The sequence below is a fragment of the Hibiscus syriacus genome, unplaced genomic scaffold (genome assembly GCF_006381635.1).
Source record: "Hibiscus syriacus cultivar Baekdansim isolate YM2019G1 unplaced genomic scaffold, ASM638163v2 tig00110013_pilon, whole genome shotgun sequence".
Lineage (NCBI taxonomy): Eukaryota > Viridiplantae > Streptophyta > Magnoliopsida > Malvales > Malvaceae > Hibiscus > Hibiscus syriacus.
Window position 1 is genome coordinate 4,383,098 of NW_024062563.1, and position 72,089 is coordinate 4,455,186.

Genomic DNA, 72,089 nt, shown 5'->3' on the forward strand with positions numbered 1-72,089 from the left:
CCTTATAACATTTCATATAATCCAATATATTCATATACATAACTCATCCTTTACATCTTTACCTCATTCCATTATATCTTTTAGTCATTCTTAATTAAACAATACACACAAAACAACTTATATTCTATCATGCATAGCATCATATAATCCTTGTAATTCATTCCTCATAACATGTCACACATACACATATCACATATAATATATTTATATTATTACTTGATTAGCCCATGTATACTGTTGAGAACTTAAGGTATGTGAGTACATTGAGGTTGTGCACAAATGTTGTCACCACAACTCGTATAAATACACCGAAGTGCCACGTAGAATTTGCACCGAAGTGCCGCGTAGAAATGCACCATAGTGCCATATAAGATTGTCCATAAGGACCACATAGAAATTCCTTAAGAATCATATACATATACCAAGGATCAAGTAGGTGTCTCAAAAGACCTCATACTGTTCCAAAGAATACATATATCTCCCGAAGGACCACGTAGAATTGTCTTGAAGGACCGCGTAGACCCTCGACTCTTGGCATGCTAACTATACCTCTAGATCTCATGACACATAACATGGGCATTATCTTTATACTTATCATTTCACATAACACGTAGTTCACTTTCACATATCACGTAGCGTATGTCACAAAACTTGGATCACATATACATATAATCACGTAGATCACTTTTGCATAGCTTATATTTTATTATTATGACTTCTCAAAGTCATACATTCATATATTCATTTTCTTCTTCTCATAATCACATCCAATCACGCAGTTTATTTCTATATAATTCACATATGCCTATATTCTTTTTCATATAATCGCATAGTCGTATAATATTTCATATGACCTCATATATCACATCACATAGACACATACTCCAATACTCATAGTTACTTATTACTTAAATTATTCATATTTACATCACTCAGGGTCATATAACTTCTATCACAAAGTCACTTATTTCATCTCTTGTTCTCATATGTTCATGTTTATTATAAAACACACAACCTATGTCATATTTATAAACATATATCTTATATTATATGTGCATATCATCACTTTATATTCAAGTTCCATAAGTGTTATATTATTCTCAGTTCATTCTATAATTCAATCTTATCTAGTTTTCTTCAATTCTCGATAAATCATATAACTCTAATGCACTAATTCTCATAATTGATCATACCACTATGTACTTGTCTCATCCATGTTTCTATTATTTGTATAACCTTTACACATGTTTACTTAGTTCTTATTGTTCTCAAGAATTCACTTTCATCATATTCTCATATTATTACACATTTTATTGTTGAATGATGTTCATTATAACAAATTTAAGGAAAGAAATATTTTTATGAATAGTATTATACGGTATGAACAGTATCGTGAACATTAATGAACAGTAATGTGAACAATACCAAATGCTAAAATTTCCAGAATGCTACAAGGGTATCGGTACACTGTATCGATACCCTGCTACAGTGTACCGATACCCTGCTACAGTAATTTCGGCAAAACATGTATAAAACTCACTAAATTTAAACTTTCATCACAATAAATTATCATTTACATAAATACGATTAAAACATTACGAAACTCCATCATATAATTTATATTTATTCTCTTATAACTCTTCATACTCATATATTTTCATTTCCATATATCACAGATTTTATCACATGACTATCTTTTATACTCACATAAAACATATAACACATACCATAACCTATCAACTCATATAATCAAGCATACATACAAATCATGTCATTCACATACATATAATCATAAATTCATGCATTCTAATATAGGAAATAGACTTATCGCAAGTCTTAATTCCATAGCATAACTTACCCTTATTATCATGTACTCACCTTAGCTACTTGCCAATACCAATTCTTGTTCTCTCTTGAATCTTACTTTGATGACCCATCCAAACTTTTACTTTCGTTTTAGAACTTTCTTGTACTCGATATCTACACAATCATACATTTTTAAGGTAATTATCAAATATCTACACCTTATAATTTGATGCTATTAACTTAAACAAATTTAATATACCTATATTCACTTTTTCCTTTAGGGGCTATCGATACACTCCTTAAGGTATCGGTACCCTTATTGCATTTTGAATTTTTTCGTTCAAGAGGGTATCAGTACACATACATAGGGTACTGATACACTCTGTCCAAAACAAGCTTTTTCACCCCGAAAATTCATCATTTTCACCCGAAAATTCATCCTTTTCAGCTTAAATTCTTCATGTTTCATTCCTTTTCCCATTCTTAACTCAAGTACATATACTTAAACTAATTTCTACTCATTCAATACATCCTTAACCTCAAAATTCCATCTTTCATATGGAAATAAATAATCATACCAAATTTTCAAGATGCTCTAAATCCAATTCTATCACTTCATATCTCTTAATTAAATTGATGACAAGTCAATTTTAGTTTCAAATTCAACTTGTCAACTCTTTTCCAGAAATTCACTTAAAAACCCATTCTCTTTAATCTTTCATAACTCCTTTATCTTTTGATTTTAAGATAACTTAAGTTTTCCTTAAGCTTAGTTATTATCTAATGATCAAAACCCAACTTAAATTTCAGCTAATAATCAACAACAAAGAAATCTTACATTTGCCTGGCTTTCACGAGGAGGAGAAAGAAGAGGGGAGGAGGAAGAAGAAGGGAGGAGGAAGAAGAATGGAGAAGAAGAGGAAAGTTTTCCATATTACTCTCCCCCTACGTGTTCTCTCCTATTAAAGGGGAAAATATCTTTCATGTCAAATGGCCAATTTTCCCTTTACTTCATTTAATAATTACTAACAACTTTCAGGAAATATTTCTGAATAAATCATTGAACTATTCAACTTTTCTACTTTAATCACCAACTTCTGAAATTTTTATAATTTAGTCACTAACCCGATATTGAGGATGTTACAAATATATTATTTAATTATTAAAAATATAAATTTATTATAAAATATGTTATTTTAATTATTAAAAAAAAATAACATATTTGGATCGCGTCGGAGTTGAGGTTTTAGTTTAAAATTCAGGGTGAGTTCGGGACAGGAAAAAACCTAAAATTTATCGGGACGAGATCATATTTTAAGTATATATTTTCGAGTCGAGGTCGAGACGACCAAAAAACTAGCACGCCCAACCTTATGCCCATCCCTAATCAACCCTAAGACCTAAGTTCAATTCCCACTCTCTCCTCCATTTCAACAACTTTAATTTTATTTTCAGTAGAGGGTGACATGTATCATCATTTGATTGGTGAAAAAATAAATCTATTGTTTTAAAATAAATTAAATCCTCCAATCAGGTGACAACACGTGTCATGATATTAGCATTAATGACATGTGACACAATCTGATTCGAAGATTAAATTTATTTTAATTTATTAAAATTGGGACCAAATTGATAGAATATATAAGTAACAACGACCAAATATAAAATTATAACAATTTCATTAATTGTCACGCCAATACTTCCGTTAAATTTTAACGACAAATTATTTGATTGAATGCATTTAAATTGTTATGTAATCTGACTGACAAAAATTCAAAAATAATGATCAAAATAAAAAGGTCTATAATTAGATAATCACTTATATAATGTACCTAAAAGGTAAATATAGTATTCTACTTCTCTAACATTTCCCTATTTTTCTTTTCTTTCCTTTATTTTTTTATTATTTATCCAAACATAAAGTGAATTCTTCTAATAATATCCGTTGTGCTTGAAATTTATAAAACCACAGCCAAATTATGTAAATTCTTCTAACGATTCTATTCCCCATGTTTTTCTTTTAAATTCCAAAATGCTCAAATGCCAATTTAATATGAAATTTATTGGACAAACCCAAACACGTCCTAAATCCTATACATACACAAACTCCATACTGCCATGAAGATTCCTGAATATATATATATATATATATATATATATCTTTATTACGATTACAGAGATTTTCTTTCTAAAAATGATTTTATGAAAGTTTCATCCTAAAATCAATAAGTAGTCCGACTAGAAAGATTGCACAATTTTCGAGTTCAACGGCGTCCACGAGAGTATGAAGAAAGCACCTAGTAGAAAGAGAGAGAAAACCCCAGAAAAGCAAGCATGTGGACAGTGGGGTTTAAGCATATTTATTTTATTTTTACTGCTACTTTATACAACCTGTAAGTAAATAATAAATAGATTGTAGTATATAATTAAAGAAAACCCTTTCTCTCTTCTTTTGCTCTCTCCTCCCCTCCTCCTCTGTCTGTGACTATGTCCATTGGCATTTATATAAGCATGCAGTAGAGCGTTTCTTCTTTCTTTTTTGAAAATTTTCTGGGTAAATCTGTTTGTACCCCCTCCTTCAATTTCCCGTATCTTTGTCATCTTCATGATTTAGATTTGATATTTTCTTTCAATCAATTCTAAGGATTGTTGCTGATACTAATACTGATACAGATAGTGCTGCTCTCCTCTCCCATTTACAGTATCCCCCCCTTTCTTGCTTGCTTCATAGCTTTTTCTACAAGTATAACGATAACAAAAGAGAAATCCAAAGTTCCTCTCCTACCCTTTTCTCTCCTTTCCAACTATGGATCTGTTTCTTTGACAGAATTTCTTTTTTAATCTCTATTTTCCTTAAATGCTCAAACCCACTAATATGCTCCAATGCCGCTTGTCCACTTGCATTGTAAATGAATTTCAACACCGGTGGTTCCTTGCTGCTGTTTCCGAGTCTCGCCATGCTCTTTTCGTTTCTCTGCTTGTTCTTGTTTTTGGTCCCAACTCTACTGGCTCAGTCTTCCGATACTAATGCATCTTCAACGAGCGCTGCCGCTAGAGCACTCGATACTCTTCTCCAAGACTATGCTTATAGGGCCTTTGTACGGCCTAAAACGGGAGTGCTCTACGACGGCGTTGTTCCTTCTAATTTAACAGGGGTTCAGATTGCAGCAATGAGGCTGAGAAGTGGTAGCATGCGGACCAGAGGGGTGGAGATGTACAAAGAGTTCCAGATCCCCATTGGAGTTGTGGAGCAACCTTATGTCGAACGCCTGGTTTTGGTTTACCAAAACTTGGGTAATTGGTCTTTACGGTATTATCCGCTTCAAAACCAAACTTACCTCGCTCCCGTTCTGGGTCTTCTTGCTTACGACGCTTCTGATTTGTCAGCTAAAAATTTGCCGGAATTGGATTTAAGAGCATTTGGGGATCCTATTAAAATCAGGTTCTCAAATGTGGAATCGGTTCCGAAAGGGTCAGTCCGGAAGTGCGTTTGGTTTGATTTACATGGTTTGGTCGAATTCAGCAACTTGACGGCTCCCAATGAGTGTTCCACCATCCACCAGGGGCATTTTTCGATTGTTACCGAGTCGATTTCGCCGCCGAGTCCGGCACCGGGAAGGGTAGGGGGAGTAATAGCAAAAGAACATGGATAATCGTCGGTTCTGTTGTGGGTGGAGTGGCATTGCTGGCATTGTTGGGGTTCTTGGTACTTTGGGTGCGCAAATGCAAGCAGAGAAAGAAAATGCAAGAGATGGAAAAGGCTGCCGATGCCGGAGAAGCACTACATATGACCACCGTTGGCGATACAAAGGCGCCGTCGGCAACCGTCACTCGGACTCAACCAACTCTTGAGACCGAATACGTGCCTTAAACTCCTCTCTCTGTGTATTCAGTAAATTATTCTTCTGCTCAATCACACATTCGTTTTCTTTTATGGTGGTTTGTTCATGGTAACCTCTCGGTTGTAGTGTGGATAATTATAGTATTCTTTTTGTGTGTGTGTAGGTTTTCATGATTCATTGTGGTGTGCATTTTAGCCGAAATGATTCTAGTCCATGTCTTGGATTACAGTTGTCTCATTCGTAAGGAATAAAAACCATTTTTCTTCTTCTTGGGGTGCCTTGTTTTTTCAGATATACTTTTGTTGTCTAGTTCTGTGAGAATGGTTGATGAAGATTGCTTTCTAATCAAAGCAAGCTGATGTCTAAACTTTACTCCAACTTTCTTTGGTTTGAGGCAAATTTTAGACTTGGCCATATGTGGCTCGAGTTAAAATTTTATGTTTTTTGAAATCAGTTCCGACTGCTAAATCAGTAATTGTTGCATACCCTGGCTATAATTTGGCACAGAGAACTTCATTTTAGGTTGAAAAATCTTTTTTCTTGCTTAAGGTAGATGAGATAGAGAGAGATGTTTGTTCTTTCATTCTATAATGGTAGTCTTAAGAAGGTTAACAATCTCCAAGGGGAGTATTCCGGAAAAAAAAGTTAAAAAGAATATTATATCAATAAGAAAGTAAGGTAGAAGACTTAGAAGAGGTGGAGCAGATTCCAGGACTTTTCCCCTTAAATTGTGACTGCAGCTGGGATTAGGAACTCTTGGAACCCATCTTCTTTGGTGACAAAATTTGGTCTTTTGAGGTTCTTCGATTTTTTTTATTTATTTTTTGCTTTCTTCTTGATGTGTAGCAATCCTATGCATTTTTGTGACACCATTAGGACCATGATAGGTGGTAAGACATATTGAACATTATACTAATCTTAAATCTTTGGTAACTCCAAAACATTATCATTAGAATTGATTCCCTTTAGTTTTGGAAGGTCCTACTCCCTCAAATGTAGTTTCTTGAAAGTGCTTGTAGGAAATCATTCTGGTCTGATATAAGCAGTAAACATTATCATCTCTGAAATCTGATTATCTTGAATGCTAATTTTGTTTGTATATTTCATTGCTAAATATAATTTTCAGATGGAATTCATCAAATTGGGAAGTGTATAGTTGTTGAACAAGACATTCTACATACGCCCTCAAACTTGACCAATAAACTATATGTTCCTCCTTCACTAGTTTTGTCACATCAAAAAGTCCATAATGTAAGTCCAATGTTATTTTCATCTCTTGAATCTTGATTAACAAGAGATGGAAGTACTTGGAAGAAAAAAAAGAGAATCTTCGAATAGGTAACTATTTTGTCACATCCCTGATTCCCTGCTCACCAGAATGTAGGTCCAATATTGCTTCATCCTTTGAGTCTTAATAAAGAAGAGATAAAGTGCTTTGGAAGACAAAAGAGAGTATCTTTAAATAGATAACTATCATGTAAGGAACAGGGTGGATATTCACCTTACTGTCCAGCCATTAATGCAACATGTACTAGCTGAATATTTGCATCCTGAATAATCTCTCTTCAATTGCACAAGTCCAATTAATTTAGCCGACATATAATTTAAGATGTAGATCATTCTATTCAAGGCATCAGAAGCCTTCTATTTACTTTCTACTTAAAATTTCATTATGGGAAGTGTGGTTAAGTATGTCTTTCCAGGTTCAGTAATCTTGTCATTTTTCCTTGCTATATTTCTTGGGTTCTTCCATATAAATAGACTTCTTCAAGAAGATCTCTAATTTTTTTGTTTGCTAAATAAGATTACTTCTTCTTGTAGAAAAAGAAAATAGTAAGTATCATCCTTGCTGCATTTGTATTTATCTCTGCATATAACCATGGTCCACCTAAATGAATTTTTCTAACAGACACATCACAAATATTACGCCAATTATCATTCTTATAGCTACTACAGATGTAGAAACTATAGCAGGATGTGTGTTAACCCAAGTGATCTTTCTTGTAAGGCCATGCATGTGATAGGGCTTTGGTTTTTTTACTGTATCAGCTTATGATATCACTTTCATATAACTTTCATAGTCCAGTATGTGTTACCAAACTTGTCAGTCCTCTATGCTAGATAGTGAAAAATAACAATATGATGCCAGCCTTCCCTTTTGTTCTACCCTCGGTATTGCTAGTAGTTGCACTACCACAATATTTGTCTCATGACATTGATAGAGCTTGTTTCAGTGTCGCCATGGTCATTGTTTTAGTCGTCTATGTAGCATGTATTCTCCAACCTTGTGTTCGAAATTTCACCTTCTACGTAAATTACATTTTCGGGTAAGCATGTGTTTGCAGGACGAGTAATCCTAGTGGTTTTCATTTCCACATTTGGGCTACAATCATATACTGTTGAACAAGAAAATAGCAAGTAGTAGTCATAGGCACAATGTTAACCCACATCATCTTTATAAAAATCATAGGTGATAGAAACAAACAAGAACAGGGATTACTAGAATGTGTTTTTTTTTTGTTGAACCCAAGTGCATGTGATTGGGATCTGATGTGTAGACTATTGTAGCTTGTGATATCACTTTCATAGAACCGCCACAGTCATTAATGTGCTTACAGAACTTGTGTGCAAAACAGCAGTTGGAAGCCAATCTTCCATCTTTAGTGCTGCTAATGGCTACGGAATTGTCCTCAGCTTAAAATTTGGGCTTCTGGTCAAATTGCATGTGGTGATGTTAATGCAGATACAGAGGAAGGTGTAGGTGTAGGTTTTAACTATTAACTGAGTGTCCCAACAGGTTTTATTTCCATGTCGACACGCCTGCAGTGGAGATAACAGATTTGTTTCGGTTTACTCAGCTTTATGAACTGCCGAAGCCTGTTTCTGTTCTGGTATGACCTTGATTGCTTCGTTTAGGTGTTAGTTGAAGTGGTAACTATGTCTGCCACAAAACTTAAAAATGATAAGTTGGAGAGGACATTTATGATTTGTGTATTTTAGATTGAAATAAAGTTGTAATAATGGTCAGGGCAGATTTGTTTAAATATTGTGTTGGGACAGCACCACAACATTAATTAGTGGATACTTCGATGCAGACATAGGTGGATACACATAATTAATGGGACACAACTCCCTTTATTGTTATGTTTGTCTGTTTTAAAACCAAACCAAAATTAATTGATTAACCGAAAACATGCTGTCGATTTTGGAAGCCCAAACTAGACCTCATTTAAGGGTCAGATAAAAAATTACTCCTGTTTAAAATACGACTTAAAACTCAGACATCCTAACAAGTCAGCTGAAATCTGAGGAAAGCTTAGAACTCTGGTGCTAAAACGGATAGTTTTAGTATGATTAGGGATGCACATTTGATCCGAATGTCATGTTTTGAATCAAATTTGGTGGACTAGGTTTCGACCTGACTTGATCACGTCAATTTTTTATTTTAAAAACTTGAGTTTGGATTAAGTATTTTTTGTAAGGAGAGGGATGGTTTAGATTTGAATTAAAGGTAAAAACATGACTCAATTTAAAATAATATTATAATTATCTCTTATATATTTAAAGATGTCACAACAATACTCCTCTTTATTTTTTTAATTAGAGTCCTATTTTATCTAATAAAAAAGAGATTTGTATATTTAAAGATGTCAAAATTCAGATCCGACCCAAGACATCTATGACTGAGGATGCAACTTTAAGTAGGTGACGGAGAGTTTGTTTGATAATGAAAGGATTATGATGACCATAGTGGAGTTGTGAAGGAGAATGTGGACTTGGTTACCCAAACCCCCCTACACACATTCAAACTCAACCTTCACTTTAAGCAAAAAATAATTCTTCAGAGCCTCCATGAACTGGATACAATAAGCAAATATAAGGTCACAAGGAATTTGAAAGCAACAGATCTCAAATACACAACTTCATCCGCTCATTAGTCTTCTCCAACAGGGCAGAATATCATTGAGCACTTTTATTTCTTCTCCCAAGTTTCCTACATTTATCATCGAATAACATGAGCTTCTATGCGAGGATCAAAGATAAAACACCATTGTCCTTTAATAAGAGAGATGTATACAAGGAAAATGGGCAGTAGCCATTAAAATCTATCCCCCTAATTGTATATGGAGAGTGTCAGGATACCTGTCAATCCCAATGTGTTCAAGTGCAGGCACAAACGACTAAATACATGTGAAACATAAAGAGCACAAGAAGCATAGACCCGTGGCATTAGCATGACCTCCAGCTGAGGGAGCCACCTTCACAAAATAATAAAAATGTGTTTGACAATATTGCAAGTTAGTGGCTGCCATTATTGTTTTAGTAGTATTAAGTGTTTTCTTAACAAAACAATGAAAATAATGCTTTTGACAAAGTTTAATTATGTTCATGTGGTTAATAATAAAATATTCAATTAATTATTCAAACTAATGGAATATGCTTTCATTCTATAGTGGCTATTTTTTTAGTTTTTGTTCAGGGTCCCGAAAATGTCCATGGTGCTGGCCAAGTCTCCTTCCTGTTGTAACAAATGCAGCAATGTGTATTCAATATTGAGCTCATGCGATAAAACCACCATTTCAAATGTGTTGAAATGGACAAACAAATCAAAATCATGTATAAGATCAATGCATACTACTCTAAAATCATTTCAAAATCCCATAAACATGTATATGCGTATGTATGTATGCATGTATGTACGTCTTGGAAGAGAGCGTATCATTGCTGGATTGAAGCTACTGTCCTTAAGAGGCCAGAGGTGAGGTAGGGGGGACTTGGCTGGAGAAAGTTCAATTACATACGACTACATAGTCTACTAATGATGTAATGCATAAAAATGGGAATATCCAGCAGATAGGAAAAGGAATTGAATTGAAATCAGAAATGCGTCGTGAAAACCCTAACAAGTTTAGCTCTGATGAAACAAAGGGCAAGTAGTAAAAAACGGCGATGAATATAAAGAGAAAAGAGTAATTAAGGGTGAAACTGAAATAGAAAGAAAAGACGAGTACCGATTAGAAAACGAAAACGAGATCAATGGGAGGAAGAGGGGTTTTCCAAGAGCTTTTTATCCCTTCTTTCCATGGCGACGTCCCACATATCGTTCCCGATGTGCTTCGGCTGATTGAGTTTCAGATTCAATCAAAATTGAAAAACCCAAACAAGGAATGGATCCAAAATTTTGAAATTGAAATTAGAAAAGAGAAAAGGGAAACAGGCCCGGACATGTTAAGCCGTGGAAGAAATACTGAGCATTGCCCATAACGCAAAGCATTACAGCTATGACTCCAAGGGGAAGTTCTGTTCCAACCATATCCAACCCATTCCCTCTTCTCTGCTCCAAATTTTCTGAGCGATCAGGCTAAATTCAGCTCTGAGCGAGGAGTAGAGTAATTTAGTTCAGGCTTTTAGCCCAATCATCCTCACAATAGGCTTTTCAACTTCATTTCAATCACTTTCTTAACTGCGGCTTCGTTTCATACATCCCTAAACAAAATGTTTTTCATTTGTTAATTTTTACGAATAAAACTAAAATATTGCGCATTGAAATTATCCTCCAAACGAACTCAGTCAAGTTCAACTTAATTTAAATAGTTTAAAGTTGAATTTGATAAGATTCAAACTTGAAATATAAAATTAAAATTCAACTCGAATTTAAAAAACTTGAATTTGAAATATTTTTAAACTTAGTTTGATTGAAGCTCGAACTTAAATTTGATTCAAGCTCAAACCTGAATGTTAAATCCATAAAAAAAATTATATATTATTTTTTATTAAATAAATAACATGTAAATATTACTATTAATATTAATGTTACTTTTATTTAAAAAAATAAAAAATTAAATATATATTTTTTTGAATTGCTCATATAATCGAATATAAAGTATATAACTTTGACTCATTAAAAAGTCGAATAAAATTTATCTAAATTAAATATTAACTCAATTTTAACGGAATCAAACTCAATAATTTAATATCTATATGGTCATACGTGGAATATGGTCATACATGGAAAGAAAACGAAAGAGGTGTACAGCAAATAGAGTGTCAATGAGATACCCAAATATGATGAAATGTATAACTAATTACCCATATGGATGGTCATAGTAGGTCAAATTACGTCACGCACAAGCTAATCTTATTTAAGATTAATATGCTTTTTTTACTCTCATTTCGGTTTTCATATGTAATGTAATCATGTAATTTGGATTTGGATTTTAATCTTTTTCTGTTGGGTGCAATTTGATTTCAGACTTCAACTTTAATTTACAATTTTCTCTTTAAATTTGATTTTTAGTCTATAATTTAGCCCCAACTTTAGTTTTATTATACAATTGGGCCCCAGATTTTTAATATAATTTTTTGAATTTTTATTAAATTAACATTTGAAATATAAATCTTAACACTTTAAATAATTTTTAATTTATAAATGAAAAGTTTAATCATTATTTTTAAATTGTACAAAAATAGTTAGGAGTCAAATTGTGTACCAAACCCAGATTCAAGGGCCTTTGCAACCGACAAAAAGTATGGGAAAAATTAAAACTCAAATCCAAAACCAAGGATCAATTTGTTAATTAAAGCTAAAAGGTTAGGGGTTAGATTACACCCCAGAAAATTAACAGCCAAATTGTATATCAAAACCAGAGTAAATAGACATAAGATAAAGTAACTCTCTCAAAAATATTATTAAATATTAATGATTGAATATTAGGTATTGAATTTAGATTCAATTGTCAAATTTCAAAGTTCTAATGGCAATGTTTACCAAAAATGGTGAAAATTGAATTGCAGGATTTTTTTTTAAAGTTGTACGCAATTGAGATTTGAAAAAAATATCATACATTATATTAATGTGGATAAATAGAAGGAAAAGATGGTTATTAATTGAGAAATTGTTTTATTCTTATTTTGTCTTATATATAAATAGATAAAGGTGGGAAGAAATGTCATTTCTTTCTCGTTCTCCATATTTCCCCATTTTGAAAAGGAAAAAGGGCAGAAATTTGGGTTTTTGGAGATTTGCAAATTAGTCAAAACGGATTCTTTCTTTTACAAATTAGTCAAAACGGATTCTTTCTTTTACAAATTAGTCCCTTGTTGAGTTGATAGTTGGACTAGTCGGCAAGTTTTAAGCTTTTGGAACAAAAAAAATGATATTGTTTGAGGTAAAGAAAAAAACAAGGGCTGATTTCTCATCCAATAAAGTAAGTTTATCATGTTATTAATTTAGTCATTTTCTCGGTTAAAGCTTGACTTGTGATTAAGGAAAGATCAAGAAAGGATTAGGCATTTGGGTTCATGAATAAATTTGAGGAATCATGTTACTTTCTGAGCATAAGATAATTTGGTTTATATTCCCTCTTGGTTTATGAAAATATTTTATAAGTGATTATGTGGAATTTGACAAAAAAAAAAGTGAATGCCACATTCTAGATTAACAATTGAGCATGCTATTTTTTTTGTCTTAAAAATCAGTTTGACATGAAATTTAGCATACAATGATGATTTCAATTTTAAAATTTGCTCAAACGATTTAATTAAATTTTGACATCTTTTGGTCATGGAAAGAAACATTTTGAGTTTAGAATGATATGGAAATAATTTTTAAGAATTATAGGTTCAATATTTTTATAAACATAAATTTGATATTTTTAATAAATTTCTATATAATTTTCCATGTTTAAGTTCTATTGAAAGGAAAATGTTGAATTATGTTTCGATATATCAAATTTAAGGCAAAATGTTTTTAGACTTGAATTGAATTTATTCAAAGTTTTAAAAATGTTTCAAAAATAATTCAAAGTCTATTAAATTCGAATTTGAGCAAAAATGCAAATGGGTACCGATACCCCTTCAAAGGGTATCCATACTCGGGTGTATCGATACCCCCTATAGGGGTATCCATACCCCTATGACTGCTCAAATACCGAATGCAAAAAGGGTACCAATACCCTTATGGGTATCCATACTCGGGTGTATCGATACCCCCTGGCTGTAACATCTAGTTTAATTTGAATTTAACAAAGGTAGTACCGATACCTCTTGAAGGGGTACCGATACCCCCTGATATGAGCAACCTATTTTTGTAGAAAAATCATCCCCAAATGACTACAAAACATCCCCAACAGCTAGATATGACTTCAAACACATTCCAAGCTATAAATACAGCTGAGGACACTTGAAGAAATAAGAGAACAACTATCCAAGCAATCAAACACAATTTCATTCTTATTTTCATTATCTCTTATAAAATTTGTTCTTGTGAGCTTAATTCTTGTAAACACCTACCTTAGACAGGTTTATTTGTTTACTTCTTTTTATCTTTTTGTAAAGGGAAAATGTTCTAGTTAAGCCCGTGTAAAAGCTAGGAAAAGGCTCTAGTTTATCCCGTGAAAAACTAGGGAGTTTGTAAAGGTTATCTCTTTGTCCTTGAAAAAGAAAGAACAAATTAGTGAATTTGTTGAAAAATCCTTTGTGAGGAGCTAAGGTAGTGGATGTAGACTTGGTTGAGAAGTCGAACCACTATAAATCGTTGTACAAATTTTTATATTTCAATCTCCTTACTCCCTAAAACACAAAAACTGTTCCGACCCCTCTTTACAAACCGTTCCAGTTGTCGATTCGAGCTTCCACAAATCCCAACAATTGGTATCAGAGCTTGACTTGTTAGAAGGCTTAACATCCTTGAGATAATTCTCGAAGAAGCTCTACCGATTCCCGATGTAATCGATAAAAAGATAGCTTCAACCTCTGATGCTTACTACATTGAAGATTAAACCTATTATGGATTCACAGCCAGTCAACAAGCCACCCTTATTCAATGGAGCAAATTATGCTCATTGAAAGAATAAGATGATGTACTTTATTCGAACCTATGATCTAGGAGCTTGGAACTCAATCACGAGGGGTTACTCCACTCCACTCAGTGAATACGACGATTGGAGTAATGAAGAGAAGAAAAAGTTCCAACTTAATTCTAAGGTAATTCATATTCTCTTTTGTGCATTAGGTCCAAATGAATATGGAAGAATCTCATCTTGTTCCATTGCCAAAGATATTTGGGATAAGCTCTAAGTCACTCATGAAGGAACCGACGAAGTGAAGGAATCAAAGAAAAGTCTTCTCAACCATAGCTATAAGAACTTTAAGATGAAACCCGATGAAGACATTAAATATATGACAAATAGATTTTCCGTGATTGTTAATGGTCTCAGGGGATTTGGAGAAGTAATCCCTAATGAGAAGCTTGTAAGGAAGATGATCTACTCTCTTCCAAGTTCGTGGCAATCGAAGAAGACCGCCATTATCGAAGCTAGAGGCCTAAAGTCTTTCACTCTCGACGAGCTAATTGGTTCCCTTCTCACTTATGAGATGATGTTGAAGGAAGATGAAGAAGGTGAAAAGAATAAAAACAAGAAGAAGGAGGAGGTAGGCATTGCCTTCAAATCCACCAATGAAAGCTATTAAGATTCAAGTGATGAGGTGGATGAAGACGATGATGAACAAGAAGATGAGATGGTCAAGCTCTTAAAGAGTTAAAGAGATTCATGACTTCCAAGGAAGTAAAACATGAATCAACCAAGAAGAAGAGTCCCCCGGTGTGATTTAATTGTCAAAGAACGGGACATGTCAAGTATGATTGTCCCCTTCTAAGAAAGAATGGATCTTCTAAGAAGAAGGCATATGTGGCAATTTGGAGTGATGAAGATGACTCCAATGATGATGAAGTAGTCAACCTATGCCTAATGGCCACTCTTGAAGAATTCGAGGTATCTTCTAACTCAAATGAATTTAAATCATTTACTTTTGATGAGTTACAAGATGCTTATAATAGATTGTATTTGGGATTTGAGACCATGAATGTCAAATATATGAAATTAATTTCAAAACTCAAAATTGAAAATAAATCGATTTTGAAAGCAATATTTGATTTTGAAAATCAAAATGAAATTTTGAAAAATGATTTAGAGCTTTCAAAAATCAAAATAAATGATTTAGAAAAGAAAACTTTTGAGCTAGAAGTTAAGCTTGAAAGCTTAACAAAAGAAAAAGAATTAATTTCTAAAAATAACTTATTATGTTTAAAAATGGCAAAATGCTCACATTGCCATCATCATGGTCATAAGGAACATACTTGTCCTTTAAAAAAGGAAAACGTTTTAAAATTAGGCAAGTATGGGTTCCGAATGGAACAAGGGTCATTGAAACTAACGTTCAAGGATCCAAAGCAATTTGGATACCAAAAAACTACTTAAATGTATCTTGTAAGTGTGTGGGTGCAATGGTGATGAAAGTGATGATATTCAAGATGCTCTAGCCATACATGAAAAGGAATGAGTAACCTCTAAGCTTAATGTTTTTAATTTTGGTTATTTGGTTGCTCATTTGATTTTAAGCATGCATGAGTTTTTGGTTTTAAATGATTATGCATTATTGTTTTAATCTCATGTATATTGAAAAGATGTTTATGATGAACATTTTAAAGTTTTTTTTGTTCATCATGATAAAATTTTGGTCAAAATTGGTTTTAAATGCAAACTCTCTAACAATTGATATCAACTTTTCAAATACTTTGATTTTATAAATTTTAAAATTTTGACCTAAATTTAAATGTTTATGCATGTGGTTTAAATGAAAATGATATCTATCTAACAAATGATATCAAAACATTTTTATAAACTTTATGCATATGTACTTAATTTCAACTTTTGGTATTGCATAAAGTATTTTAGACTTGGATATATTGAATTTCATGTGCTACTAACATGTTTGTTATTCTTTGTTGAAATTCAGTTTTGTTTAAGTGTCAAGTTTTTAAAGCTAAATTTTGTTTGGAATACACTTATTGAGGGGAGCTTTAATTTTTCAAATGATTTTTAAATGTCAAATTTATCACTTACTCTCCAATGTTATTTTAGAACTTTAAAGATTGAATTATTTTTGATATAACAAAAAGGGAGAGAAGTTTGGTTTGAAAATTTCAATTTTTTAATGAAAAAGATGGAGCTTAACATTTTCATATATTTTCCAACAACTGGTAACAATTGGTATATTTTTAACAATTGATATCCTTTTGTTAACAATTGATATCTTTTTCATTAAATATTTTATTAAGGGGAGTTTTGTTAAAAACAAATTTTCAAATGTTTTGTTATATAAAAAATGGGGAGATTGTTGAATTATGTTTCGATATAACAAATTTAAGGCAAAATTTTTTTGGACTTGAATTGAATTTATTCAAAGTTTTAAAAATGTTTCAAAAATAATTCAAAGTCCATTAAATTCGAATTTGAGCAAAAATGCAAATGGGTATCGATACCCCTTCAAAGGGTATCCATCCCCGGGTGTACCGATACCCCCTGCAGGGGTTTCCATACCCCTTTGACTGCTCAAACACCGAATGCAAAAAGGGTATCGATACTCCTATGGGTATCCATATCTAGGTATACCGATACCCCCTGCAGGGGTATCCATACCCCCTGGCTGCAACGGCTATTTAATTTGAATTTAACAAAGATAGTACTGATACCTCTTGAAGGGGTACCGATACCCCCTATTATGGGCAACCTATTTTTGCAGAGAAATCACCCCAAACGGCTACAAAACATCCCCAACGGCTATATATTACTTCAAACACATTCCAAGCTATAAATACAAGCTGAGGACACTTGAAGAAATAAAGAACAACTATTCAAGCAATCAAACACAAGAGAAAAAGTTTTCCATTCTTATTTTCATTCTCTCTTGTAAATTTTGTTATTGTGAGCTTAATTCTTGTAAACACCTACCTTAGAGAGGTTTATTTGTTTACTTCTTTTATCTTTTTGTAAAGGGGAAAGGTTCTAGCTAAGCCCGTGTAAAAGCTAGGGAAAGATTCTAGTTTATCCTGTGAAAAACTAGGGAGTTTGTAAAGGTTATCTCTTTGTCCTTGAAAAAGAAAGAACAAATTAGTGAATTTGTTAGAAAATCCTTGGTGAGGAGCTAAGGTAGTGGATGTAAACTTGGCTGAGAAGTCGAACCACTATAAATCGTTGTGAAATTTTTTTTATTTCAATCTCCTTACTCCCTAAATTACAAAAACTGTTCCGACCCCTCTTTGCAAACTGTTCCGGTTGTCGATTCGAGCTTCCGTAAATCCCAACAGAAAATTTTATGATGCACGTCGCATACCGCAACATACCACTAAAGCGACATACTGAAACGAACCAATAGCTTAATTATCTTTATTAAGTAAATATTAAAAATGATAAATTACATTTTTATACCTAAATTATCATTTTTGTTTAATTTTGGTATTTAAACTTTATTAGTGTGAATTGATCTTGAGTATCTTACATGAGAAACAAATCATTCAACCATTGAGCTAAACTAGTCATCTGGGTAAATTTCACCACAATTTGAATTTAAATTATATAACAATATCACCACAAAATCAATATTTTATATGATTATAAGATTCAAATTTAGGACACTTTAAATTAATCACCGAAAGCTTTGTCACTCAATTATAGTATGTTTTTTTATTATGCTGAACTTAATATTTATATCATTATTAAATTATAAGTTATCTTTTCAATTTATTTAAAAATAAAAAATAATTAAATAATTCATGTTTTTTTTATAAAAATTATATGAAATAATTATAAAAATATATTTATAATATTATAAAAAATATTTATTTATTTTTTAAAAATTAAATTAATTATTTATTTGAAATAATGTTATTTTTAAATTATCTATTTAATTTTAAATAATTTAAATGTAAGGTAAATTATACGTTTACTATACAACTATCACTTTTGTTATGTGCAATATTATTTGAAATTAAATAGATAATTTAAAAATAATATTATTTCAAATAAGTAAATAATTTTAAAAAAATAAATATTTTAAAATATTTTCATAATATTATAAAAAAATTTAAAAAAATTTAATATAAAATTTATAAATACATAAAAATAATTATTTAATTATTTTTTATTTCCAAATAAAGTGAAAATTTGTTCTTTAATTTAATAATGATACAAGTAAGTATTAGGTTTGATATAATAAAAATAGATTAACATTATAGTTGATTGACTAAATTTTGGATCATTAATTTAAAATGTCACATATTTGAAAGTTTAGGTACTAAACGAAATAAAAATAATAGTATACATACTAAACATATAATTTATCCTTTTAATATTTATTTAATAAAAACAATTTAGTTAATAATACATTTTGATATGTAAATTTAATAGTATATTGCAGTGTGTTTTATAGACTTATCCCTATTGAAATTAATTTAACATGGTTTGGACAAGTAAATTAGGAAGCTTCGTAAATTGAAATCTACATGGGTATCGATATCATAAAACATGTATTGATACTCATATGTTGAAATTGTCAAATGTTCTCTAGTACCCAAATCTAGCATTATAAATATTTCTCAAAAATCATTGAGCGAGAGTGATGTTATCCTAAATGTTTTGGGTTCGAATGATTATCTCTGTTAATGGTTAAAATTCTTTTGAACAAATATTATTATGTAATCACTATAGATTATTAAAAAAATATAAATATTAGTAATACTCTCTATTTACTTGTTCATTAAAGTATACAAATAATGTTCGACTATAAAGTATTATTTTGTTGAGTCATTTGATAATTAAAAGTTATAAAATGGTATTCTAATTATAAGATATTATATTGTTGAGCCTCCTAGCTATTAAAAGTTACAAATGATTCCCTGATATATAGGAGAATGTTTTGTTGAGCCCCGACTATTAAAAGTTACAAAATGGTTACTCAGCTATTCATATATTCCTAACTCATTTGTTTTCATTAAAAATATTACTGGTCCTGTGAACGGAATATTAAATTGTTGACTGAAATATGTTAAAATTAAGTTTTAAAGATGTCTATTAGCACCATTGTTGCTTTCAAACAATAGCTCGACGATATAATGTTTCAAGCATCGGCACGATAACATAATGTAAACGAAAGTCGATTTACAAAAATACATCTCAACGATTATGGGATCAAATTATATCTTAGTCAAAAAATTAACGTCCATCTCAGACGACCACTATTTTTTAACAAAAAAATAACGAGTTTGTAATATATAAATAATTGAGTGATCATTTTATAATTTTTAATAATTAAGGGACTCAACAAATATACACCGTATAATCAGGGACCATTTGTGTAGCTCACCCTCAGTTGTTTAAGTTTTTGTTTCAATTTTCATACCATCAGTAAACTATAGATGTAGTCACGATATTTTAATTTGGTTATTTTTTATCTTTATACTTTTTAAAAGTTTGAGATTTCAACCTAACTCAAATAGAAAACGTTAGGTATGTTAAGTTAAATCATGTTATTAATTCATATATTGAGAATAAATTATAGATTTAATGACTTGTTCTCCAATTTAATCAAGACAAAAAAATTAAAATTAAAAAATTTATAGTGATTAAAATCGATTAAATTAAAAATATAATAGCTCAATGTATAATATATAGATAGTACAAGGAGTAATGACAGAGATTGACTTAAAGAGAAAGAAAAGAAACAACAGAAGCAGCTAACGCCTAAGGTATCCTAGGAACAGTGGGCAGCTAAGATTGCGTTGGCATTCGGCATTGCCAACAATCACTATAATTCCCCTGTTGGCCTCTTCCTGCTCCGTGGGGTCCCCACATCTCTTATATAGTTGTAAAAAACTGTTTAAATCAAAATAAAATAGAATCACAATAATATAAATATTTGAATGATTTAATTAAAAAAATTAAATTATAAAATAAAACTTATTAATTTAAATAATTTTTTTTTCACTTCTACTTTTGGTTAATAATGCCTTCCCCATTGTCATTTTCTCTTCTAGAAAAGGACGGCAGCAGAAAGTAGCAAATCTTTTACTGCCAAATACTATATGAGTAAAAAAAGTTGCAGTTTTTTATTGGCTTTTCAGCTAAGTTTAGTTTCAATAGAATTCATACTGTAAATACATAGAAAAAAATTGAATTATTAGAAATTTGGACTCATTTTCTACTAATCTAACATAGAGCTGTCCACAATTTTTCTTTTTCTTTTTGTAATTATTTTTTATTATATAAATATTGTTGCACACCTCTCTTATTGATGGTGTTGTGTTTTTCAGTTCTTCCTTCTACAAGAAGCTCAATCTGGGAAATTTTCTTTTTTTCTCCTTTAAACTCAAAAATTCATTCTTTTCATTTTTATTTTAAAAAATTGAATCCTCAAAGGGCAAGAACTATGTCAGGTATCTATAATCCCAACTTTTCTCCTGCCAGAGCTGTTTCTCCACAGATCAGAACCACCCCAGATGTTGACAGTAAGCACACACAAAATTTTCACTTTAACTTGTTTTCTTCACTTCTTGTTCTTCTTCTTTTGCTTTTGGCGTTGGACAATTTTTAATCTATGTGGGATTCTTGGGTTCTTTTTTTTTTCATCAGTCAGTACTTATCCGAACTGTTGGCAGAGCATCAAAAGCTTGGATCTTTCATGCAAGTTCTTCCTATATGTTGCCGCCTGCTAAATCAAGGTTTCTTCTTTACTCTGTCACTCATGGATCTAGGTTTTTTATTAGTTGCCAATGCTAGATCAGTCTGATTGACTGTAGTCATCTGGTGTTCTAGTTTGGCTTTTGCTAATACCTATTCCCTTGGTGGGATTGGAATTGGCTCGATCATGTAATATTTGTTTAGTGTGATTCGTCCAATACTAGAACATGACTAGCTTCCATCACACCATTGTATTTTAGATAGTGGATTAGGTGTTCACTGCACGTTGATCGCTGCTGTTGTAGTTAAATTGTATGCCAAACACCGTCGCCTTCAGCTGGCACAACGTCTCGAGTAACTCAGCAATCGGTGCTGTTGTTGTTAAATTGGGTGCGATTGTTTTTCCCTTTCATTTCAAGTGCTATGTATTCAAAGATGCATTTGAAAAGATTCTCGAGTTTGGAATTGGAAACCTCATTGCATTTCGATTTTTACTCATGCCTTGAGAAGAGAGTTTGACTAATATAGAAAAACTAGTGTAGGCAGGAAGTAGATGAGGCATCATAGTTGCTCCACTCAGTTTTAATTTCAGTAATTATCTTGATTAATTTGTACGAGAAACGATTTTCTGATGACACATATCCCTTGTTTAGTAGCCAAGAGAAGTTTATGCACTTTTCTGGACAGTAGGATCTCTAGGCATTCTATGTTTCTTTTTTGTTTTATTATCGCCTTGCCTTCAAATGGTTAATTTGGTTTTGGGTGTTAAGTTCCTTTCATGTATTGATATGTTTTCATATATGGTCTTCATATGCAGAGATATTCCGGGTCTCGGGAATGATGTCCAACCATGGATTTGGCTACTTTGACCGGATGAGGAATAGAAGCCCCAGTCCAATGGCCTCTTCAAACCTTATGTCAAGTGTTTCTGGGACAAGATTAGGTGGCTGGAATAACCTTCCACAAGAGGTTACTGTTCTTAAACCTTAAACATTCGGGTCTTTGTTTTGAATATATATATATATATTATCATTCACTTTTTTTATTGTTTGTTTAATTGTGTGGTCTTCTATTATATGCATTATATTTGTTTCATGCAACCTGCCAATAAGTTGACTGTTAACAATTTGGGTAGTAAACTAAGTGACATGTTTATGCGTTTGGTTCTTTGGCATGCTTTTTCAGATTATTTCTGGTAAACACCAATATAACCGAGTGTCAAACATTGGAAAGGAGAACTGTAACATGCTAAATCTTATCCTTGGCATCATAAAAACCAAAAACAAACAATAAGGTTTGCAGTTCTCTAGCTTTATTAGTAGACCAAAACGTTTAGATATTGATTGGTCTTGGTTTGACATGGTATATGCATTACTGGTTCCTGGAAGAGTTATTAACTTCATTAGCTAAACCCTTCATCTTAATCCAATTGCTACGTGACTGTTCAAAAACTATGGATTTCGATGTTGGTCGTTAGGTTCTATTAGTTTCATTAGAGTAAGGAAAACACTCTGGTCGTCACAGAACGAAAGCATTCCTGACAAATGGTGAATATCTTGAGTTCCATATTGATCCTCTTTGCATCTGGTTGATGACTCGAACACAATGATTGTTTAACCATCAATATGTTACTCAACATTGGACCATCTTAAGTAACTCAGATGAGAACCAAGTCTCTTTCCTGACCAAATTGCTATGATTGCCAATGCTATTCCTTTAATGCGGTTTAACTGCAGAAGGAAACGGTGAATATAATGGCGATCTCAGTTCATTTCTGGTTGCTATTTTGCCTTCATCCTTTTTGTTTTAACATTCTTATCTATATTGTAACATTTAGTATCTGTTACTAATAATGCGTTGGGACATGTTCTCAAAAAGGTTGTTTTAAGCTTAAACTCTGTTTAAATATGCTTGTTTCCTGTTTATTTTTGGATTGAGCCTGATATTTTCTGCCACCGTTTCTTTTTTGTATTTTGACAGAGACTGAGCGGACCACCTGGGATGTCAATGGATTGGCAAGGTGCCCCAGCAAGTCCTAGTTCATACACCGTGAAGAGGATTTTGCGTCTTGAAATTCCTGTTGATACATATCCAAACGTAAGCCGTAAATATAACATGCTAGTGTGTTGGACTAAAATTTTACTGATTATAAATTTCATATTTCCATTGAATGGGAAAATGCTTTTGTGAGTATTGAGGTTTAGAGTCTTTTTCGTTGTTAGTTCAATTTTGTTGGACGACTTCTAGGCCCTAGAGGAAATTCATTAAAGCGGGTGGAAGCTACTACTGGCTGCCGAGTTTACATCAGAGGCAAAGGATCGATAAAGGATTCGCACAAGGTAAAGCTACAAAATTTATGAACTATTGTTGTTGTAAAGGTCCAAGACCATTAGCTTTTGCTATATGTCAAATAGTATCCTTCTGAAACTGGAAGGAAGATCGAGTTCCTGGATAGCTACGTGGAGCCTGTGTAAAAAAATATTAAATTTTCAAAAGATAATTGATTTTTTTTATCTTCACCCTCTTTTCTCCTAAGAATTTTATTGACATTAAAATTGAATAGTTCCGGATAGTAATTCCCCATCTTGTCCCATATGAAGGAAGAGAAGCTGAGAGGTAGACCTGGATATGAGCACCTGAGTGATCCACTCCACATCTTAATCGAGGCTGATTTGCCTGCTAATATTGTTGAAACAAGGCTTAGACAAGCACAAGAAATTATTGAGGAGTTACTTAAACCCGTGGTATGTATGATAATCTTGTTCTTCACTTCTAGAAAGTTCATTAGCCTTTGGTTGCTCTCATATACGCTTCCACATTCAAACTCTGTTGTTTTTCATAGAAATTAGCTACTTTTGGAATCCTCATGGTTGACGATTTGCAGTCATCATGGTGTTGAACTGATGATGTTGATATATATTCTTATCATGTATTCTTTCCTGAACTTCATATTGTCAAAATGTAGGATGAGTCGCAAGATTTTATCAAGAGACAGCAGTTACGCGAGCTTGCAATGCTAAACTCGAATTTCAGAGAAGATAGTCCTGGTCCATGCGGCAGTGTTTCTCCTTTCAATTCAAGTGGAATGAAACGTCCCAAAACCGGACGCTGACAATCAAACCTGTAAATCATCTTTAAATTGTTTCTACCGTGGTCCAGGGTTTCATAAGCCAACTATATCTTCTGATACATATCAGTTCCGTGTTAACTTGGAAAGATCAGGTTAACAGTTGCTGCTGCCGGTGATGGGATTTTCATGGTTAAACTGTTTTGCCTATTGAAAAAAGAAAGAAATAGAGAATTGGGTCTCGGTCAGTACTCAGTTTTGGTGTCATTCATTGGATTTATTCATGTGTTAGTAGGTTTGAGTTTGGAACATATATATATATATGTGAAATATTGATGGTAAGGTGGGATTCATCTGAGTTTTGTAGGGGTCTGTGTATTCCTTTTGTAGTTTACATAAAGCATATAGTGTTGGGTCAGGTCCGAGTTGCGTCGGAGTATCCAAAGCAGCACATGGATGGTGTCTTGTCCTTGTGTGAATGTAGTTAGAAACATTTACTTGAGAGATGATTGTTATTAATGATTGGCTGGTCGGGGTGCAGCCTGGAATTTGTTTCTTTGGTTTTAAAGCTTTCATGATTAATATTTTGGTTCAATAAAGAAAATAGAAAAGCATTTCGGACTGTGACAGGAATGTCTGCAACATGTTTATTTGTCTGATAGCACCAGCTGGTTGGATTTTGTTTTGTATTTTAATATATGATTGATTGTATGAAAAGCATGTCTTTGTCTGTTTGTTAATACTTCACTAATTTTTATTTGGATGGAGTGAGAAAAGAATCAATTTGTTCAATCTTAAAATTAAGAGGGTCAAAACTTGTCTTTTTCACTTTTCTGATATTAGAATAGATTGTCATATTGTAATGCATATGTTTGAAAGGTAAACTTGAGGGACAAGAGTGTTGAAAGGAAACCTTTGTAATTGATTAGTATGGAATGGATGAAATCTTACAGGTAGGAAGATAAATACCGAGGGGTAGAATCAAGCAAAACCCCATAATTCCTTTAATAATTAAATCGAGTAGAAATATGAAAACTAGCTATGGTACAATATCAAGTATAGACCATGGTCTCTCTTCTTCAACCATATTTTCCCTAAACAATCTATCTGACAGCCTCCGGAGCTGAGTCACAGTAAGGGGTGTGTAAGCAAACTAACTTGGTGCATGTTAAACAGAGAGTGGCAAACCCGATTCCGATAGCAAGTCCACAACTGCTTTTTTGCATATCCAACCGATATGCCCTCTCCAGTATTCTAGCAAAGCATGGGATCAATCCCCCACAGGCCAACACCATCACATAGTCCAGACCGCTGTAATCAATTCCTGCCAATATTGCTCCAATTGCAGATACTGGCCCTACAAACCCGATGAGAGCAGCTGCTGCCAGGGATCCATGCCAACTTTGAGTAGCTCCAAAGATGCAGCTGGCCACTGCTGCGCCGCGAGGAAGACCGTGAAGGGAGACAGGAAGGACCATGTGCCGGCCGAGTCCATAAGCTTTTGGTGCAGCAACTCCTAGCGCAAGCCCCTCAGCCAGTGCATGGAATGCCACTGTTCCGCATGCTAAAAATGACTGAAGTGTGAGAACACTCACTGGAAATCCTGTAACCAAAGGCAGATCATGTGAAGATCTTTTGTTGCATACAATCTTCAGAATTCTGGTGCTTGAAACATGGACAAATGCAGCGCCTACAGCAAGTAGCGATAAAAGTGGGAAAAGTCCCATTTTAGATAATACAAGTAGCTGCAATGGTCGCCAGGCACCAAGGATGAAGGCAATGCCAGAAGCAGCACCCATGAGAAGAGCATGTTGAAGGCAGAAAGCAACAGCAAATGCAACAAGAACGAGGCCGCCCAGTAAAGGTCCAAGACCAAAAAGTAATGAAACAAAGAAGCCAGAGGCATCCTCGGAACTGAAAATTCAAAACAATGTAATTTAGTTTTAAAAATGAGGCTGCCAGATTGTACAATGGGCAATCTGACAATCCATCAGACGATCCGTCTAAATCAACTTACATGAAAGCACAAAAAGCTATGACCACGATATCATGTAGTTATACAAAATGGAATACATGCTCTAGAAGACAAAAAGGTATAATGTTGTTGAAACAGAATCTGAATCAACTTTAATATGCCAAAGGATATAATTCCATCAAGAATAGAAAATAAACCGAAATTAGTTGCAATGATGTATTATGTAGCCACAAATTATTCTCAACAAACTACGGTTCAATTTACTCACCTGTAATCATGACTGAAGTTCTGGAACAGAGTGCTCAGTGCTTGCATGAATGCTACTGAAAGTGTAGCTGCTGATGCCACTGGAGTTGGCGAAGCTTCCTATTAGAGGAAAAGAAAAAAGGGTGGGCGAGGGGGTTTAGACTTCTTGTCTATAGAACAAGAACAAAATTAAAAAAAAAAAGTTGTCAAAGAAGATTAATCTCGTCTCATTTAAAAGACTTTCGTTCAAGTAAAGTTGTTTTATCCTTTTAGGCATTGCAAAAGAGAGAAGCTGAAGAGCATGAAAGTAGTAGTCACCCATTAACATAGCTTGGAAAATTCTTTATATTGATAACTAACCTAGGTTTGAAAAATTCCAATGAAAGCATTCTTGATAGGATACAAAGCGAAATAGTGTAAAGGGCCATGTAAGACAGTTGTAGAAGCAAATACTTATTCTTGAAGATTCAAAGATATATTTAAGTGCAATAAGTGCAGCCACCTTAAATGCATCAGGGAGAACCTCAGCAACGACCATCCAGATCATACATCCAGCAGCGAAACCAGTACAAAAGGGAGTACCTTATTAAATGCATCAGCACATATAAACGAAGGAACTGCTACAATGGGCTGCCAAAAATTTAAGAAAAGAATGATATACGGATAAACAATCATCGAGGAAATTAAATTAACAGAGAAATTATACTCAAATAAGAATATCAGTTTAATTTGATTAACCCTCTCATAATCTGAATTTTAGAATTTGTTTTTCATTCTATCTTTTGCCAATTGCAATGGATGACACCAAGATGCAATTATTTACTAGTGTAACATCAATCAAGCATGCAAGTGACATTTAAGATGGTTCGAGTCACCTAGAAAAAGTTGTTCTTTACTCGTCATCTGTTGACAAATGAATCTTCCATTGAAAATATTTCACCTGGTCTTCGAATTTAAGTTTTCTACTTCACCATAGTTTCTTTCACTTTTCTTTTTCAACCAGATATTTGAAGTTCTAAGTTTGAATTATATCCATTGACACAGAATGATATGCTCAAAGCCTGACAAAACAACATCATATGAATAGATACCTGCGGTAAGGATGTAATCACACTCCATAACATTGCATTTTGTGGAGAAACACCCCTTGATGCAAGAACCATGCTCACGGCCAATCCCTCTGGTATGTTATGTACAGCTATGGCTAAAGTTACCAAAAGGCCTTGAGTAAAACCTTTTGAGCCAGCAAATGAAACTCCAACGCCAGAGCCCTCTCCAAATGAATGGAGGGTCATTATTCCAATGACAAGGACAACTTTAGTTGCATCTGCTCCTTTTATATCCAGCATACTTACTTCCCCATACTGTTCAAGCACCTGAAATCCAAACACTGATATATTAACATCCTTAAACTCTCTCTAGAAGCAACAATCAACTTCATACGTGACAAGGGTTGAAAAAGTGAAAACCCTTTCTTCATTAGCAAGGTTCGAAACAGACTAATCTGCGCATGGTGTATTTACTTTGCATTGAAGGTGGGGTAAAAATAGCAACTGTTTTTTATGATAATTCTGCGAGGGCAGAGAATAAAACCAAATAACTGATATGGGAGACTGTGATCACCTTCTTACAAAGCAAAATAAAAATGCCACCAGCTAAAATCCCAATCACGACCCAACTTCCAGCACCATGTTCCTGTCCTTCCTGTATGAGATCAAAGCTAGCAGCCAACATGACACCAGCAGCCATTCCATTGCATATCCCAGCCCACTGAGGATCAAGCTCAAAAAAGAAAAATGGAACGGCGCCTAGACCAGTTGCTGCAGCCATTGCCAATGTAAAAAGCATGACTGTGGACACAGAAACTCTACCGTTAGTGTAACTACCTTTCCAGTCACTCATTGCTTTTTCAGCATCCTCGGAACCTATGATCTTCTCTGTACCGGTGCCATCTATAACAGTGTCCCCTAAATTTTTATGGGGAGCTCTTATTATTTTTGAAATCACATTTAGATCATCCGCTGTGATGCATTCAAGGAACGAAAGGGCGATGAATAAAAATAGAAGCAGATCCTTGCGCCTGAACTGCATTGCCTTTTATTATTGCAACAAATCTATAACTGTCCAGTATGTTTGAAAACGCACCTGAGCTATACAAGCTGCAATTAAAATACACAATTTTAGTGAAAAAACGAAGCTTTTTTTTTCCAATCAAATGAAAAAACATGACCAAGAAAGGATATCGAGGCTTTGACAATCGAAACAAAAACCCTCCATTGCTAATCCAATATATTTGAGATGATCATAAAGAAACAATACATACAATCAACATGATAATCGTTTCAAAATAGCAGAAATTCCCAACTAAAAAAATGCAAACCCTAATTGATAAAAATAATCAACCTTCACAAGAAACAAGCACCTTAAAATCCATAATTCCCAATGGCCCCAAAAACAAATTGATTCAACTTAATAGTAATGTAACCCCTAAAACAGATCGTGGAAAAAAAGAGGAAAGCCCAGAATTTTGCAATAAAAGGAAGAAAAAAAACAGATTTGATTAGATAGAAAGGTAATTATAATAAATATGATGATGGGTAACCAAAATAGGATGAAACCCATATAGGAAAGTTGAACTTACCTGCAGGTGCAGGGCTCCAAACAAACGATGATCACGAAATTCTTCTTTGATTTTGTAAAGCGAAAGAAGAAGAAGAGAAAAGGGAAATTAGGGTGGAGAGGAAAGGAATAAGAGGGCACCGTTTCCCTGGTCCCTGATTTCGATTTTTGATTAATCAATAAGCCTAACTGTTGAAAGAAATAAACGGGAAACCTTCAACTCGGGGTGTGTGTCACGCTCAACTACTGATGATAATTGATAAGGGGAAAGGAATGGGAAGGGAAGGGGGTTGACTTTATATTATAAATACTGATTACAGATACAAATAGGTGTACGGACGCAAATATAGTTCTTATGGGTTTCAAATTAATTTTTAATTTCTTTTAGGTCGTTTTGAATTTTAAATTTCATAAACTGATTCTGCTCCCGATTTTCTTAAAACGAAATTGTCGCTCTATAATTAAGATTTCTTTTTAAAAATTGTTCTAATCTTTATGCTCTCTGTTTGACAATTAACGATCATTAAAAATCGAATAGAGAACGTAAATAATCCATCGATTATAAAATATTATTTTATTAAGTCATTCAATTATTAAAAATTACAGATGATCTTTGAATTATAGAATATTGTTTTGTCAAGTCTATCGATTATTAAGAGTTACAAGATGATTAATCGACTATTCATATGTTATAAACTTGTTTTTTTATTAAAAATTAATAATCATTTAAGCTATGCATTAACATGTTGACTAAAATATGATGAAATGTGATCTAGAATCGTTTGAGCTATATTTTGTGAATTGACTCTCCGGTCCAAATATTATGTTGTTGAGCTAGAACTTGAAAACAACGACTGTGCCAATAGATATTATTAAATTATGATTTTATCATATATGAGTTATCAAGTTAACCAGCTTAAACGACTGTAAAGTTTTTATTGGAAAATGACGAGTTTGAAGCATATAAATAGTTGAAAAAATATTCTATAACTTTTAATAGTCGAAGAACTCAACAAAGCAATGTCATATAGTCAAGAGATTATTTGTATGTTTTATCCTGAAAAATTAGATATTATATTCCTTAAATTTAACTAAAAATTAATTTTTTAATTTAATTAAAACGTATATTATGGTTTTTTTTTATTTTAAATTGGTTCTCAATTTTAATTTAATTCTTCAATTATGACATTCCTTTTAATTTCATCTTCAATGATAATCATCCTAAATTAATTTTCAAACTTTCGAATATTCTAATTTTATCCCAAATTCATCCAAATATATAATTGGCTTCAATCGTAGTTTAATCTAAATTTTTTCAAACATATAATAAGAGAGCTTGGCTTAACGATTTTTATCCATGGAGTGACCTTTTTGCCCTAACATAAAACGTGTTGGTCAAAATATTTCAAAAAAAAAAGAGTAAGGGCCAAAGTAGTTGTTTAATCACACGCTAAGATTTTATTAACATTATGCCATTGAAATATTTATAAGGTTAAGGATGAATTTAGAATTATGGTCATAGTTTGAAGACGTAAAATGTAAGTAACTCGTTTTTAATTAAATATAAATATCAAATTAAACTTTAAAAAATCAATTTCAGGTATAAAAAAGTGTAAATTTACCAATTTGTTTTATGATGGGATAATAAAGTTCACAATCTCATTCATGTGAAACCGAGATGGTTTCTGAAATATGTCCTTCATTACCGATCATCATGTCCAAATGGAAACAAACAAAGCCATAAACACAGCAAACTAATTATACAACTACCCCCCATTAATCTCTTTCCTAGTATTCAACAAATTGTTCAACATGATCACACGATAACAAAAGTAGAGGTGATTGCTTAGCGAGGCTTGATGGTGGGGATAACTCCGCTCACCAGTTCACTTCCAAGGATCTCAGTGGTGGGTTGCGAATTCCTTCCGGAGAAAAGAGGCGATGATCGGGACATATTCGAATTCGATGCATCTGATTCCGAACCTGTTGGCATCATATCGGTCTCCGGGAACTGCAAACATAAGTTCTCCAACTCCCTCACAACTTCCAACATCGTGGGTCGTTGCTTGGGATCATCCAGGCAACACTTGAGGGCGAGTGCCATAAATTTCTTGATGCATTCGGATGAGTATGCTCCCATGCTCTGGTCAATGATGGACAACATCAACCCAGATTGACATGCTCCATAAACCTGTAGTACATATTACTTGATTATCATTTTCATAAAACAACACTATGTTTAGTTGTAACTAGCATAAATCTGTGATCATTGTTCGTACCTCCCTTACGATGTTTCGACCATGAGAGATTGGCAGCATGCCAGTCAAAAGTTCCAGAAACACTATCCCGAGGCTATAGACGTCACTTTTATCGGTTAACTTGTGAGTCAAGAAATATTCTGGATCCAGATAACCCTATATTCAAAATCAGAACAAAATGGAAATGAAGTTCATTGCACCAAGTGACAGCTGAAGTGTTTCTGAAATAACTCTTATGGTCTTACTGGTGTTCCTTTTACGAGCGTGGAGACATGAGCCGAAGCTCCTTCGGCTTCTGGTAGCGGTGCAAGCCTTGAGATTCCGAAATCTGAAACTTTAGGAGTAAACTTGAAGTCCATCAATATGTTGTTTGCCTTGATGTCCCTATGAATGATTGGCGGGTCCGCTTCGTTATGAAGGTAGAGGATCCCTTTGGCTGAACCCAACGCGATACGCAATCGCATGGGGAAACTCAACGTATGCCTGTATCTATCTGCAATTTCATTCACATGAACAATGTAAAATTTCCAACAACATTTACTATATATATGTGTGTTTGTTATACATTCAAGTACATAGAACATGAGAAATTTACCGGACAGAAGATCATGGAGAGAACCGTTGGGCATGAACTCATACACCAACATCTGGGAAGAAAAAAAAAACCCAAGGAGCATTAAAAGGTTCCTGAGGAAATATACAAAGTTCATTGCATTGCAGCTATGTATATATAGAATATACCTGCTCGTCTTGTTCAATACAGTATCCGATCAAAGAGACCAGGTTCCGGTGATGTAATCGTGACATCAGCTGTATTTCAGTTATGAACTCTGGCTGACCCTGCAAAGATCCTTGTTGGGCACGCTTAATGGCAACTACTGTTCCATTAGCCAGAATGCCTTTGTATACCTTTCCATAGCCGCCTTGACCGACTTGGGCGGTATCCTTGAATCCACCTGTGGCTGCTTCAAGTTCTAAAAAGCTGAATTCCTTAACACCTTCAGTTGGGATGGTAACTTTTCCAGCTGATGCATGGAGAATAAAAAACAAACAAGGATCATTGATATTGCTATTGTATTTTACATGCAATCAATGCATATATCATCCCCGAATTCGAACTTACATGATTGTTTTTTCGACATATCATACCCGGATTTGGTTCCCCTTTTGTAGAAGAAGAGGGTAATTGCCAAAGATACTGCAACTACAAAGGATATGGCCCCTAGTATTATTCCAGCTAGGGCACCTTTACTTATTCCTCCTGATTTCAGGAGCTGGTTATCATCTGCAAAAAATTAACTCGTGACTAAAGAAACGTAGTCAAGAACTACCGGAAACAGACAATCTAGTATAGATGCCATACATTCTTTATAAGGTCCGCCGAGTGTAAAATCGATCACCTCATATGGACCAAAGGTGTCATTGGAAGGGATTGAAAATGTCGCAATTAGGCTTCTGATACGATCTATCTCAGTTTTGTTGAACGTATATGTGTCACTGCTGCTATTCTGAGGGAAAAAATTTAAATACAGGCGAAGCCTTGGACCCAGCTGCCATACAAACAAATCAATATATAGTTGATAAAGTTCCAATCCGAGGCTGGATGTAACGTATTGCTTGTATGGTCCAATATATGGACGAAAATCCGTAAAGGGAGGACTTCGTAAACGTAACCCGACTCCGAGGGGTGCAGCACAGAAGCAACCAGGAAGATCTGGGACATATTCATAACCTTCACTGAGAGGGCAAGATTGATGTCTGCAGGTGTCACTAGAGTTACTTGAGATTGCAGTTTCAGTTCCAGGTAAAAAATCGGCATCTCCGCTTGTAGTTCCGCAAAATTGGACTATGTTTAGTTGATTTGCCGAGGCACAAACAGGATTGCCTCCAAGCCTAAGTTTAGTATCCGGGACAAGGCAGCACTAATGAATCAGAGATTATCATATTATTTTGCAACTGCACAATGTTATATTAATAACAATACTCTCACCTGAGAGTAACATTGGAAGGAGGATTTAAACTTCCCGAAATATTCGAAAGCCAGTTGTTCTGGAAATCTCTGCATGTAAAGCCGGTGCATGGGAAAAGATTAGGTATACATGAAGCTGAAAATGAAAATGATAGCTTTCTGCTCAAATTACTTACATAATAAGTCTTGTAGAGAAAGTAGAGTTTTCGTTTTGCCAAATATCGGAGGGAACATCTCCAGTTAAGAAATTGCTTTCAAGTGACCTGCGCCAACAACAAAGTGAAAACAATTGACTCAACATCCATGAAATGTAAAATTTCTTCAAAAGGAAATTGACAGTTAAAAATGAAGATAAATTCTTACAATCTCTGAAGACGAGGAAGGCCAGAAAAGTTCGAAGGGATCGATCCATTGAGAGAATTATGGGATAGATCACTGCCCCATTCAAATAACAAAGCAATAATGAAACGTTTAGGATATTCATATACTAAATTAATGGTAGCATCAACAACCCTTACATTGTCGTGGCGTTATTTGAAAGCCTGTTTGTTGGGATCTCTCCGGTAAGGCTGTTGAGGCTCAGATCACTGCAGTATGACAGACCAACACAAAGAAGTGTTAAATTTACTCTGATTTTGGCATTATGCCAAAATCTATGTTATTTTTTTAAAATAAACTATAGAATACTCTTAAAAATGCTCGGAAGCCATACAGATAGCGAAACGATGTAATGTTGCTGAAATCAGGAATAGGTCCTTGCAAGCTGCAGTTCCTGAGACTCCTGGTAAGATGAATCAAACAAGCGTATGTGCAATTTTAGCAGTCTGGAGAACAACTTAAAAGAAAATAGAGAGAGGGGAGAGAGTCTGACAATTTCACTAGGTTGGACATGTTGCTGTAGGAAGCAGGAATCTCTGTTCCACCAAAATTGTTATTATCAAGTTGGCTGCAATACAAGGAAATACTAGGAGTGAGTATTTGAACGATTTGAATTAAATCCGTGAAATTTTTTGAATTAATAAGTCGACGAATCCTTGAACAGTTAGCTTACAGTATTCTCAATTTTGGCATCTGTGAATACTCTGGTGGTAGATACCCCGTTAAGTTATTATTGTCCAACAGACTGCACATCCATGCATGCAAGATATATTAAGATAATTCATAACAGTTCATACTTTGTGAAAATTGAATTAACACTGATCTCACAAGTGTATGAGTTCAGGTAGGCTGCTGAGCTCTGATGGAATCTGCCCACTAATGGAGTTGTTGTTCATGTGACTGCAGTTAACAAAATGCATAGCAAAAAATGAGTACTAATTCACTTGTAGAAAACCATTTAAATCCAATTTTAGTTACTCACAAGTGCCTGCATTTGACAAGGTTGACAAAAGATTTGGGCAGTGACCCTGTTATCTGATTCCAATCCACCTGAAACGTCAGTAAGTTTGGAAGATCACCGAGCTCGTCCGCTAACGGTCCCGATAGCTGATTCCCACTTAAAAGCCTGCCACCATGATCACCACACTTGTCAGGTTTCTGCAATCATTTTCGTGGAAGATGTTTCTGAAAATGAATTACTTACAGGAATTTCAATGATTTTATGTTGCTTATCTCCTTTGGTATATTGCCTGTAATATTGTTATTCCACATGAAATTCCTGTAGAAATACAATAAAGTTATAGATCGTGATGCAAGAATCTCCGGTCTCCACCATGATCACCAAAAAAGCTTAGGTGCCACTTACAGGGAGACGAAAAACAGATTATTAAAATATATGAGAATTTGAAATTTTAAGAGGATCGGTCCATCACTGCTTACAGGTGAGTCATATTGGTTAGCTGGCCAAGTTCAGGAGCAAGGTGTCCAGAAAGATTCAAATTTAGCATCCGCCTGGAAACAACAAAACATTTCCAAAATGAGAATTGAAACAGATAGACCACTGCTCTTGGAATCATTTCATCGAACTAGTCATTGTACTAAAAATAAATATGGCAACCAGAGAGTTGGCATACAATTCTTGAACATGCATATAACCATCTGATAGAGGCATGGTGCAGATTACTCCGGTCCAGTTCCGATTACAAGGATCACCTCTTCCCCAGTTTCTGAGAAATCTCTTCGTATCGTGGAGTTTACGTCGAATAGCTCTCAGTGCATCAACTGCAATTCATCACAAATCCTTAAAACTTGGAGTAACAAAGAATGGGAAAAAAAAGCCTAAAAAACAAAAAAGCAAACAAACCCAACCTTCTGGTGGATAAGTAAGATTATAAATCCCAGGATCTTGAGCACAACAACATGTGAAAAGAGCAAGGAGGAGAGTAGTACACAGGACTGCCTTTCCCATCTGCTAAAACATACATGTTAATACACTGGTACGTACATAATATTGGTGTAATAAGAGCAAAAAGATATCTCTAAATGCATTACCTTGATGCATATGCAAATGGTGTATTGACAATGGGCTTATAGGGGAGAGAAATGGGTATAAGATGAGGGAGATGAAGTTGGTTCCTATACGTCCGAAATGAAGATCGAGTCATTGGTGCTGACCACATTCTTTGTGAAATAAATTCAAGTATTGTCCAAGTTGGGAATTTTAAGATTCAAATGTGCCTTTCAATGGACTTCGTCTTTGGGTGGAGCTTCTCTAATTCGTATATCCATAGTCCTTAGGTGCAAATGTCAAACATCAAAGTTCTTGTTGAGATTACAGAAACATCAAAGTCAACTCCAACTTGTTTCCACCCCCAGCTCAATAGTGTCTTTGACTTTCAGTGAAAGAGCGAGATATCATGGGCTACATACGTACATCCTCAGATGCCATGGCACTCGATTTTTGAGGGTTTCTCTTACCTCTTATCAGGGATCGAATCAAAATGGGATTATTGGACCAAATTGCTTAATTTTGAATCTAATAAAGTCTTAGAAAATGATTAAACCATAAAAATTGAATGTTACGATCATCTTCTTGAAATAATGTTTTTCATCGTTTGAGCTTGTGAACAAACTCATCGAAACAAATAAAATGATAGATGAAGATAAGATGAATTCATCATTGTCTAAAATGACCATGAAAAATATCAAAAATGTGGATTTCTACTAGCTTTATTGAAGAAGCTTATAAGATAGAATAATTTTTCTTTGCTTCCGTGATAGCATACATCAACATCATGTCAACACCAAAGTTTTATGTTATTCGCCTGTTTATAGATTAAAGATCTAATAACATAATTATATGAAAAAGTTAATGTATAATTATATCAATTTATAATTTAATGACAAATTATTTTATAAAAACTAAAATTTACTAATATCTAATGCATCTTATACAGTTTATATATCAATCAAAAAGATATTTATAAAAAAAAAATTAAGATTCAAAATATATTGTTTGATTTGATGGATGAAAAAGGGTGCAACATGCAACAAATAGTTGACCATCTCAAATCCGTTTCATTGGACAACATAAACCTTAAATGTTATTATCTTAATAAAAAATAAATTTTCAAACTTAATTTTTAATGTTTAAAAAATTTTCTACTAAAAATAGGTTTTTAATATTTTTTTTCGTTAAACATTAAGGTACACACCTTTAAAAAAATCGTTAAGTGAAACGCACCACGTTCATATATTTTTAAAAATATTTTATTTTTTAAAAAATAAAAAAAACATAATATGAGCATATCACTTAACGGTTTCTTTTAACGATATGTATCTAAAAGTGTAACGAAAAAAACATTAAGCACTTATTTTTAATAAAAAAAGTTAACATTAAAATTAACTTTAAATATAATTTCAACATTTATTTTTAGATTAAATTTCTGTTCCACAAAGTAAACTCTTCCATGACATCACGTAACCATTGAAAAGCATGTCCAATTTCACAAGCTACACTGAGGCCAACTACTCTGACCACTATATTAATTTACTCCATTCACGATAAGTCCAAAATCTAATTTACTAATATAAGATTAGAAGAAGTATAAATTAATTATAATTAAAAAATTACCAAGATCGTAATATTTTAGAATATATTAAATAATATTTTAGTCTGAAATCGAAAGATTATATTTTCACAACAATTTATATAAATTACATAATTATTTTAGTCGTAACTTAATAAGTTATTATCGAGACATTTTTAATTATAATTAAAATTATTATGTATTAAATATTTTTTTTATAATAGACATATAATATTTTTAAATTAAAACTCATTATAAATTAAATTTAGATTAAATCCTGGCACAACAAAACTACCCGATAAAACCTATGACATGGATTCCAAATAAAGTCCTCCCTCTCCTGTTTTTATTATTCACATTTCTTTTACCATTACCCACCAAACTTCTTCAGTTTCAACTCCCTTTCTTTTAACCCAAGTTAATAATATTATATATTTATTATCTTGAATAATAAAAAGTTTAGTGTCTTTTAACTATAATTTTAGGTTTGAATTTTATAAACATAAAAAATATTTTCTTTTTAAAAATTAATTTAACTCAACTTCAAATATAATTGAAATTCATACGATTATTAGACATCAAAAATTTTAAATTAATTAATGTAGATAAGTTCATTACAGATACAAAATAATCCATATATTATTTCTATATATGTAAATATGAGTTTCCTTGAGGATCACAATTTGGAAGTCCGGTAGCTCAAGGATTCGCCTTGCAAATCGGTCCATTGGTTCCCAACATTTCAGACTAAGAAACCACCCCATTTCCCCCTTGAATTCTCGAGTTCTATTGTTTACTAATCTTTTTCATATACTACCATTATAATATGACAAGAAGTAAATTTTGATCTCATTTTATCCTATAAGATTAATCTTTTTTATTAAAATTGAAGAACTCATTTTGTGTGCCCCTGACTAAACCTTTATATTTTCATTTAGCTCACCGTTTCAATTTGACGAGCATCGAATTTGTGAAATAAAAATATTCTAATCTCAAATAAATAATGAAAATAGTATATAGAAGTAGAGATCGATTAATATGAATTAAGAAAATCTGATAATTTTTCTTTTGCTTAACTTCAATTTCGATTGATTATCGAAATATATTTTTTCTCCTTGATGCCAGTCGATTACAAGTTAACTAATATTTTCAAGTCTATCTCCAAAATTAAGTTCTTATTGGACTAACCACGTATATCCTCGTTATCACCAAGATTGCATTAAGTTCTAGAAAAGCCCGACTCGAATTATAGTTTCTCACCGAGAATCAAACTCGATCTTGATTCCCCAACCGTAAGCCAAAACTACCTTCAAACCAACACCGACTTTTTGATATGAAGGTGTATTAACCTTAAAGGAATGACTCATTGCCACTCCTAATTTCTAGAGAATCAAATAATACTATCCTAAATTATGAAGAGTAAAACTCAATTCTAACAATTTAGAATCGAGCTTCGTAAAGCTTTAGGTTAAGTAGAGTTTAACTAAGCATAAATTGGATCACACTTATATTTTGGTATGAAAAATAAATGGAGAAGAAAAGTAAAAGATAAAAAGAGAATACACTAATAGAAATAACCAAAGAAATACAAATTTTAATCTGTCCTTAAAAGTTGAACCTAACGGTATTTATACTAAAAAATTCTAAAAAGATAAAATAACTAAAAGATAAAGATAAAAAATATTCAAAATAAAAATCCTAAATTTAAATCTCAAGGTTTATCACAAAAGATGAAGATAATTTATTTAAAATTAGCGGCTCGATTTACATTCTGCTTTATCTTCTAGATTACCTTAAATTATCTTCAAGCATTTATCTTCAATAAAATCTCGAATTTGTGGTAAAGATAATGCAAAGATGTTGACTGGACCATTGGATTTTGTTGTGTTAAGATCCAAATTTGTTGTGCCCAAGTAGGGGTGCTCAAATTTAGTTATCCGCATTTTTCAGCACTTGAAATGTCGGGTACCCGAGACTTTTGGTCCATAAAAATTCAACCCATGACTTTGCCCGTAAGAGGCGGGTACCCGTAAGTCGGGCACCCATAAAATTTGGGTACCCATATTTTCAGATCACGGGTGCCTGATTAATATTTATTTTATTTTTTTAACTTATATTAACTTTTTTTTAAAAATCCATATAAAAAACAAAAAGTATTAAACTTAAAAATTTATAATAAATAACATAGATATAAAATATATAAATCTAAATTATATAATCTAAAATATAAAAATGAAATGAAATTATAAAATTACAACTAAATTTAAAATAATTTAAGATTAAAATAAATAATTTTAAAAATAATTTAAATATTAAGGAGAAATAATTTGAAAAAAATATAGATTTAGATTGTTAGGGTAAAATAATTTTGAAATTAGAAATGAAAAATCTAATGTAAAATAAAAGTAGTAATAAAATAAAAAAGGAAATCAAGTCGGCGGGTACCTGGTTAAGAGTAATTTTGTGACTCGGGCTCGACCCAAAAACTCGCCAAAAATATCGGGTCAAGTACTTAGCCCGCAAAATCGAGTATTTACCTCTAAAATACAGGTAATTTTATACCAGGTCAGTTGGTCAATGGGATCGAATAGTTTAAGTCGAGTATTTTTTTAACACCCCTAGCCCCTGGTCATGCCCATGGCTCCTGCCACAACTTCGAGAAAAGTTTCTACACAAAAAATAAGTCAAAATAGAAATAAATCAATAATATTCAAATAAAAATGAAGATTAAATATCAGTAAAAGCATGAAATATTCAACACTCATCAAATTCCCCCTCACTTATTCAATGTTTGTCCTCAAGCATATTTCAATTCTCATTTTCATCACTTATCAAAAATTAAATTGGAAGTTTCGTTCAAATGACCCAATAAACAATAACCAATCAAATGAATAAAAATCAACTATACGAGACTTCTGTTTGTTTACTTACAAGATGTCATTGAATCAAAGATTAACTCCCTTGTGGTAGATAATAGGTAGAGTGTGAGTTTTATTTTCCTCTCATTTTTTGTTACTCTTTTTTTTCAAATGCTTATTTTTTTCTCTTATTTTTCTTTTTCTTTCTATATATATATATATATATATATATATATATATATATATATATATGAAATTCCTTATTTTTTTGCGCTTTTCTTTATTTTTCAATTCCTTAGTCTTGACTCATCACTGAATCTTTGAATCGAAAACAAGATGACAACCTAAGTGCATCTATCGATTCTCCAATCCGGTCACATTTAAACAATCTACCACTCAAAATCGCTTCACATAAAGTAACACACATGAAAGTAACATTGATCATTAGCGAAACAAACCTAAACTCATGTTTAAACGATGTTGCAAATTATATCACAAGGTTAAAGACATTCATCAAACCCATCTCATCAATGCAAACCAGTTTTATACATATATAACAAGATCAACTAAGGCATGATGATAAGAGATTATGATAAAATTACTAAGTCACCTAAGGTAAGCAACAGTCGCAAGCACCAAATTGTACAATCAAACTAACATGAGTAATTAAGAAAAAATCTGATTCCAAAGTGTATTGTCCCAATATGAAATAAATAAAACAAAGGATAAGGGATATAAAAACTTTTTATGTTTACCGTCGAGCTCGCCCTCAACGAGAATTGTCCAGTCTAAGATTGTCACACTCTGATTTTAATTAATTTTATTACTTTAAATTCTGGGAGAGAATCGCAAGATCCTAAAAATATAAGGGTAATTTTTGAATTTTCAGGAAGTTTAGGCACTTAATCAATGAATTTATACATCCTTGTTAGCTAAAAACATGAAGTTATAATGATTTGAATATGAGTACCAAATGATGGCTACCCATGCCCTAACCACCTAGGCTAGGCTACTATTTGAGAATAAAATATTAAAATTTTGTATATATGATTTAAATCAGATTTTGTAGGAAAAAAACCATTTCGAGCAATTGAAACCCATAAACCATAAAGCTTTTAAACTCATCTATCATCCTCTCCGCCGATCAGCTGCCTCCGGCCAACCATGGCCATCACCTTCACCACTATAGTGTTCCTCATCATTTCTCGATCAAACCCCGACTGACCATGCTTCATGAGATTTTGTCGTTCGTCGTGGAGAGACGATCATTGCTCCCATCAAGAGATGTGTCACTTCAGTTCGACCAAAGCCTTGGTGGCCACTAGCCGTGAACCGCTGTTATCCATCGTGGGGAAGCATTCGAAAGCTTCAACGGAAAACCCATAATGTTATCGCTACTATTTTCAATTATTCTAGCCGATCTCGCTATTCGTTCGCCTCATTGCCTATGCCGTTGAGATCCTTGTGAAATTCTGATCAAAACCTAGTTGATATCGTCGCTCGTTCTTCGGCCATCGTGGGTAAGTTTCAATTCCATTTTCGTTTACTTTTACGTTGTTTTGGATGAAATCTTGAGTTAATGTGGATTGATTTCTGTGTTTGGTTGCCTTCCAAGCGTTCGACCTATCTCTCCCATCCTTGTCGTCGCTGTACGCGTTGCCACGCGCCACTGTTACACATAGACTTCGCTCATAGTCGAGTCTTCTAGAAAGTCAAGTCAACTCGAACCGGTCAGAGTCAATTGAACCTGTCTAACTTATTGACTTTGACTAAATTGTTGACTTTGACCAAACTGATGACTTTGACCAAAAAGTCAACTTTTTAAAAAGTCTTATTTTATATTTTTTGACACCTTGAATCCGAATCCGAAATCTGTTTCACCAAATTTAAACTCGGTAACCTATTTTCAACATTTTATCTTCCAGTTTGAATAGTTTTCCCGATTAAGTTTCATTTCTGACATAATTCGATTTGCATTGTATCCGAGACTTTATGAGACATCAAATTCAAGTTCTAGGGAGACCGTATGGTGTTTATTTGGTCGATCGCTATGGCTTGAAAATCAAGGTAATATTTTATTTCCATATGCATGCTTTATGGTTCATGTTGGTGATTGATTAATGCATAATTAAAATGATTGGTCAATTACATATAGTTAATTATTGATGGAATCAAATTTAATACGGTATAAAGACAGTAAACCTAATAAAACTCGATTGACTTGTGTAAGGAACTAGAAGATCGATAAAAGATAAATCTAATCTCAATGATTTAATCAGTAAATCAATGAATCTCAGGACCCGTAAATTCTTATTTATCTCTTAAAAGGTTAAATACCAAAAATACTGGATAAAAAATTATGAAAATAATATTGTTAGGTAAAATTATAAAAATACCCTTATGATGTAAAAAGACAAAAAATGTCACTGGAAGTGGAAAAAGAAATTCGAAAAGACATATTGATCCAATTAAACTACTGATTTACATGGAAAATGCTAGTTTCGCTTAGAAAATCCTAGATAACCGATTTCTAACCTCCGAGATGGCAAAAAACTTAGAATTTTTGGTTTTTGGAATAAGCACATGTTAACTAAATTACTAGAATGATTCATACATTTGAATCAAAGAAAATGACCGATATACCCTTAAGCATTAAAATGATCAAAATACCCTTGAACTATATCATAACCAAAATACCTTGAGCTCCAAATTGAACGAAATAACCTTGTGTACTTAAATGACTTAAATTACCCCTGTGACTTAGAATTAAGTGAATTTCATTAGATAATTTTTTATAACATCTATAAACCTAAAGATTGTATTGTCCCTAAAGGTTTGGAGCACGACCCAAGCATGCTGGACATTCTTGATATTGCTATAATACATAAATAAATAATACCATCGTGATACATGTCCGTCTCCTTGAGATCCGATTAATGATGTCTCCAAAGGTGATCAACTCAACTAGTGTCTTCAGCGTTTCAAGGTGAATATTCGTGGATTATGTCGGTCCAAATGATTCATAAGTATCCCAATATTGAGATTGATTAGTTTGATTCGATAAGAAATTTTGATATATAAATTTAAAGCCCGAATACTGCAAGCCATCGTTTGACTTATGGATTAAGTTATTAAAAATTCTTTAGGAATCATAATGACTAAAATATCCCTGATGGTTTGAGTAATAGAAACACCCTTGTTATATATGAATCTTAAATAATTTTGATATAAGGTTTCTGAATACCTTTCTAATGTACTCAAAATCATTATTGATCTTGAAGCATCAACATATGAATGTCTAATTAGATCCGATAATAATCGAACTCTCTTTCATAAGGGCCTCGGTCCATAAATCCGATCAACTTACGTAAGTTTCATGTTTTCTATTCCTGATAACTATCAAGTGCCCCTAAAAAATATTTGAATGTATGTTCCATATGCACATAAATATTTTCTCTTATTTTAAAGGCATAACTCTAATATTTAAAATAAAAACATGTTTTTTCCTGATTTATGGATTCTGATATTTGGTTCTCGATCTCAGTTTTGTGATACTAAATACATCTGACTCCTATTTTCTAATAGTAAAGGTTGCCTATTTTTACTGAAAAATATGTCTGATTGATGGATCCTAGAACTATATTACTGTCTGAACTGTTTTGTTGGGGTATTGTCTGGGTAGGTGTCTGGAGTTCTGGGGTTCAGCTAGCTGGTAAATCCTTACGAATCTTACAGTTTGGGAAAACTACATATTGGTGTTCGGTTGGAGTGCACAATCTCTTAACTCTATTTTCTTATACAAAAATATATGTTTGTGATTTCTAAAATTATTGGTTACTGTTAAATTAATTTATATCAGGATATGTCTATGTAGGTGTCTGGAGTTTTGAGGTTCAGCTAACGGGTAAATCATTTATGTTCTGGTTATTTTTATTGGACTCCTATACCCATCAGGTATATGGTAAGTCTTTATGACTGCAGTTATGAGGAATTGCATTTTGGTGTACGGGTGGAGGGTATTATTATGTTTTAAAAATATGTTTTTAATAAAATAAACTACTATTTCTAGTTTGTTGGAACACACTAGACTTCCTAGCTCCATCTTATAAATATGCCTTTCTGAACATTCCTTCTAACTTGTACACTTCCTGACTGTTACCTAAAGAATTAATTAGTGAGATCTCAACTCTTTACTATGACTTGTATATGCCTGGATAACTAAGGAAATATCATGCTTCCATTTATCGGCTTGTCATTTAGCTTCATATGATAGTTTTGAATACTGAGTTTTCCAAAGCTCACTCTGTTACTCACCATTTCAGGTTAAAGAATCGTTCTTGTGCAGTATCGACATCAGTGTGGGAGTTCCTTTGGTATTGCATGCGGAGTACGATTCAATTGTAATTAGGGGACATATAAGTCTCATTTTATATGTATATCTGAGTCTGTAACTTGTTTTGAAATTGTGTATGATTGGATTCTGAATTTAATTTGTGAATGTTTTATGAAGTAATATAATATATTTATAAATTGTTTTATGATTTGAAATGATTTAACAAAAAAATTATCTTTTGGATTTTTATCATGGGTCGCTCCGGCCCTAATGTGACCCCTCGGATCGGATCGGATCACCCGTATCGATTTGGTTGTTACAAAGATAAAAAGAATTTCGACGACGTTTGCTTCGATGGTGTCTAATCGAGTAGGCTGTTCAGAGGGATCACCGATATTGAAGTTACCTGCAAAATCAAAGTTGGGTAGTACATCAATAACGGTATGATAAAATATGGTTCACTATTTACCTCATCAAATAGTTAGATTCACGGTGGTGACTCAGAGTCATTAGGATGTCCATGACCGGCAATGATGCGACGTGTTAGTTTTTTGGTAAATTCCCACATTGGTTGTGTATAAGGAGGAGGGGAAATTCTTTTGTTATAAATAGAGCCCTCATCCTTCTTAGTTTAGCATCCCACAAATATAAGCATTCTTCACTATTAAAGGCTATTTGTACTCTTTCTCTCTTTGTAATATTTCCTCTATTAGTGAAATATTATTTTAGTAGTGTTCGAGGAGGTAGGCATAATTTTGGCCTAACTTCGTTAAATTTTGGTGTTCTCTTTATGTTTATTTAATAGCTATTGTCGGGTATAGTTATTGTTAATTATTATCCTATTAAAATTACTTGTCTTGGTAGTTCTGTCTAAGGAAAGTGGGTTTTAAGAGGGACCATTGTGACCCCTCCTCTTTCATGGGAATCTACCTTGGGGTGATTTTTAGTACAATCGTTTTCACACTAGTCACCTAGATAATAGTTTTCAAGGTGAATTTGTTATTATTGGTGGAAATTAATCCGAATTCCACAATAATTGATATCAGAGCTCTTGGTTTATTTTAGTATGCTCTATGGTTGTGGCTTAGGCTGATCTTCCACATCAGAAAAAATTTCCTTGGGGTAATTGACATTCCGCATTGACAGCTATTAAATAGAATTTGTAGCAGAAATGAAAGACAACACAAAAAAATACGCAAGAAATGCTGTGACAAATGTTAGATTTGCAGTGGAGATTTTTGATGGCACCGTTCATTTTGGCATGTGGCAAAGTGAGGTTCTAGATGCCCTATTTTAGCAGGGTCTAGACATTGCTATTGAAGGAGAGAACCCAGATAATGTTGAGGAGAAAGAATGGAAGAGGATCAATAGATTGGTATGTAGTACTATTCGATTGTGTCTTTCTAGAGAGTAGAAGTATGCATTTTCTAAGGAAACTTCTGTAAGTAAATTGTGGAAGGCACTAGAGGAGAAATGTTTGAAGAAAAGCGGTCAGAACAAGCTCTACATGAAAAAGAGATTGTTCCGTTTCAACTATGTACCAGATATCACTATGAATGATCACATTACTAGCTTTAATCAGCTGGTGACTGATATGATGAACATGGACGTGACTTTTGAAGACGAAGATCTGGCTCTGATGTTGATGGGATCACTTCCTGATGAGTTTGAGTATCTTGAAACTACTCTACTTCATGGGAAGGTTGATGTGTCTCTCAGTGAAGTAACTGTTGCCTTGTATAGTTATGAATTGAGAAAGAAAGAAAAACAAGAAAATACAAGTGTCGAAGCAGAAGCTCTTGTTGTTAGAGGCCGTTCGAAGAGTCATAATAAAGGAAGGAGAGGGAGATCGAAGTCAAAGTCCAGATTGAGCAAAGATGAATGTGTCTTTTGTCGAGAAAAAGGGCACTGGAAGAAAGAATGTCCCAGGCTAAAGAATAAAGGCAAACCTGAAAGGGGAAAGACTGTCTCAGAATCAAATGTGGTCGAGTATGATGATACAGATTCAGATTTCACATTCGCTGCTACGCCATCAACCAGCTGTTCCATTTCATGGTTGTTAGATTCAGCTTGTAGCCACCATATGACCCCCAATAGAGAATGGTTCTTTTATTTTAAAGAACTAAAAGGTGGAATTATCTACACAGTAAATAATTCCCCTCTTGACACACTTGGGATTGGTTCAATTCGCTTGAGGAATCAGGATGGATCAATCAGAACATTAACATGTGTCCATTATGTACTAGATTTAATGAGAAATCTCATCTCTGTGGGAACCTTAGAGTCAAAAGGTTTAGAAGTGAGGGAAAAAGATGGGATTATGAGGATTATCTCTGGTGCACTGGTGATAATGAAGGGAATCCGAAAAAGAAACAATGTGTATTACTTTCTGGGTAGTACAATTGTTGGGACAACAACAATGGCAACTTCTACTGATGAACAGGAGTCAGAAGTAACCAGGTTATGGCATATGCGCTTGGGGCATGTTGGTGAAAAATCCTTGAAATTTTTGATAGATCAAGGATTATTGAAGGGTGCTCGGGCTTGCAAATTAGCTTTTTGTGAGCATTGCATCAAAGGGAAGAAGACGAGGGTGAAATTTGGAACAACAATCCATGATACTAAAGGTATTTTGGATTATGTTCATTCAGATGTATGGGGGCCTTCCAAGACAACTTCATTCGGAGGAACACACTATTATGTCACCTTTGTTGATGATTTTTCCCGGAGAGTTTGGGTGTATACAATGAAGACAAAGGATGAGGTGCTAGGATTTTTCCTTAAATGGAAAAAGATGGTGGAGACTCAAACAAGTAGAAAAATCAAACGTCTTCGTACAGACAATGGTGGAGAGTACAAAAATGATCCATTTCTGAAAGTCTGTGAAGAAGAAGGTATTGTCAGACATTTCACTTTCAGATCTATACCATAACAGAATGGGGTGGCAGAGCGTATGAACCGAACATTAGTGGAGAAGGTTCGGTGTATGTTGTCTAATGTTGGGTTAGGCAAAGAATTTTAGGCTGAGGCTTTGATTTATGCTTGTCACCTTGTCAACCGCTTACCATCGACTGCTATTGGTGGTAAAACACCATTAGAGAAATGGTTTGGAGAACCTACTATAGATTATGATTCCTTACATGTGTTTGGTTCCACTGCATACTACCATGTTAAGGAGTCAAAGCTAGATCCAAGAGCAAAGAAGGCGAACTTTATGGGGATCACCTCTGGTGTGAAAAACTATCGTCTTTGGTGTCCAGAAACAAAGAAAATAATCTTCAGCAGGGATGTTACCTTTGATGAATCTACCATGTTGAGAAAGGTGACTTCAGAAAAATTGGAGCAGATAGATGGAACTCCCAAACAGGTGGAGTTTGAAGGAAGCAGAATTGACCCAGCCAGTAAAGAAACTATTGTTGACTCTCCTATGGTAGAAGAAGAGTCAGATGAAGAAGAGGTTCAGACCCAAGAACCTCCACAACAACATGAATCAATTACACTCAGAAAGGGAAAGAGGACAATTAGACAACCTGCTCGTTATGTTGATATGGCCTCTTTTGCATCACCAATTGCAATTGATGACGTTCCTGCCACTTTTAATGAAGCAATCCAAAGTTCAAAACATAAAAAGTGGAGGATCACCATGAATGAAGAAATATAATCCCTTCAAAAGAATCAGACGTGGAAACTAGCTAGTCTTCCGAAGGGAAAGAAGGCAATTGGGTGCAAGTGGGTATATGCAAAGAAAGATGGATTTCCTTACAAGAATAACATCCGCTACAAAGCAAGATTGGTGGCTAAAGGCTACGCTCAAACGGAGGGAGTTGATTATAATGAAGTATTTTCTCCAGTTGTAAAACATTCCTCCATCAGAATTTTGTTGGCTTTGGTAGCACAGTTGAATTTGGAACTAGTTTAGATGGATGTAAAAACTATATTTTTACATGGAAACTTGGATGAGGAAAGCTACATGACTCAGCCAGATGGATTTAAAGTTGCTGAAAAAGAAGAGATGGTGTGCAAATTAGAAAAATTATTGTACGGATTGAAGCAATCTCCAAGGCAGTGGTACAAACGATTTGACAAGTTTATGATAGAGCAGAAGTACACAAGAAGCAAATATGATCATTGTGTGTATTTACGCAAGCTACAAGACGTATCCTATATATATCTTCTTCTTTATGTTGATGATATGTTGATAGCTTCCAGGAGTCAGACATAAATTGCGAAACTAAAGACTCAATTGAACATGGAGTTTGAGATGAAGGATCTTGGTGTAGCGAAGAAGATTCTAGGCATTGAGATATCAAGGGATAAGAAATTGGGGAGGCTTTGTTTGTCTCAGAAAGAATATCTGAGGAAGGTACTAAAACGTTTTGGCATGAATGAGAAGTCAAAACCAGTTAGTACACCTCTTGCTCCTCATTTCAAGCTCGGTGCATCCATGTCACCTAAGGATGATGCAGAACGGGAATACATGTCAAAGGTTCCGTATACAAGTGTTGTTGGTAGCTTGATGTATGCAATGGTGTGTACAAGACCCGATATTTCACAGGCAGTTGGGGTTGTGAGCAGGTATATGCATGATCCTGGAAAGGAGCATTGGCAAGCTGTGAAATGGATTCTGCGGTATATTCTGAACACCGTAGATGTTGGTTTGGTATTTCAACAGAACAAACAAGATGGTCAGTGTGTAGTTGGGTATTGTGATTCAGACTATGCAGGTGATTTGGACAAGCGTCGATCAACTACTGGTTTTGTGTTTACATTTGGAAAGGCACCAGTCAGTTGGAAGTCCACCTGACAGTCAACAGTGGCTTTGTCTACTACAGAGGTAGAGTATATGGCAGTTACAGAGGCTGTAAAAGAGGCATTTTGGCTTCATGGGTTGCTTGGTGAATTGGGAATGGAACAGAAGCACATCAAGTGCATTGTGACAGTCAGAGTGCTATTCATTTAGCAAAGAACCAGGTTTACCATGCCAGGACGAAGCACATCGATGTTCGATAACACTTTGTACGAGAGATTCTAGAAGAAGGTGGAGTCATAATCCAGAAGATTCAGACCACTGAGAATCCTGCTGATATGTTGACAAAAGTGGTAACTGTGGTCAAGTTTAAACATTGTTTAGACTTGGTCAATGTTGTTACAAATTGAAAAATGAATTTGCAGACACTACTGAAGATTGGATTTTTGAGAGATGTGTGTGGAATTTTCCAAGGTGGAGATTTGTTGGTTTTTTGGCAAAATCTCACATTGGTTGTGTATAAGGAGGAGGGGAAATTTTTTTTTTTATAAATAGAGCCCTCATCCTCCTTAGTTTAGCATCCCACAAATATAAGCCTTCTTCACTATTAAAGGCTATTTGTACTCTTTCTCTCTTTCTAATATTTCCTCTATTAGTGAAATATTATTTTAGTAGTGTTCGAGGAGGTAGGCATAATTTTGGCCTAACCTCGTTAAATTTTGGTGTTCTCTTTATGTCTATTTAATAGCTATTGTTGGGTATAGTTGTTGTTAATTATTGTCCTATTAAAATTACTTGTCTTGGTAGTTATGTCTAAGGAAAGTGAGTTTTAAGAGGGACCATGGTGACCCCTCCTCTTTCCTGGGAATCTACCTTGGGGTGATTTTTAGTACAATCGTTTTCACACTAGTCACCTAGATAACAGTTTTCAAGGTGAATTTGTTATTATTTGTGAAAATTAATCTGAATTCCAACACGACGAAGGGATGATGACTGTTGATAGCTATGCAAGATTCGATGACAAAGAGTGGTGCTAGAGATGACGCGACGAACAATGAAAACAACTTGATAAAGTGCTATTGTGTGCGATGGTGAAGGGAAACAACCATTTGGTTGGGAGATGGGGTAGAAGAAAAGAAAGTGAGGGTATGATTTCAAATGAGGGAAGGATTTGTGAAGAAGGAAAACACGCGTGAAAGAGGTTTTTTTTTTTGTGAAAAAGTGAGTTTTGATGGCATGGGCTTTTGGGTTTAATAAAAGGATTAATTATAAAATAAGTGTTAAATTATAGTGTTTTTCATGAATAGGGGCCTAAACTATTTTTTTGAACGATTTCGGTGTCTAATGTTACAAACGTTAACACTTTAGGTGTCTGGGCCGTGAACGACATTAATTTCCCCCGTTAAGTGACACATGTCACAATCTTGTAATTTTGAAATTTAGTTTTTCTAAATATTAAAAATATTATATTTATAAAAAAAATCTAATTTATCTTAAATTATAAAAAATATCAAATCCCTAAAATCCCCTAATCTTAATCCTAACATGTCGTCTTTACCCTTTTCGGCCGCAAAAATCATCACCGACGTAGTCTCTATCATCCTCCTAATAAAACATCATCGTAGTTGTTATCGATTGGCCATCGAAATTGCGTGGGATCGCGATTTTCACCCAAGAGTTCTTGAGGTATAAAACATCGATCGATCATGACGTTATAAGAGTTTTGGTATCTGGAGGAGGTGAGGTCGGGTGAAGTTTCATCTACGACAAAGGGAGACGATTGACGTGAATTTAGGGGTTGAAATGAAGTTTTTAAAGGTTGAACCTAAGGGGTATTTATACCCTGAGAATCCTAAAAAGATAAAATAACTAAAAGATGACGATGAAAATAAAAAATATTCAAATAAAAATATTAAATTTAAATTTAAAGATTTATCACAAAAGATAAAGATAATTTATTTAAAACTAGTGGATTAGTTTGAATTCTGTTTTATCTTCTGGATAATCTCTAGTTATCTCCCGAACATTTATCTTAAATAAAATCTCTAGAAGATGCTTATTGGACCGCAGAATTTGATGCGTCGGGATCGGAAATCGTTGTGTCCTGAGTCATGCCAATGACTCCAACCACGACTCAAAAAAATATAGATTCTATCTTTTCACTATTATTTTTGGCCGATTAATTCAAATGAAATTCTTGTACAAAACACAAAAACAACCAAAACATAAATAAATCAATAATATCCGAATAAAAATGAGAAATAAATATCAATAAAAATATGCAATATTATAATTAAAAATATTATTTTATGCATTTAAGGTTTAAATCAAATCAAATTTATAATTAAACTTTAAATTCATCTCATCCCATTGTTATCTCTAGATTTTCATAATAAATAGAGTAAATATGTTTATTATTTGATCCATATTTTATAGAATATACTCTATATTAGTTTTAAAATTAGAATTTAACACTCGAGGAGAGGCTCACGTTCTAATTTTACCTAAAATTCTTCGTTTTAAGAGATTTGTTGTTATCTTTCGAAGTTTCAGATTCAAACATTACATATGTAGGGGTATGAGCATTCATTATCAAATAGTTAAGAGTCTTTGAACAAATACCATCTTTTATTTGTTGGAAATATAAACTGCAAATGAAATTGTTAGTACTAACTGAAAATTAATAAATATTTAAAGAGTAAATCGAACAACCGTGTCGTGATATAAACCACTGCCTTAGAAACGAATTTTGCCTTGATGTGTGTAATCGTTGTTATAGGCGGTCGTCCCCCATGGTTAGCACGGTTCTCTGAAAATTCATACACCCAAATTTAAGAGTGTCCAATTATGGAATTGTTCTTCTAACTGAAAAATAAGAAAGCATTTTGAAAGAATTTGTAAAGGAGAGGAAATGATTTGAAACTCTCTATTTATAGACTTAGACAAGGGGTAAAAACGTAAAAAAATAAATCAGTAATAAATCATTGATTTAATTATGAAAATTAAATGTTGTAAAAATTATGTAACATCTGGCTTAACCTGACCTCAAAACTATCCAAGTTCATTCACAAAAATAACTGTTGAGACAGTTATTAAACCAGTAGACAGACTGCTAAAATCAAGCTTCGAAAATTATAATTTGTCTGCTATAATAAAATTCGAACCTAACCCCAAAATCATTTAGGTTCAATCTGTGAAAGTCAAAATCAGAATTAACCGCAAGCACAAATGTTAAAAGGATAACAAATTAATTTTTGGATTTCCAACAATCAAACAGTTAATTTCCAGCAATTAATTTGACCGATTTGAAAATTTACTTTGCCTATAATACGTTTTAAAAAATTTCAATTCAGTTTTACAAACATTTGTATTTTCTCTGAAAAGATAGAATGTATGCGGACGTGTCGAAGGCAAATGTTACCACGACCACAACCACGGCTAGAGATGTTTCCTCCCATATCTCACATTCAACAATATTCACCCAAAATTAAGGAGAAAAAAAACCTTGATCATGCAAATTAGCAATAGTGGGAGGGGCAAAGGTATGTTGCTCTCCTAGCTATTAGGAACACCTTAAATCCAGCATCGACGAGCTTGGTAAACAATCTGAGTAACACAGGAATCATCCGGTCGAACAAGACGCACTAAAGGCCCTTTGAAAAAGATGTATGAATTCGAGATGCATCCAAGATAACTCTACGAAGGATAAAAGTGCACACTTTAGCAGATGATACGAACTTGAATAAGTTCATAAAGTCATCGAAGTCTTGTACTACACAACCATTAATTCAAACTACTCCCAACAAAGCGTCGAGAATCTTCCGTAGGGAATGAATCCGGACCTGAAGACAACCACTTGAATTAATTGAGATATCTCAGAAACACTAAGCATCAGCCTTAGAGAATATCCACGAGTCTGAAGACAACCCCTAGAATAAATTGAGATATCTTAGAAGCGTCAAGCATCCTCCCTCGACAATATCCATGGGCTTGGAGATAAATCTTGCCTAAATTAATCGAGATATCCCACAAGCATGGAATACAAACGAGCCTAATTTAAAAATCAATCACCTGAACCTAACAAGGGTACAAAGACTCCCTGTTTCTACCGCCACAAATAGCCTAATTTTTGGTCACCTGAACCTAACAAGGGTACAAAGCATCTCTACTCCATTGATTAAATTTCTTCAATGTGTCAAATTGCCTCCTCCATGGCCAAATTACGTAGCTATACCCCAAACGATCAGCATCATGATAATTTTTCCACGAGCTCAATGGAGTAGAGATGCCCTTGCTATAGTCTAGGGAACTCTCCCTCGACCTCTAAAGAAAACAAAAATAAGATATCTCATAAACGTTGAGTATCCTCTTTAGGGAATGCATAGAGACATGGAGACAATTTTGCATGGTTTAATTGAGATATCTAAAAAGCATTAAGCAATGCAGCAAAATAAAATGGCCTGTCCCATTCAGTCCGACCAAATCATTGGAGAGTTCTCCGTGAGGTATATGTATAGGAATTGAAGACAACTCCACACAGTTTAAGAATTAAAGGTCCTCCGCAATACGTTCAAGCATCGAGATGCCTACATCCGTCCATTTGTCAATATAGACCAAAATATCTATATACCTCTGTTATCTCTATCATCCAATCAAGAGAATCGAGATGTCTTCTATATGACAACAGAAATTTATCCTTTGTTTCTGTTTAATGTTGAGATAGTGTTGTTTTCTCCAATTGAATCGCAGAGAGCATCGAGGGTCCTTCACTGTGCATATACACATGCATTGAGATAACTCCACCAAATTTTAAAATAAATTATCAATGGGAGTCTTTGAAAGGAACAACTGGATCATCTACTATGCACTCTAGATCTTAGCCTTAATTGCTTTATGGAGAGGCCTCCGTGTCATAGCTCTTCTTGTATTCTCCCTCAAGTCTCGAGTGTCGAGTCATGTCACTTTATGACATTCTTTCAAGCAAGGAAATCAAATTCTATTCCTCCTCCAGGGGTCATGTTATGCTACAATTTTGGTCAGATATCCAGTTATGATCTCACGATGTGATTGTCGATAAGTCCATGTAATCTACTATTAGTTGGGTCTATTCACTCAAGTGTACAGCCAACAGTTTACAAGTAGTCATCATAATCCTAGACTCACTAAAAATCCATATATAACCACCACACATGGATAAAAGGTAGAGGCTCTTTCTCTTTTATCTCTCTCATATTCTTCCTATCTCCAAAGTAAAATGACACGAATCATTTGCAATTCTACCATTATGAACCATTAAGTGCGACTCCGTCCAAATTTAAAGGGTGATCTGACTATGATTGTCAAACCCAAATATTACTATCAATAGGTCTAAACGGATACTTACAATATTTTAATCAATTTAAACCAATAATTCAAATTAATATATTAATTAGAATCAATAAGTCAAGTTTAATTATCTAATTGGATAACATAAACAAATAACCTCAGTGACCGAAAATTCCTTATAATATACGATTTTGACCAACTTTTTTCGATTTGCCAAAATGACCAACAAAATCGCAACGCGATCTCCAGTATCGCAAATCAATTTCCAGATTCGCAACGCGATTCTGACTATCGCATTGTGATTTCAAGCGTTGCGATTCGCGCCTATCGCAACGCGATATACGCGTGACTATCGCGTTGCGATAATACAAAATCGCAATGCGATTTTCAAACCGCCATTAGTATCGCAACGCATATTTTATTTTCAAATTCCAAACACGAATATTAATATATCCCGTAATCGTAACTCTTAACCTAAAACCCTAAATCACAACTCAGTCCCATCTCCATCTCTCACTCTCTCCGTCTCCATCTCTGATGAAATCTGTCCCCATCTCCGGCGAAATCCGTCTATCTCCATCTCTCAGAGCCACCCTCACAATCATTCACGATCAGAAATGGAAAATCAACCAAATCAACCACCGAGGGTTAGTTTTTTTAATTATTTTTATTTTGAAATTTTTGCATTATTATTAGGTTTTTTATATTGAAATTGATGATAAGTTTACTGGTAATTTCAATAATAGATTAACCATTTCACTTAGATTGCTTATTAAATTCATTCGATTGCTGCCAATACTGCTAAACTGTTTAGTCTTTAACCTTGTGAAGTTAGTATTTGTCTTTGTTTTTTCTTTTGGTTGAAGTAATGCAATTCATTCAAATTTCAATTTTAGACAATGACTATTTGAAACCGAGGATCGAAACGACAAAATCGCAACGCGATTTTAGTTTCGCGTTGCGATTTTCATTCGCGTTGCGATAGTCATTTCGTGTTACATTTTCATTTTCGTGTTGCGATTTTAAGTTTCAGAAACTATTCTTCTTGCAAATTGAAACTTGAATGAATTGCATTACTTCAACCAAAAAACAAAGACAAATACAAATTCACAGTATTGCAAATTTAAGTTTGAAGAATAAACTACTACTACTCTTTATGTTTATTATTGTTTTTTGTATATCTTCACAGTGTAGTTTTGGTATATCTAACTTGGTATGTTTATTGTTTTTGTAGAACTTTTTTTCGCATTACTCAACCAAAAAAACAAAGAAAATACAAAATTCACAGTATTGCAAATTTAAGTTTGAAGAATAAACTACTACTACTCTTTATGTTATTATGTTTTTGGTATATCTTCAGAGTGTAGTTTTTGGTATATCTAACTTGGTATGTTTATTGTTTTGTAGAACTTTTTTTCGGCTCAATTGACCTTAAGGAATAAAATAAGTCTAGTCACTACAATTGCGTCGAAGCTTCACTGTACAAAGAAAATTGTTGAGGATACTTGCTTCGGCCATGGCTGAAAGTACAACATCGGGTGGAGATGCTATGTGACCTTTGTGGCTTCAGACCAGACTAGCGATCTACCTGAGAGTATAAAACGTGGTAATGAGAGATATGGTTTCATTTTCCACCGCGTATACGTGTTTTGGGCGAGAGGGAGTTTTGCTTAATCACTGGTCTACGCTTCGGACATGATGTAGGTCGATACACTAGTCATATTACCTGCCCATCATGGTTATCCCGGGTTTTTCCTGATCGACCACACTATACACCTTATAAGTATGCCTTTTAGTACTTTTGCATGTCGGCTTTTTAGGCAGAGAGGCCAGACAACCTATTCCTAAGGACCTAATATTATTGGTAGAGGACCTAAATGCATGGAACCTGTTTCCGTGGGGTTCGTATCTATGGAAAGCTACCTGGAATAAGTTGTCGTCTGCCTTTGATGACCGCAAAAGTTTGCGTGGCGATGGTTCCAAATACACTTTGTCAGGCTTTATTTGGGCCTTTAAGGTAAGAATTTCTATAATGTTTCCAAATTATAATTAATTATTTAACAATTACTAATGTTTGTGTATTATATTGTTTGTAGATTTGGATATTTGAGGCTTTTCCTAACATGCATACATATGCATTAAAAACTTCAAATGATATTCCTAGGGCTATTTCCTGGAAGAGGAAATGGCGGCTGTTGATTTGGGAAGAGTTACTACGGTATACGACAATAAATGATGTAAGTTAACACAAATACTACCATATATAAACAAGTTATTACTAGTACACGTTTAACTTTGTTTGAGCTTTTATATTGTTATGAGGCCAATACTCCATTACAGAGGCTGAGCTTGCCACTGATTGGTGGTAAGCTAGTAAGCATTTTTTTGATGGCACGGATGATGAGCAGCCTCCACTTCGAGAGCCATCACCTGATCGACCGCACTATACACCTCTATAACGAGAGTCATCACCTATTCTGTCACATCATAGAGCCTCTTTTCCACCATCACCTCATGATAGACGACCGACAAAGATGCCACGACATTTATCTCCTTGTTCTCCACCTTCACCTCCACGGGATGAGTTAGGGGAGTTACGTGACGAGGTCAATGCCTTGCGTGAGGAGGTCGGTACTTTACGCGATGACAATGGTGTATGGCGTGATGAGGTATCTACTTTACGTAGTGAGGTAACGGCTCTACGTGAGATGGTAGCATCATTGCAGAATGAGGTTCATACTCTACGCAACGAGGTAATTTTAAGATTTTTCATATTTAACTTGATTTACTCGTAATTTCACTTAGATTAACCATTTCACTTAGATTGCTTAGAAAATTTATTCGGTTGCTACCAATACTGCTAAACAAATAACCCTGTGAAGTTAGTATTTGTCTTTTTTTGTTTGGTTGAAGTAATGCAATCCATCAAGTTTCAATTTGCAGAAGAAGAATAGTCGCAACACAAAACTTAAAATCGCAACGCGAAAATGACTATCGCAACGTGAACTTGACTATCGCAACGGGATAATCGCAATGCGAAATAAAAATCGCAACGTGAAAATCGCAATGCGAAAATGAAAAGCGCAACGCGAATTTAGTTTCGCGTTGCGATTTTGGTTTCGCTTTGCAATTTTCTCGTTGCAATTCACATTGCGATTATCTTGTTGCGATAGTCATTTTCGCGTTGCGATAGTCATTTTCGCGTTGCGATTTTAAGTTTCGTGTTGCGATTTTAAGTTTTAGAAACTATTATTCTTCTACAAATTGAAACTTGAATGGATTGCATTACTTCAACCAAAAGATAAAGACAAATACTAACTTCACAGTGTTGCAAATTTAAGTTTCAAGAATAACTACTAATCTTTATGTTGTCCTTGAACATGCACTAAACCTATGTTGTCCTTTTAAATGTTTATATAAGTGTTTACTTCTGGAATGTTATCTGATGCATTTTGTGAACTATGATAGAATAATGACTTGGGTGAATATCGTGCAAGTTTGAAACATATTTTTCTTTGTTTTCACTATTTAATATCATGTCTGTTTATTTACTGATTTATGTATTAATTTATTTTTAGCGGCCTGATAAGGTGGATGCTTTACGTCGGGTTTTTCTTGCACGACGGGGTTCACGCATCAGACGTCGTACACGTGCCATTACGTCTCCGTTCACCCCAATAGTGCAAAGACTCTGTAAGAAGAAGCCCGACTCACCTGTCATCGTTCAAGAGGCCTCTCCTATCGTTCAAGAGGCCCCTATCATCCCTCAAGAGTCCCCTCCCACCGTTCAAGAGGCCCTTGTCATCGTTGAAGAGGTCCCTCCCACCATTCAAGAGCCCGATTCACACCGCGTAATATGTCGAATTATTGAGAAACTCTCTCACATGCCGAACATGATGGATGACTGTTGGCTTTCGTATGAGTTACCGGCCAGTACCATTCCGGCAGATGAAGTGGAGAGGAGAAAACTACCGGAAACAATTCTGGATAATACCCTTTGGTTTAAGACCACAGTTGATTTTTATCTACATGAGCGGAGCAGGGGTGTTACACTGACATATACAAACTCAACGATGATATGCATTTGTTGATTGATCGGTCTTGGTGGGGTGTGTTATTAGGGGTTGAAGACAAAGGCTATTTCGATGGGGGGTAAGTCTTATATTTTTCTTATATTTCATTTTGATTAATTTTTTTTTTAATTTATGTAATTCACTAATATATGTCTTTTTTGTAAAACAGCATATTGATGCATAGGTGTCACGTCTTCTAATGATAAGGAAAATGAGGGAAAATAAAACAAATACGCGATATACAATTATGCCGACGTATTTTCACATAGTTCACTTGAAGAATCAACGACATGAATCATATGTGTTGGCTAATGGACAAGCTAAACTTTATCCTGCATGGTGGGAGGTCGATAAGGTTATTATTTATTTTTTAAATATTTTAAAGGTGTTCATAAATAAATGCGCAATTGAATTATTACTTATGATTGCAGGTGTTTATCCCTGTTTTGGAACATACTCATTGGCTTCTCGTCGAGCTTTTGCTCCCATACCTGAAGACAATAGTATATGACAGCATGATAAATTACATATCATTGTCTGATTTGAGAGATATTATTAAGGGATGGAGCTCTCATTTGGCTAAATTTTTGGATGAGATTAATTATTAGACTTATTCTGGAAATAAGAAGCCAAAGAAGTTCAATGTTACAGTTATCAGAGACGAGACCGCGCCACAACAAACGCAGGAAGCCAGAGGGGATTGTGGTCCTCTCGTATGCATGTGCTTGGAGCGTTTGACGACAGGAAGTACACAGTTTCTACCTCCCACCGATAGAGATAGAGGTGCAGTAGGCTTGTGGTTTCGGTATTTTATGGCTAGAGCGATATATGCGAGACGCTGTCTACCTGCATCCGCGTTATAAAAGTGTCCATAAACAATTGGTAAGTCAAATGCAAGTGTTGTTAAGTACCTAGAATTCAATCATTTGTTGTTTGTTGGTTTTAGATGTGTAGAAAGTGTTGTTTGAGTAAATGTTTGGTTTCTGCAGGTTAATCCTGAAGTGAGCTGCGTGAAATTGATGTATGGGTGCATAAACAACTGTATAGGGTACACTTTTTTTATGTTTAATTGATTTTAAAAGTCTGATTTGTTTAATGATGAGGAGGAAAATAAGAATTATTATTATTTTTTGCTTGTTTAATTGATTTGTAAAAGTTGATTTGTTTAATTGATGTGTAAATAATTCTTATTTAAAAGTTTACACATAAATACACATAATACAACGTTTGCATTTAAAAATCACCTAAGTTAATAGTCCCAAAAGGTGAAGCCGGTTGTGATTGAGATTTTGATTTTGATTGTGATTTTGATTGCCTTTTGCTTGACACCATATGAGCTTTGGATTTTGATGAGGATCCATTTTGGTAGAGGAAAAGATGATTGTGATGACACTGGTGATCCACATGTCAACCCTGTATGACCATTTTCCTTGCACCGACTACACGTCGATCTCTTCTTCTCTTCACCCTTAGACGGTATACGATCGTGACTTTTTGGTCGACCAGGTAGCCTTCTGTCCATGGCTGGTGGCAAAACTGTTTGTAAGTCATCTGGTATGTCCCTCAGAAGGATGTGGAATAGGGTAGATAATTTCGGCATAAGTCTGTCGATATACTTCTGTAGTGTAGCAATCCATAGCGTATGCGCTTGAATCATATTGGTTTAGATGAAGAGCAACTTTTATAACATGGCCACACGGATAACCAGATGTTTGTCATTTCATACAACTACACGTATTTGCATTTAGATCGACAAGCCCATTTAAGTTATTATCCAGTACTTCAAACAAAGTGTTTGAACATGGTTCAACTCTCCATTACGTTGACTTCACAACACGTTTCGTTATCTTTTTTCAGTCCATGGTGTAACACGATGATCCAATGTTCCTGTAAATTTAAATAAATAATACTTAGTAAAATATATGATAAGTTACGAATTTAAAGAAATAATACTTGCATGGTTTCTTTTCTTGTAGTACCACTGTTGAATAGAGGCTCGAAAAAACTCCATTAACATAGTAATGGGTAATTTCCGGGAATGAAGACTTAGAGCGTTGATTGATTCTGCACTATTAGACGTCATGAAACCATATCTTGCTCCAAGTTGATGTACTCTTGACCATCTTTCAAACCCGACACCTTCTAGTGTTTGAGACACTGAGGCAAAACACGTCTTAAACAATTTATATGCTTATTAAAATCCCTTCCTGATAAGCTTTTACAGCCTTCCAGTATGTCCATTTGATTTTTATACCATCAGACCTTGATTTTAGATTTCTATACAAATAAACACCACAAAGTCCATGAAAAGCATCTGGGAAACACCTTCTAACAGCGTTGTCAATTGAGTTTGCCCTATCGGATATGATTGTCAGATTGATAATAGGACCTATGCAATCCCTAAGATGCCCCATAAACCATGTCCATGAATCAGAGGTTTCAGATTTGCCAACCCGTAAGCTATTGGCAATATCCCATTGTTAGCATCCATGACTACTGCTAATAAGTTTACTCCAAGGTATCGACCTTTCAAATGTGCTCCGTCAACTATAATAATTGGGCTAATGCAAGTAATAAACGAATGAATCTACAAAATAATATACACAAGAAATATAATCATTTAAATGTGAAATGCATGTAACTAACAAAAATGAGTCAACAAAATTATATGATTTACTAACCACAGCACCAATGGCGATAAACAGCAACTCAAAGCGTTCATCTCTATCTGTTTGATATGAGTTACCGACCCAGGATTTTTCAGCTTTAAATTGTGACAATAAGCCGGCAGTTGGCAAACGATGCTTCTGGCGACCCCTCAACAATTCCAAGGCATAACATTTGGCTCTCCAAGCTTGAGAATATGAGATACTAATCTTGAACGAGCATTCATTCAGTCATAATTTCATGTCCCCGATATACCCTGCCATTCAAAAACATTAACTCAGCCAGAAAACCACCCAACACCTTTTTGTTTGCCTGTCTATGGTGAGGAAAAACTTGGGTTCTTGAACATGTATGTTTATCAATAAAAGTCCTAACTTGAAACATTTCGCAATCTTTTATCCTCTTTGCAATAATACACCATGTACAGTTTTTGTCAATCATACACCTTGTTTCGAAACGATCTTTGCTTGATTTGTTAACTTTTAGTTGATAGCCATCTTCCACACATTTCGTATACAAAGCTATCTTCAAGTCTTCCTTTGTATCAAAACAATCATCTTTCTTGATACGAATAATTTTTATGTAACAATCAACTGCTATCTTTACCAACTCTTCTTTCGGTATCTGAAGTAATTCTGGCATATTCCAATTATACTCCCGTGGCATTTTCTTCGGGGACTTTTCTTCGGGGATTTCTTCTTCTTCTTTTTCTTCCTCAGGGTTATATGAATTACAGAATTGATGTTCAACATGTTCATTCACAGTCGTAACTTCCTCCTCATTATCATCAACAACATATTCCTCGCAGCGGCTGTTTCATCATCAAAATTTGGGTATTGACCAATATCAAAATCATTACACGCAGGGTCTGTTTCTTCTTCTGAAACATCATCAAAATCCGAGTATTGACCAAGATCAAAGTCGGGTATTGACCAAGATCAAATTTGAATATGACTAGTCTCCAATTTTTTCTGTTGGCTCATCATCGTCTAACTGGTTAATACGAAAACTGGAATTTGGTGCTGAAGTTGATTGGGATTTGGATTAGGGAAAGGTTGTGGGTTTTGAGATTGTGTTTGGTATTAGAAATGTGGTGAAACAAAATTTGCTTGGTGATGAACTTGTGGTGGAACCATTAAATTTTGAGCACCATAACTAGGGTTGAAAAACTTAGTTGATTACTACCCGCTGACCCAACTTCACTACTTCTAGGTTCAACAACATACAATGTAACATCATCTTGCGAAACACTAATGTAAGCAATGAATCGTTCAACATCTTCATTGTCGGTTAACAAATAAACTTACTTTTCTCTGATAAGATAGCCTAAATCCACTTAGGGGCTCTAAATTCAATTTGTAACGTAACATTAGAGTTTCATAAGTTAACTTTTTTAATGACCAGTTTTAGTTGAAGATTCATGGGTAAAGACATATATTGTAAAACACCATGAACATTCTCCCATGACCCTCCAAAACACAAATCTATCCAAACATGATCAACAGATGATTTCATTATTGTAAATTAATTTACTAAACAAACGAGATGTGAAACTAAAACCTGTTGCCGGATGGGGAAGGATGTCGTGGATATAGGAACGGATGTCGCCGGAGAGAATGAGAGATGGAGATGGAATGAGTTGCGATTTAGGGATTTAGGTTATGAGTTACTGCTGCTGCGTAGTTATATACCCAAAACTTTGTGTTGCGAAACTAAAACATGTTGCGAATTTGAAATTCAGTGTTGCGACAGTCAGAATCGAGTTGCGATTATGTATTATCGCGTTGCGATAGTCAGAATCGCGTTGTGATTACATATTCGCATTGCGATTTTCTAAAATCGCAACACGAATTGGAAAATCGCAATTCGATAGTCAAAATCGCGTTGCGAATCTGGAAACTGATTTGCGATACTGGAGATCGCGTTGCGATTTTGTTGGTCATTTGGCAAATCGAAAAAAGTTGGTCAAAATCGTATATTATAAGGAATTTTCGGTCACTGAGATTATTTTCTCTAAACTTAAATATCAAATTAAACTTTAAAACCAATTCAAGGTGTTATGTATATTTACCAATTTGTTTATGATGGGATCATAAAGTTGTTCTCATTCATGTAAAACTGAGATGGCGATAGTCAAAATCGCATTGCGAATATGGAAACTTATTTGCGATACTGGAGATCGCGTTGCGATTTTGTTGGTCATTTTGGCAAATCGAAAAAAAGTTGGTCAAAATCGTATATTATAAGGAATTTTCGGTCACTGAGATTATTTTCTCAAACTTAAATATCAAATTAAACTTTAAAACCAATTCAAGGTGTTATGTATATTACCAATTTGTTTTATGATGGGATCATAAAGTACGTTCTCATTCATGTAAAACTGAAATGGCCAGACGGAATTTGTCCATTACCGATCATCATGTCCAAATGGATACAAACAAAAGCCATAAACACAGAAAACTAGTAATACAATACAAGCAGCCACCCCCATTAATCTTTTTCCTAGTATTCAACAAATTGTTTAACATGATAAAGAGATAACAAAAATAGAGGTGATTGATAGCGAGGCTTGATGGGGATAACTCCGCTAACCAGTTCACTTCCAAGGATCTCCGTGGGGGGTTGCGAATTCCTTCTGGAGAAGAGAGGCGATGATTGCGACATATTCGAATTTGATGCATCTGATTCCGACCCGGTTGGCGTGATATAAATCTCCGGGAACTGCAACATAACTGTTCAACTCTCTCACAACTTCCAACATTGTGGGTCGTTGCTTGGGATCATCAAGGCAACATTTGATTATCATTTTTATAAAACAATACTATGTTTAGTTGTAACTAGCATAAATCTATTATCATTGTTCATACCACCCTTACGATGTTTCGACCATGAGAGATTGGCAGCATGCCGGTCAAAAGTTCCAGAAAAACTATCCCGAGGCTATAGACGTCGCTTTTATTGGTTAACTTGTGAGTCAAGAAATATTCCGGATCCAGGTAACCCTATATACAAAACAGAACAATGGAAATGAAGTTCATGCACCAAATGACAACTGAAGTGTTTCTGAAAAAACTCTTATAGTCTTACTGGTGTTCCTTTTACGAGAGTGGAGACAAGAGCCGAAGCTCCTTCGGCTTCCGGTAGTGGTGCAAGCCTTGAGATTCCAAAATCCGAAACTTTAGGAGTAAACTTGAAGTCCAACAATATGTTGCTTGCCCTGATGTCCCGATGAATGATTGGCGAGTTTGCTTCATTATGAAGGTAGAGGGTCCCTTTGGCCGAACCCAACGCGATACGCAATCGCATGGGGAAACTCAATGTATGTCTGTATCTATCTGCAATTTCATTCATATAAACAATGTAAACTTTCCAACATTTACTATATATATATGTGTGTGTGTGTTTGTTATACAGTCAAGATAGATATGAGAAATTACCCGATTGAAGATCATGAAGAGAACCGTTGGGCATGAACTCATACACCAACATCTGGGAAGAAAAAAAACCCAAGGAGCATTAAAAGGTTCCTGAGGAAATATACAAAGTTCATTGCATTGCAGCTATGGATATATAACTATCCGTTAAAGATATACGTCCGAGTTATTTCGTTTCCGATTACTCATTCGAATCACTATCCGTCGCGACCTCCACATGCATGACTCGCTTTCTTGTAAAAAATCAACCCTTGAAAGATTATGAACAACGTTTAAGAACAATCCTCAGAATCAGAACTTGTTCATTAACCAAGCCAACCTCACCATTTATACAACAGCCTATAACTTCTCATATAACATAAATTTAACTAACCTTTAAACCTGATAACAAACCTTGACTTTGATAACAAATATTGACTTATATAACTGCACAACACAAACTACTGATAACACTAACATACTTCCTATTTCTCTCCCTTTATAAGCTTCTTCAAGATTTTCCAATGGTTGGTGTAGAAAAACATTTAACCGATTGCAACTTTAATTCTTCTTTCTGAAACTACTCTGAGCTGTTTTCTAAGCCGAACAAAAAAAGAGCCGACAACGGCTTAGTCAGAACTTCAGCTATTTGGTCAAGAGCAGAAACATAGTTGATCGGAAACAAACCATCCATAACCTTTTCCCTGACAAAACATAAATCCAACTCAACATGTTTAAGCTTGACATGATGAACCGGGTTAACAGCGTGAGCAATCGCACTAATATTGTCATACCAGATGACCGGTGTAGTAGTAAGTTGAATATTAAGTTCTGCCAACAAAGATTTTATCCACATAACATTGGCTAAACTTTAAGATTCTGTTTCAGTGGAAGACCTCGACACCACTCCTTGTTTCTTAGAATTCCAAGCAACGAGATTGCCTCCCAAAAACATACCATGTCCTACAGTAGATCTTTGATCATCTAAATTAGTTCCCCAATCCGAATCTGAATAACCAACTAAAGCTGTACCCGTTGGTTTTGAAGCAAAGAATAGTCCATGATCCAAAGTTCCTTTAAGGTAACTAACAATTCTTTTAACTACCTTCCAATGCTTGTCAAGAGGCGGTTGCATGAACTGACTCACTTTATCACAAATTAAATGTCTGGTCTAGTGGTACACACATGCTGCAGTTTGCCAACAATCTGTCTGTATAAAGTCGATCTAAGCAGGGATCGCCATCTTCAGCAGAGATGAGTAGTGACCGTAGTGTGTTGGAGTAGTTTCCAGCATCTTCATTTTGTCCAAGAGCTCCATAATATGTTTCTTTCGACTAAAATTTTCATCCTTTAACTAATTTTGTGTCGTCCATGATGCCTAATAGCTTTTTGACGATTTTGTTCTCTTAGATCAATAAAATCTGGCTTTGCTTCATCCAAGTTCGTTTCTGAAATTTTAGTGGTTCGGGACAAATATATAAATTAAACCTCTAAAATACTATTGAAAATTTTGAATTTTAAGAGGTATAAAGTTCGATGTCAAACATCTTCATCTTGTCAGAAAACAATAAAATAATAAATAATTGGAAATTAAAAAATAATTTCAAAATATCACATCATCGTCGTTGTTAATTTTTTTAACGGTGTATGTGACTAAAACAGAAATAAAATGAATCTCTAGGTATGATTTCAAAAAATAATAATTATATTACCAAAATAGAAATAAAGTAATAGGTGAGTGACTAAATGAATAATTTACTCTTTCTTTAATTATATGTGAATTTTATAATTTTGGGGGCAGGTAGCCAGGCACCTCTCCTGCACAGGCTGAAATACAAGGCTATTTGACATAACTGATACCGTTTTTTTTTTTTCCTTTCTGACACCGTTTGACCAATATTTTCAGAAGTAGCACCCTTTCTGTTGAGTTGGCAAAGGCGCGTCCCCGGGGACGCGCTTTACCCGTGTTTTCGCTGAGTTGGATGCCACGTGTGGAAGGCGCATCCCCGGGGACGCGCCTTTGCCAACTCAGCAGACACGTATTTTGTTTAATAATAAATAATTTATTTTTATTATTATAAATTAATAATATATTATGTAAAATGTTTCGATTATAATGTAAGAATTATCAAATGTATTTTGTTAATATGTGTTAAAGGTGGAGTGAATTATCTACATTATATTATATAACAATATATGAAACCAGTTTTGACTTTATTGTAGTTTATAGGAAAAATGTATGAAATTATAATATTACATATGGTTATATTATTATTTTGATTTTGATTATCGATCTATTTTTTCAGTTTAATTATTTAAATGTTATCAATCTAGTCATCTCATATCAATATTTAACGAAAATATTGATGCATAAGTTTAATAAATTAGTATAATTACATATTTAATCTTCAAGACTTACATATTTTATAAAATTAGTCTTATTGAAAATTTAATTTAATATTTAATCTCCAATCAGAACATGAAATGTGTCATCGTATACATAAATTTTTTAATAACTTTTAATTTGTTTAATTTAATATTTTTCTCTACTTAGAATGTAGAATTATTATTATTTAAAAAAAATTATAACTAATAATATTAATTATTATATTAAATAAATATATTATATTTGTATTAAAATTTAAAAAAATTATTTAGGTGTACATACATTGACAAATATAAATGCAATAACATTAAATTATTAGAAACAAAAGCATTCATTTAAATACAATATTAATTACATAAGAGTTAACGGTTATATGATGATAACATAGCTGGACATTTTTTTCTATTGTGCCCGATGTTTCTACAATGCCCACATCGTTTTGTTCTGTTTGACTTCTCCCGAATATCCATATCACAATGTATTCTAGTAGATTTTGGACGACCTGAGTCCCTCAATAGCAATGGATCTAGTACAATTGTAAGCCAAGTTTGAATCTCATTTGGGTCTCTTTCGTTTCCTATGGGCGGAAACTCAAATTCATATACCTTGAATACTTGTGAAAGTTGGTATACGGGATCAATATAATTTTTGTAGTCCAAATGCGAATGTGAGCAAGCAGCAATGACATGAGAGCATGGATATTTGAGTGCTTGAAAGAAACCACAATCGCACCACCTCTCTTGCAGATTAACTCTGAAAGAGTTAGCTTCAATCCCTTGCAGGGGACGTGGCATTTCGGTTACACGAAACAATTCACGGGTGCGAGAAAAATTTGTAACTAACATCCCATTTGATGCACCACTTTTTTCTGTAAATCAACTACTAGTCTTGGGTGGTAAATATGTCCGTTTTGCATCCAAGTAAGAGATTGTCCACCGAGCTTTGCAAAGAGTTGACCCAAACGAAAATAAGTCATTTTAACCAACGCCGTGACTGGTAAATGACGCGCCCCCTTTAAGGTTGAATTTATTGCTTCAGCCAAGTTTGTTGTCATATGACCATAGCGATACCCCCCGTCATATGCATTTGTCCACATTTCTTTGCTGATGTCCATAATGTACTCGCACCCCTTCTTATTTTTGCCAAACAACTCTTGTAGCATCGACTCAAACCTTTGAGGTAAGAGTTCGTAACCTAAGCCATTAGGAATATGTAATAGTTAATATGAAGTATAAATAAGTAATAAGAAATTGATAGAAAAATTGGTAAAAAGTAACATACCCATCCGCACGACTAACTGACGTTCATCGTTCTTCTTGTATTTTCCGTAATAGTTTGCAGCAATATGACGGACACAATAACGATGTTGAACATGTGGAGGTCTATACATTGTACCCAAAGATTCCATTGCTGCTTTTATCCCGGCTCCTCGGTCTGAAATAATGCATACGTTCCCTGGTGACAACATGTAAACGTAAATTTTTAAGGAAAAAAGCCCAAGACTCAGTGTCTTCTCCTTGAACGAGGGCAAACGCAACAGGAAGAATATTGTGGTTTCCATCTTGGACCACAGCCAATAATAAAACTTGCTTGTATTTCCCATACAAGAAAGTATCATCAATTTGGACAATTGGTTTAGTACTTGACTACATTAATACCTGAGGGTAAGTCCAAAAGAGTCGGTAAAATTGACAGCGATCGCGAACCATTCGATCATTCACGTAATGATGTTGAGTTTCGAACTCAACAATTGTCCCGGGATTAAGTCTTTGCACAACATGAAACCAACTGGGCAGCTCGTTGTAAGAGGAATCCCATTCGCCATGAAGTTTGCAAATGGCATTCTGTTTTGCCAACCACGCTTTTTTATATGAGACAGTGTACCCATATTGTGACTGTATAGCAGAAATCAACACTGCAACGCTATATGAGAGCTTTGCTTCACAATGGGCATGATTGTTTGACAAATAATGTTGGAGTCCAAGTTGGGATGATCCTGGTTTATACCTGTTGCACAACATGTATGAGGACCATTGTATCTGGTTAGTTCCCATAAGTTGTTCGTCCTCTTCCTCTTTGATACACGGACCATCCATTGACATCCGTTGTCACGTTGGACGCAGTAGCAGACATATTTCTCCGTGTTAGATCGATCAACTCGGGACTGAACTGAGTTACGAATATTGTAACTCTTTATTGCCATCATTGCTTCCTCCTTCGATGCGAACTCCATTCCAATATGTAAATTACCGTCATGACTGATGATTGAAGTCCATAGTTGCCAACATCAGGAAGATCTGGAAATTCAGGCTCATACATTGCATCATAATCAGCCTCATACATATGTGCAGGAAGTTCGACTGGTGTTGTATTTATCGGAACGTCATCATCAGAATGTACGTTAAACTGTGGTGAGTCAGGTTCAACGAATAATCCCGTTTCAGCACCATCTGCACCTGGCTCCCGAAGAGGTTCTTCTGGTGAGATGAGGGTTCCTCCGATAATCCAATGTTGAGGTCAAATAAGTTCCCGCTTGCGTCCTCCCCTTGAACTTGAGGCCATTGTATCATGTGGGATGTGAATAGACTGTCGTCTCGTTGGCATTTTCATATGTAAGTCGAAAACATTGGCAGATGAATGTCTGCCCCTTGAAGTAGAAGAGATGTTGCCATATGGATTATTGGTGAAGCCACGTGGTTGAGATCATAAGCAGTTGCAGATGAATGCCTTCCTATTGAACTTGATGGCATGGTATATGGCGTTGGATCCGCCATTAATGATGTGAAATCATTACAGATCAGTTGTGTCGGGCTATCAACTTGATCAGTTTGATATGCAATGCCAAAGTGAGAGGAATATGAGACCATGAGTTGCACGAACCTCAATAAAAGTGGCATACATTTCAATAAGAGATTGTGAACTCCCCATATGAGCATCAACCATCATAGAAACATCATCATCGTTTGAAAGCTGAAATGATGTATACGTGAGCGGAAAAGTTCAGTAGGAAATCTGTACTGAAGTGAAGATAGTCTTCTCTGGCCTGCTACACGAATCTTTAACGAAATTTTTGATTAACTCCTCAATTGTGATGTTTCTCTTCAAGGTTAAGGGGATATAATGATCTGACTCAAAAACAACCCCCTCTTCAGCTTCCTTAATTTCTCTATCATACAAAACAACACAGAAAGACGACTCATTTTCAGAGAATTTGAGAATTTAGAGTTTGGGAATTTGAGAATTTGAAAGATTGTGAACTGAAGTTTGTTTTGAAAGTTTATAATACGTTGCATATAATAGTGTCTATAATCGGAGTACTATTCACATGAAGCGCGTTCCCGGGGGGGCGCCTTCCATTATTTCGTCAGAGAATATGTTATCATTGCCCTATTATGTCACTCATGTCCCTCGGGGACATAGATATCAGTACCTATTATTTCACTATTCACATGAAGGCGCGTTCCCGGGGCGCGCCTTCCATTATTTCATCAGAGATATGTTATCATTGCCCTATTATGTCACTCATGTCCCTCGGGGACACTATATATCAGTACCTATTATTTCTCAGGGACATGAAGGCGCGTTCCCGGGGGCGCGTCTTCCATTATTTTGTCATAGAATATGTTATCATTGTCCTATTATGTCACTCATGTCCCTCGGGGACACTAGATATATCAGTACCTATTATATTATTTCACTATTCACATGAAGGCGCGTTCCCGGGGGCGCGCCTTCCATTATTTCGTCAGAGAAATGTTATCATTGCCTATTATGTCACTCATGTTCCTCGGGACACTAGATATATCAGTACCTATTATTCACTATTCACATGAAGGCGCGTCCGGGGGGCGCGCCTTCCATTATTTCATCAGAGAATATGTTATCATTTCCCTATTATGTCACTCATGTCCCTCGGACACTAGATATCAGTACCTATTATTTCTCAGGGGACATGAAGGCGCGTTCCCGGGGGCGCGCCTTCCATTATTTTGTCATAAAATATGTTATCATTGCCCTATTATCACTCATGTCCCTCGGGGACACTAGATATATCAGTATCAGGTAAATTATAACCAAAATTTAACTTCTTTGAAAGTTCAGCAAGTTAAGAATAACTTAAATTAAAACGTTATGTGAAGTTTGAATAAATTAGATAAAATGTTATGGATAAATTGAATAAATGTGAAGTGATAAGTTGTGACATGAAATTGTATGGAATGAGCATTGAAATGTGACATTGAATAATTGCCAATTCACCCCCCTCTTGGCCGATTCCGTCGATCGATAAACTCAACATAAGTTTGATTTTAATGTATACGTTTTAATATATATGTTAATGATAAAATCATATGTATGGATAAATTTAATTTCAATTTAAGTATTGTGAACTATAATTGGAATATAACTTTTAATTTGAATACAATTGGAATATTAAGTTGAAATTTAATGTTTAAATTTCGAATACTATAATTTATTTTAAATTTAAATTTGAATATATTTTTTATTTTTATTTTTAAATTTTGAATAATATAATTTGTATTTTAAAAACATTTATCAAACATTTAATGTTAAATGTGAATAATAACATTAAAAATATGTATGTAACAACCATGAAACATTTAAATAACATAACCAAATTACATAAAAGAAATAATTATTTAAATAACATTAAATATAACTGGATCACCGATGTCATCTTCTCGAATGAGTTCCACATGGCGGTGGTTGTCTATTTCGTGGAGGATTTCTTCGTGGAACTTGTTCTTCAGTCTCCTCATCTTCACTATCATCATCAGCAGCATTTTCTTCATTTTGGTGTAGATGACGCTGAAGGGCTGAAGGGCCTGTATAAAATAACGACCCCTGGAGGAGTGCTAGTAACAATCCCACCGTTCCTCGGAACTGTGAAAACTGTGGAAACATTGGCATCGATGTCTGTGATCCAAATGGAGATTGAGGTGTCTGCGGAGAAGCACCACCAGCCAAATAAGATGCATATGAACCATATGCTGGATCATTAAA

The 72,089-nt window shown here is 34.3% G+C and overlaps 3 protein-coding genes, 1 long non-coding RNA gene and 2 pseudogenes across 4 annotated transcripts; 2 read left to right on the forward strand and 4 right to left on the reverse strand.

The window, feature by feature from the left end:
- Nucleotides 1-4,249: 4,249 nt before the first annotated feature.
- Nucleotides 4,250-23,251, reverse strand: LOC120212586. The gene is made up of 3 exons (XR_005524715.1): nucleotides 23,120-23,251; nucleotides 8,517-8,525; nucleotides 4,250-4,261 (listed from the first exon to the last, which is right to left on the reverse strand). It is a non-coding gene; the product is annotated as an uncharacterized LOC120212586 (long non-coding RNA).
- Nucleotides 4,547-5,824, forward strand: LOC120212583 (annotated as a pseudogene).
- On the forward strand, nucleotides 20,849-24,474 carry LOC120212584 (KH domain-containing protein At2g38610-like). Its single transcript, XM_039210846.1, has 7 exons — nucleotides 20,849-20,995; nucleotides 21,116-21,204; nucleotides 21,981-22,132; nucleotides 23,144-23,260; nucleotides 23,386-23,502; nucleotides 23,764-23,907; nucleotides 24,129-24,474. Exons 1-7 carry the CDS (start codon nucleotides 20,913-20,915, stop codon nucleotides 24,273-24,275), a joined length of 849 nt encoding a protein of 282 aa, XP_039066777.1. The 5' UTR covers nucleotides 20,849-20,912; the 3' UTR covers nucleotides 24,276-24,474.
- Nucleotides 24,475-25,211: 737 nt separating this feature from the next.
- Nucleotides 25,212-29,334, reverse strand: LOC120212582 (annotated as a pseudogene).
- A 1,426-nt stretch (nucleotides 29,335-30,760) lies between these two features.
- LOC120212581 (probable LRR receptor-like serine/threonine-protein kinase At5g37450) lies at nucleotides 30,761-35,849 on the reverse strand. Its single transcript, XM_039210844.1, has 21 exons — nucleotides 35,728-35,849; nucleotides 35,545-35,644; nucleotides 35,310-35,457; nucleotides 35,116-35,187; nucleotides 34,880-34,954; nucleotides 34,658-34,801; nucleotides 34,504-34,575; nucleotides 34,349-34,420; nucleotides 34,169-34,243; nucleotides 34,010-34,078; nucleotides 33,816-33,884; nucleotides 33,661-33,732; nucleotides 33,474-33,560; nucleotides 33,319-33,387; nucleotides 32,692-33,221; nucleotides 32,452-32,613; nucleotides 32,070-32,353; nucleotides 31,924-31,975; nucleotides 31,574-31,821; nucleotides 31,350-31,484; nucleotides 30,761-31,261 (listed from the first exon to the last, which is right to left on the reverse strand). The coding sequence occupies exons 2-21, from the start codon at nucleotides 35,642-35,644 to the stop codon at nucleotides 30,917-30,919; spliced, it is 2,880 nt and encodes a 959-aa protein (XP_039066775.1). The 5' UTR covers nucleotides 35,728-35,849; the 3' UTR covers nucleotides 30,761-30,916.
- Nucleotides 35,850-63,864: 28,015 nt separating this feature from the next.
- LOC120212616 (probable LRR receptor-like serine/threonine-protein kinase At5g37450) lies at nucleotides 63,865-65,816 on the reverse strand. Its single transcript, XM_039210863.1, has 6 exons — nucleotides 65,639-65,816; nucleotides 65,322-65,512; nucleotides 64,706-64,757; nucleotides 64,356-64,603; nucleotides 64,136-64,270; nucleotides 63,865-64,089 (listed from the first exon to the last, which is right to left on the reverse strand). Exons 1-6 carry the CDS (start codon nucleotides 65,814-65,816, stop codon nucleotides 63,865-63,867), a joined length of 1,029 nt encoding a protein of 342 aa, XP_039066794.1.
- Between the last annotated feature and the right edge of the window lie 6,273 nt (nucleotides 65,817-72,089).

Coding starts and splice junctions, on each gene's coding strand:
- LOC120212584 (XM_039210846.1), top strand. CDS start 20,913: ATGTCAGGTATCTATAATCCCAACTTTTCTCCTGCCAGAGCTGTTTCT. Junction 20,996..21,115: donor ACCCCAGATGTTGACAGTAA/GCACACACAAAA, acceptor TTTTTTCATCAG/TCAGTACTTATCCGAACTGT. Junction 23,908..24,128: donor AGGAGTTACTTAAACCCGTG/GTATGTATGATA, acceptor GTCAAAATGTAG/GATGAGTCGCAAGATTTTAT.
- LOC120212616 (XM_039210863.1), bottom strand. CDS start 65,816: ATGCAACCGCCTCTTGACAAGCATTGGAAGGTAGTTAAAAGAATTGTT. Junction 64,604..64,705: donor TCTTCATGATCTTCAATCGG/GTAATTTCTCAT, acceptor ATGAAATTGCAG/ATAGATACAGACATACATTG. Junction 64,271..64,355: donor CTCTCGTAAAAGGAACACCA/GTAAGACTATAA, acceptor TTTTGTATATAG/GGTTACCTGGATCCGGAATA.
- LOC120212581 (XM_039210844.1), bottom strand. CDS start 35,644: ATGGGAAAGGCAGTCCTGTGTACTACTCTCCTCCTTGCTCTTTTCACA. Junction 34,079..34,168: donor ATGTCCAACCTAGTGAAATT/GTCAGACTCTCT, acceptor TCATCTTACCAG/GAGTCTCAGGAACTGCAGCT. Junction 33,222..33,318: donor CCTTCCAATGTTACTCTCAG/GTGAGAGTATTG, acceptor TACTAAACTTAG/GCTTGGAGGCAATCCTGTTT.